Source organism: Musca vetustissima, unplaced genomic scaffold, assembly GCF_032173495.1.
Source record: "Musca vetustissima isolate MV318-11 ecotype Yass unplaced genomic scaffold, APGP_CSIRO_Mvet_v1 utg14208, whole genome shotgun sequence".
NCBI lineage: Eukaryota > Metazoa > Arthropoda > Insecta > Diptera > Muscidae > Musca > Musca vetustissima.
The window spans coordinates 173639-245727 of record NW_026882685.1 but is presented as its reverse complement, the minus strand read 5'-3'; the positions used below and the strand labels follow the sequence as shown (position 1 = coordinate 245727).

General features: G+C 37.0%; 2 protein-coding genes across 2 annotated transcripts; one reads left to right on the top strand and one right to left on the bottom strand.

Annotated features, from left to right (window-relative positions):
• Positions 1–45631: 45631 nt before the first annotated feature.
• Positions 45632–46554, bottom strand: LOC133329293 (ficolin-2-like). Its single transcript, XM_061537783.1, has 4 exons — positions 46537–46554; positions 46427–46470; positions 45829–46362; positions 45632–45752 (listed from the first exon to the last, which is right to left on the bottom strand). Exons 1-4 carry the CDS (start codon positions 46552–46554, stop codon positions 45632–45634), a joined length of 717 nt encoding a protein of 238 aa, XP_061393767.1.
• Positions 46555–52839: 6285 nt separating this feature from the next.
• On the top strand, positions 52840–57053 carry LOC133329291 (BRCA1-associated protein). Its single transcript, XM_061537781.1, has 6 exons — positions 52840–52926; positions 53004–53379; positions 53445–53615; positions 55815–55981; positions 56045–56669; positions 56735–57053. The coding sequence occupies exons 1-6, from the start codon at positions 52860–52862 to the stop codon at positions 57051–57053; spliced, it is 1725 nt and encodes a 574-aa protein (XP_061393765.1). The 5' UTR covers positions 52840–52859.
• Positions 57054–72089: the final 15036 nt, after the last annotated feature.

Sequence of the window (72089 nt, the reverse complement as noted above, 5' to 3'; positions counted from 1 at the left end):
TGGTAGCCCATCGACTCCTGCTGCTTTATCTTGGCTAGGTGGTATACACTCTATACCATCATCTCTAATTGGTTCTGGGGTATCTTCTTCACCACCACTATTTGATTCCAGAAGTTTTTCAAAATTCTCCTTCCAGATCCTCAGCACGCTGTCTGTATCTGTCACCAAGTTTTCTTCTTCATCTCTACAGGAGGATGTGCCTGCACCAAAGCCTTCAGTTTGTTGTTTTACCCGTTGGTAGAATTTTCGGACATCATTCTGACTCCTGTATATCTCGATTTGCGCACGCACACGTTTTTCTTGTCCTTTCTTCTTTTTTCTGAAAACAGATTTCCCTCTATCCTTTTCTCCCGATAATTCTCCATCTCATTACGCGTTGATACTGTATGCAGGGTTGCCCTATACGCTGCGTGTCTCAGATCAGTAGCATTACGACACTCTTGATCGTACCATGGGTTTCTAGGTGGTGGTTTTTGGTATCCAAGTATTGCTTTTGCTGCAGTATGTAGGGAGTGAGCAATTCATTGCCTGTGCTTCTATATTATTATCGGGAAAAGAAGTGCTTTCGTCAAGCAGGTGGGTAAGTTGTGCGGAGTAGGCCTCGGCTACCTCTTGTGTTTGCAGCTTTTCGACGTCGAGTTTCCGTGTTGTGTTGGATCGCATCTTTGCTGCAACATTAAGACGAGTGCGAAAATTGGCTGCTACAAGGTCGTGGTCCGAATCGATATTCGCTACTCGGATCAATCGAAAGTCTAATACACTGGATGAATGCCTTCCGTCTATCACAACATGATCAATTTGATTTCTCGTTGCTTGATCCGGAGAAATCCAGGTGGCCTTTTGTATATCGAGATGCTTGAATCTGGTGCTGCTAACTACCATGTTTTTTGCTGACGCGAACACAATCAACCTCATGCCGTTGTCGTCAACTTTAGTGAGATTTGGTTTTCTTTTTCTTAGCTTTTTCATAGTAGGTTCGGTTTTCCGAGAGTGGGCAATAACCCGACGCCTAAGCCCATTTTTTATAGTTCTTATAGGTGAACTCGCGGCACATATTAGCTCACTATTTCAACGGGTGATGAAAATAGCTAACCCAGGTGACACCGCGGGGAGGTCAGTGTCCACAATCAAGATGAAAGAGGGACTAAGATAAGCCTGGACTTCGCCATGTTAAAGCCAATCAGAGCCGTTACTTGGTATATATCATTCCCTGAATAAAGTTTTTATAAAAAATCCAAGCCAATGTCGAGTCCTTGAAAAAATTATTTAAACAAATCTCAACAACTATCAAACCAATAATAGCGACCCGTGTATTGTAGGACACAACACCACAAGCTGTAAAGGATGCAATATCATCCTCATCATCAACAAAACCAACCGCAATTGCAGTTCGTTGTAGTTGTGTGTGTGTTTTTTTTCATCCCATCGAAAATAAAGAGAAGTTAACGGATGGCCTAGACAGCTGCATCAACAACCATAACTGCAATATCAGCTTTTTGGATGATGCCTCTGAAGATGATGATTATGTGTTCCTGGAAATGCTCTCGGGCTTTGCCACATACCACATTGGCACAACATTCAAATGTGCCCACCAACACCACCCCTCACTCGACCATCATCGTCATCAGTGGCATGATTCCTGGTGGCTTGATTACATCCCGATAAACATGTGTGTGAATTTATTTGAAAGCCTATGGTTTTTTTTCAGCTCCCCTTCGTTCTCTTCATGACTCTCCATGAATGTCCTTCACAATGTTATGTATGTGTTATGCCGTACAAAAGGATATTTTTGGCATGTTAACAACTCTGGTCTTTAGGGGCCAGTTTTTTTTTCATTCTTTTGTATTTCATTTGCAGTTAATTGTTGTCATCAGGAAATACGAATGTGAAACTAGAAAATTTAATTTCGGAAAATGTTGTTCAAAGGAATTAGAATCAGGACAACAAAAACAGTAAACAAACAAAGTTAATTGTTGTCGAGCAAAGTGAAATGTTTGGAAACCTTTTTTTTTTGTTGTTTCGTTGGTGTTGGCAGCAATTAAATGAAACCTAAACTCACTTAAAGGATAATTTTTGCTGGCCTTTGTTGTTGTGGCCTTCAATTAAAGTAAATTTGTTCGTAAGTTAGGATGTTGTTGCTAACAAGGGACATAGTTTGGCATATATGTGTGTGTGTTCAAGAGTTCATGTGTGCGTATGTTTCCTCTTTTGCCTAGGGCCATCTTTAACAGTACATAAATGCTTTTGCATTATAAACATCAACACCAATCCTTAATTTGTCATTTGTAGCAGCATCCGGATGCCAGCCTTTAGACATTATCCTTTTCACAGATGATAAAAATGAAATGAAAAATTCCAAAAGGCAAATTAATTAACAATGGACAGCCAAGGCATTATGGGTAAATTTAAGATAAACATGGTAAACAGGGTAGTGTTGGTATGTTGCTTTGTGAAGCTAAAAATAGGCTTAATGATATGGTGTGATAATTGCATGTAATTTTATATCCTTTACATATCTTCGAATCAGTCAAATATGCGTTATTTAAGTGGGTTTTCTATAGAGGCTGATAGACCCTTCCATAAAGCATCAGAATCGTCCTTGTTTAGTATTTGCGATAGTTTCGTTAATAATTGTTTTTCTTTAACTTGCTAAGTAAATGATTGATCAGCTGTGACCCCTCCTAGATTATGCGGCTGCCATCTATCGTCGCCAAGATACAACGCCTCCTTGAATTTTGTACAGTGGTTGGTATCCTTTCTTATTTAGTGTTGCCATTTTCCTCTGCGTTTCACCAGTCCTATTTGGTTTTATTCTCATGTGTTTTATACCGAGGTTGGTAATTAGAATGTCAAAGAGATTCGGATACTTTTCACCTGAAGGGCGGTGGATGTAAGCCTCTTTTTTAAACATAAGGAACCCATTAACAATTCATAACTCTTTGTCCGAAGTTGTAAGATAAAGCTGGGTTTTTGGTACTAAAACTAAATATGGCATTTGGCGGTAGAGCTAGAACTCTTGAATTTCGAATGAGGGTCACTGATGGAGTGTGGGATTGATGTACCAAAGGGTTGAATGGAAATTCAAATTATAAGTAAACGAAGAGTACTAAAATTTTAAAAATTTGGTACAATTTCATGTGAACGGGATGCGAATCAAGTTTGAGAAGTAGGGTCGATATAAGTAGTTGGTCTTGGAAGTGTGATCTCGTGTATACGAAAAGTACTACACAGTACTAGATTTGGTAGAATTTGAATTTGGAATAACTGATTGAGCTAGAATCATGAAATTTAACCCGAATCAGACCAGTGTTACCATATGGTCACACACAACAACACACACATAATCCCTAGGACCTACATAAATGCCGTATGATATATTTCCGAAAAATTCAAAAAAAGGGTCGATTCGGGTTAAAATTGATATTACCGTTGGAATGTATGACTGGGATATGTAGGTAGTTTTGGAAATTTGTCTACTTATACTAAATTTTCAAAAAAATCGATATAGGTGAACCGATAGAACTGGAATCCTTAAATTTGCAATAAAAACCAGTGAGCGGAGCAGTATAGTCGGACGGGGCCGACCATATGATACCCTACACAACTACCATGAAAAAAGATATTTCGTGAAAATAGTACCCTTTTTACAGATTATAGATCAACGACTCCTATTTCTAAGTCTTGCATATTTTCCAAAATTTGTTTTTCTTGAAGAGAATTTTTACGCCATAGAATAAAAAATTGGTCGCTTTAGGTTTTGGTTGATTTGACCGATCATCATCTAAACAGCCGCTCTAAGTATTTGGTCAGATCCCCTTCACCTTGTAAAATATATGATGTTCTGTATATAATAATTGCCTCTAAAGCGACTAGAAAATCTGACAAAATTAAAGTTTTCGGTTCATTGCACCCTCTGAATGATATCTCAACTTCATCGAAAACTATAAGCGTCGTCCTTGACCATAATCGGAACTTCATGTACAATTTCAAAGCAATCAGCGAGACATTTCCGTCCTCTAATGGAGTAATAGTAATAATATGCACATAGTCACCTTTACTTAATTACGCATAACTCCCGCATCGGAGTACATACAGCCATATAATTGGTATCAATTTGAAGGTCAACAACTCATCTTGGACATACTATCAACATCTCGAGTATATGTTCTTCAGGAGCAAATTTATACGTCCCAGAATAAAAATTTTGTAATTTTTCACACAAAAGTCAGGGTCCATTTGACCCGCTAAATATTGACAGGTATAATTATTCTTAGCCCCGATCCCCTTCTCCATGTAAAATTTCACTATGTTCGGACCATAATTGCGGCCTCTGGAGCGACCAGAAAAACCGACAAAAATTTAGTATTTGGTCCATTTCATCCCGTAAATATTAACCGGTCTTTATCAAAAACAATAGGGGTTATTGGCCAGAACCCATCCTACATGCAAAATTTCGTGAAGATTGGTCCATAACTGTGGCCTGTATCGTGTTTACAAATTATAATGGACAGACGGAAAAACACACATGTCTAGATCGACTCAGCTAGTATAGATATGACGATCGGTATAATTAAAGGTGGGTCTAGGACCAATATTTCGCGGCGTTACAAACTTTTGGTGCTGCACAATGCTATAATACCCTGACAACATAGTTGTGTAGGGTATAATTACTGTTGGAGTGTAGGATTATGCAGAAAAATTTGGGAATTGGTTCTAAGCGCACATTTTATTATACCGATAGTCAGATCTCTACTATATGTATGTGTGTGTGAGTTCGTCGGTCCGTCAGAAGAGATTTTTTTTAGAACAAAAGTCAGTTTATCGATCTTGGAATTTATGACATTTACCACAAGATGATAGACTTGATTTTGAACTTGACAATGTTCACGACAAGAAAGAAGCTATTATTTGGGATACAGTGTCGGGAACTGACCAGAAAAAAAACCGAACAATTAAAGCCGAATGCCCAATAAGATAATCCCAAACTTATCTCCATTTTTCGGATACGATGGAGAGAACAGAGGAAAATACAAAAGGTTAAAGTCACACTAGACTGTCACGTGAATCCATTGAGAGAGGGCGGTAAACTGGCTCTATTACCAATAAGGCGAGTGCAGCTTCGGAAAATTCCGTAACATTTGTGAATCCCAAAATGACGAATCAACTCCTCAAAAGAGAAAAATGAAAGCAATAACTGCTAGAGGCACTATAGAAACGAAATTTACTATGGTGTGATCAACGAAAATAGTACGTCCGGTAAACTAAAAAATGAGTCTAATTAGGAAATGATGGATGCGGTCAAAAACAATTTGACACCTCAAATAGCGAGCTGATAGCAAGAATTGTGTCCCCACAGGAGAAATTTTAACTCAAGCTGGTGAGAAAGAAGAACATGCATCAGCTACAGAAGTCAGTTGGCTTTGTTATGCTCGAATTCTTTTGTCTACAGAATAAGGCACTGCCGGTATAGAAGTGGGAAGTCTTCCACGGAAAAGAGAACGAAGAAGGAACTCATGTTGTGGTAGGATTAGTCAAGGCAAGTCTGGCTTAGACCAAGGATATGACGCTCTATATTTCCAATGCTCCCTTCTTTAAGATTCGGAAGGCTAGAGGGAAAAGGGTTCCGAATGTAAAATCACAGACTTCCAAACATGGTTTGTGGTCGAAAATATTGGATTTTCCAATAAAAAACAATTTTATATGTCCGCCATTTTGTTAATTATTGTGAGAAGTTAAGAATTCTAGTTCATCCAAGAGACAGATAAATATTCTTTCGAATGCCGTTGGAATTTTTGAAATCGGGTGTTCCAGTGATCGGAAATTATGCCCGCCGTCGAAAAAAACGACTTTTTTTTAATAAAAAAAAAACGACTACCAAACAACAAAATTATGACAATTCATTTTCTAATCATTTAAGCCTTCAAGTATTGATATAACAAGTTAGAGATCTATATAATGCACTTCCATTTGTCCGCCGGTTGAAAATCGTAAAAAAAAATTAAATCGGGAATGGGGGAGGTCCTTTTAACTATTAAATGCCCACAAGCCTTCACGATCGATAACTTTTATAATATGTCACAAAAACGCAAGCTTTCTTTTCTGCCCAGATTTATTAACATCGAGCACGATCGCACCGAGACCAAATAATGGAAATCGAATACCCTTTAAATAAAGTTCGGAAGACTGGGTAAAGTTCGGAAGACTGGGTAAAGTTGGGAAGATTATGACATCCTAATCACGGAAGATGTAGACAGAAGTTTCAATGAACTAATGGAAACACTAGTAAAACCCTTCTAAGAAATTGTCCTCTTCGAAAAAGAAAAAAAAAACCTGGAAAAATCTGCAGTATATTGGAACAACTTCTGCGAAAAGCAGATAGAAGATGGCGTGTATATTAAATTTGTTATTCCTTTTGCAACATCTCAAAATATTCACCGGAGATCCCATAAAGTATATAGATATTCGTGATCAGAGTTCAGTCATGCCCTTTTTATACCCAACACAAATATCTTTTAAAGTCCTGTTAAACATTTTAGTACACCGATTGTCATATCTCGAATAGCTTAGTATGGACCAATCGTCAGGAAATTTTGCGTACAGGACCGGTTCCGGTCATATAAAACCCTATTATTTTTCGTAATGATTCATTAATATTTATGTGATGAAATTGACCAAAAACTTTATTTTTATTATGTCCCAAATACCACAAAATGTTGCACGAGGTAACATTTGTTGTTATTATAGCTTTGTGCCACGAGGTTGTCAGGGTATTATAGCTTTGTGCCGCCCCAAAAGTTTGTAACGCCGCGAAATATTGATCCTAGACCCACCTTTATGTATACCGATCGTCATATCTCGATTAGCTGAGTCGATCAAGACATGTGTGTCCGCCCGTCTGTCCATTATAATTTGTAAACACGATACAGGCCACAGTTATGGACCAATCTTCACGAAATTTTGCATGTAGGATTCTGGCCAATGAAGACCCCTATTGTTTTTAGAAAAGATTGGTTAATGTTTAGGGGATGAAATGGACCAAAAACTTTTTTTTGTCCGTTTTTCTGGTCGCTCCAGAGGCCGCAATTATGACCCAAACATCTAAAATTTTTACATGGAGAAGGAGATCGGGCCAAAGAATTAGCATGCCTATTTTGATTAAGATCGGTCAATATTTAGCGGGTCAAATGGACCCTGACTTTTGTGTGAAAAATAACAAAATTTTTATTCTATAGCGTATATATTTACCCATGAAGACCCGAAAAATTGATAGCATATCCGAAAGGAGTGGTTGACCTTTAAATTGATACCAATTATATGGTCATATGTACTCATATGTGGGAGTTACACTTAAATATTTACAGGTGCTTACGTACTAAGATATTATTTAGTAACGCATTATCATTACTGGAGGGCGGAAATATAGAGCTGATCGCTTTGAAAGGTTCCATGAGGTTCCAGTAGTGGTCAAGGACAACGACTATAATTTTCGGTGATGATCAGATAATAATTTTGGGATGAAGTGGACCGAAAACTTATTTTTTCGAGTCGATCTATAGGCCACAATTATAAACCGAACATCACAACACAACCCACGGTCAAGGGAATCTGGACAAGTAATTAGAAGGAATGTACTGAATATTAGTAATATTCGGAGAATAAGTAAATATAAGGATATAGTACTGTTGACCTCTAATCGGGCAAGAGGGTGCAACTGTCGAAATATTGCCAGGCTCGGAATAAAAATCCGCAGAAAGTTAGATTTCCGTGATAGTTGTGTAGGGTATCGTATGTAGGCCCCGTCCGACTATACTGCTCCGCTCACTGATTTTCATATCAATCTATAGGCCACAATTATAAGCTGAACATCGCAACACAGCGCACCGGAAGGGAATCTGACCAACTAATTAGAAAGTATGTTTTGATAAAAGATTCGAAAAACATGCCAGGAAGAGAAGCTGTTGACCTTTAATCGATCAAGAGGTTGCAAATAAGGCAAAATATTGTCCAGTCTCGGAATGTAGATCCACAGAAAGTTTGAGTTCCGTTATAGAGTAGGATATCATATGGTTCATTGACACCACTATCGACATATTAAACTTTAATAAAGAATATTACCTGCATAATATGAGCAATTCAAAAAAGACCTCAAACCACGATTCTTTCGGTGTAATTCATTTGTTGAGCCACATATAAAATATATACTAAAATTGAAAAATGTTCGTAGTAGCCTTAAATAAAAGAGTAACTCCCTTCGAAACGCCTATAAAGGTTTCCTATTTCAGCTTGGCAATAAATATCTCCTCTCCTCCACAAAGGCTTAACTCAATATTTGTAAATTCTGTTATTTTTATTGCATGGTCAATATATCCGACTTATTGTAATGCCAATACGTTATCCCATTTACTACTAAAAAGCTTAGCCCCAAAGCCCCATTTTCATAATGGATGGGGGCATCCATTATAAAAATGTCACACACTCCTTGAACATTGCGTACGACATAAACAACAATCAATTGCCCAATAGACAACAACAACAACGAAAAACCCGAAAAGAAACCAACAACCGGCTCTTCGAATTACCATCAGCCAAAACATAAATCAATGACTTAATTGGTTTAACTCCCATTTAACTCTGGTCTGGTCTACAGTACTCTGGTACTGCGAGCGAGAAAGATGGTTAACCAAACACAATGACGATAATGACGATTAGACACGAACTACTATGAATGAATATCCTACTTCAGTTTTTAGGCCATAGGGAGAGCCAGGGAGGGCCCTACCTCCCACCCTTCCTCTTATCCTCTTCTACGACAACAAAAAACGTTTGTTTTTGTCCTGCCGAGAAACAAACACCCAACAAAGTTCGTCGTAATGCGGTAAATTAAGCATTTGCATGACGATATGTTTGTGTCATTTTTTGTCGATTGCGTTTTTTTGTTGTTTTTGTATTTTTTGCTTAAGTGTCGTAATTATTCTATGTCTAGGTTTTTGGTTTTGTATTCTTTGTATGTTGTTGTTTTTGTTTTATTTATTTTTTGCTTTGGCATTTTGTTCGCGAATTGCATTGCAAACAAAAGCTTTGAAGTGTTGCCAAAACTGGTTTTGTTTCTATTACTAGTTTTACTTTTTCATCGTTGACTTCTTCTTCTCTTTTGTTAGCATTTTTCTAAGGTCTAGTTTGTCTCTTCGTCTATTCGTAATTTGTGGTTACAGGCAGGCCAACAAGAAGTCAGTGAACAAAAAGCAACAACTTCAAATACTGCAGGGCAGAGCTACTAACAGCAGAATGAAAGTGAAAGTGCAGCATGACGAAGTCTGCTAGCCAGGCAGGCAGACAGCCAGCCAACCAGCCATACAACCAAAGTTAAATAAAAATTGAAATCGAAACCGCATTGAACCACCACGGCTGCTACTACCATCAGACAAACATCAACAACAATGTACTCACACACACAATCTATGGCGCCTCTCAAACGATCATTCAACCCACAAGTATACGCACTCCGGTACTCTTTTATATATTGTTGAGACAAGAGAGCTATACCACACGAACCCTCACACACACACACATACTAACATTTACAACGGCAATACAATGAGTTTGAACAACAAAACACACAAAACAATAGTTACAATGGCTGTAGCAAGAAGAAGAAAAAGACAAAGAAGCAGCGGGAGAAGAAGAAAAATTCAGCACACACACACACCCACTTCTATTTTGTATTGTTGTAGCCGAAACTCGTTTAACTGGGCGAGTGGGTCACTCACACACAACACAACGAAATACCCTCCTACAATACTGGTCGTACGTGAGCATAGTTAGAGTTTGGTGGACGGAAATAGTCTATGAAATCGCAGTCGACGTTGACGTCACGACGTCGCCGGCAACAACGTCAATATTTACAAGAGAAGAATTATGAATTTTGGCATGATGTTAGGGTCGGCGAGCCTCTTCTACATTGATTAAGACTATGCTGGAGACCTAATTTAGTAGGGAAGTGCGTGTATAAGTGTGCGTGAGTGCGTGATATGGCCAGCAGATTATGTATTGGTGGAGTGCGTTCTTCTGTTTATATTAACAAAGCAAATTTGCCATGTTTATTGAGGTGTGCACAGAGGGTGTGAAATAAACAAAAGAATATTTTGCATAAACACACACAAACATACACCACTCATTGGTGTTCTCCTACACGCATAATTTCATAAGATTATTCAAGGAAATGCAATTAGGGCCTCTTTGAATAATATAAGTGGATAACCTATATAAATTGCCTAGGATATTTGGAAAATAGGCATGGTTTTAAACAAAAACATTTTTTAAATGACTATCATAGACGAAGATTATTAAAAACCAGTAAGGAAAGTTCAAAAGTTGGACGGGACAGACTATATGATACCCTTCACCAATTTGTGTACATACAAGAGATGTTAATATCTACAATATCCTGTAGGTAGAACAGACATCGAATCTTTGGAGTATCATTGAGGTGGAATCGGGCGAAATTAAATGTGCTATCTAGATAAATATATGACCCATACCATTCTGAAATCAATGAAAAATTGCAAGTCAAACGGACAGACTTGGATTCTTTGGTGTAAAATTTGTTTGAAATCGAGTAAAATTTTGTACGGGAGCTATATATAAACACATGGACATGGAAGATTTTCACAAATCTTCCAGACATTAGGTTGAACATAATTTTGTACTCTGTGCAAAATGTTGTGCCAATCGGACAAAAATTGGGAGTTTAGTGAATCATTCACAAAAATCGGACGAAACTATATATGGGAGCTATACCTAAATCTGAACCGATTTTAGCGAAACTTCGCAGACATCAGTCTGGACCTCATTCATTACTCTGTGCAAAATTTTGTGCCAATCGGACAAATATTGGGAGTTTGGTGTATCATTCAAAAAAATCGGACGAAACTATATATTGGAGTTATATCTAAATCTCAACCAATTTTAAAAAAACTTCGCAGACATCAATCTGGACCTAATTCAGAAATCTGTAGAAAATTTTGTCCCAATCGGACAAATGTTGGGAGTTTGGTGTAACATTCACAAAAAATCGGACGAAACTATATATGGGAGCTATATCTAAACCGAAACGATTTTAATGAAACTTCGCAGACATCAGTCTGGACATAATTCAGTATTCTGTGCAAAATTTTGTGCCAATCGGACAAATATTGGGAGTTTGGTGCATCATTCACTTAAAATCGGATGAAACTATATATGGGAGCTATATCTAAATCTGAACAGATTTTAATGAAACTTTGCCGACATCAAAATGTTGTGCCAATCGGACAAATATTGGGAGTTTAGTGCATCATTCACAAGAAATCGGACGAGACTATATATGGGAGTTATACCTAAATCTGAACAGATTCAAAAACTTTTGTCCAGAAATCTGTAATCGGACAAATATTGGGAGTTTGGTGCACCATTCACATAAAATCGGACGAAACCATATATAGGAGCTATATCTAAATCTGAACCGATTTTAATGAAACTTCGCAGACATCAGTCTGGACCTCATTCAGGACTCTGTGCAAAATGTTGTCCCAATCGGATAAATATTGGGAGTTTAGTGGATCATTCACAAAAAAATCGGACGAAACAATATACATGGGATATATCTAAATCTGAACCGATTTTAACAAAACTTCGCAGACATCAGTATGGTCCTCATTCAGGACTCTGTGCAAAATTTTGTCCCAATCGAACAAATATTGGGAGTTTGGTGCATCATTCACATAAAATCGGACGGAACTATATATGGGAGCTATATCTAAATCTGAACCGATTTTCTCCAATTTCAATAGGGTTCGTTCTTGGGCCAAATAAGTGACTTGTGCCAAATTTCATCCAAATCGGATCATAAATGCGACCTGTACTTTCTTCGTCTATCGAGACTCTTTTGACTCAGGCTCATATTCCAAGATTTTCTGGCCTTCAACACATCTATAGTGACTCCTAGGACATCAACTTATCTACAGAAACTTCCAGGTCAAAATTACCAGCAAACCCTTAACCCATCTATAGAGACTCCCAGGGTTCATATCGTCTGTAGAGAATCCATGGGTTTTCTATTGAGAACCCCTGATGAACAGCTCGTATATAGAGACTTCTTGGCCTTCAGTTCGTCTATCGAAAACTCCCTGGTCCTCATGTTGTCTAATGAGACTAGCTCGCCTACAGCTACTTCGGGAAGCTTTAAGCCCTTCAACTCATCTATCGAAAGGCTATAAAGACTCTGTGAGCTTCAGCCCGTCTGTCGAAGACTCCCTAGCCTTCCAGGTTGATCTTTATAGACTATCTGACCCCCAGCTGGTCCGAGAGACCACAAGGCCTCCAGCTGGTCTATCAATACTCCTTATCCTTCAGCTCTTCTACCAAAGACTCCCTAGCCTCCAGCTCGTCCGGAGAAATTTCAGATTTGTCTATAAAGACTCTAGCCTTCAGCTCATCTGTGGAAATTTCCTCCAACTCTGCTGTAATATTATTTTATTGTTTTTATTCGACTTATTTTATTTCGGGCCCCCAACGGAAGGCCTGTTTTCCTCTTGCCCTGAGATCAGCAATTCCTAAATATTTACACACTCCGGCGATTTGTTTGTTTATGATTTGAAATTGGCTTTTGTTTTGCTTGGTTTATGTGTCAGTAATTATGTGAATGTGTGCGTGTGAGAAATTTCAACACCATGTCCATTTCTCCTGTGCCTGTGGGCAGAAAGAGGGTTTGAAATAAAGTGAGTTGGGGGCAACCTTTAAATATAAACCTCTTTTTGGATAAAAATAAATTGTATTTTTATATTTCCATGGGACTACTATTTATAGCTAAACTAACAAGTGAACCCTCAAATACGATAAATTGTACACCCCACCGAATAAAATCTAAATTTAAAAACCTGAAACCCCCCTCCGACCAAACGAAAAACCCAAACCACTGAGGCGAAAAACAAATTCTAAAACCGGCAGATAACCCATAAAAGATACAGACACACTCGTGTGCATACATTTCGAAATAACAACAACAATACCATAAAGTATAACTTGGTGAATGCTCGTTCTCCAGAGACACAAACACACACACACACATAGTTTTGTATACACAATCAGAAACTAGTTTTTAGGAAAACTAAAGGAACTACACTTAACCAACAAATTCGGATTCTGATTTTGTTTCTATGTCTGTGGGCTGGCGTCTTCTTCTCCTTTCTTCGACTCCTTGTTACGGGATTTGGTTTAATATTTAGTTAAAAACTGCCGGCTACAAAGCCGAAAACAAATGAGGAAACTAGCAATAAACTTAAATACGACCATAAATTAAATAACAACTACCGCCGGCAGTTGTGTTGAAATAAATAGCAATCGACAATGGAATGTGGGCGAAATAGGATGAAATAAATGAATTTCATTTTCATTCTCTTCCTCGAGGAGATTTGAATTTCAATTCTCCTTTACACATCGAATATTAATGATTATTCATTTCACACATACATACGCACACACACGCAATGAGAGACCCCTTCTTCTATGCGTATGAGTGATAAATTATGCATAAGCTTTAGGAATTAATATTAATCATACGTCGTCATGATACATTGTTTCTCTCTTTGTTTTTTGGTGTTTTGCATTAATATTAATCATACACTCGGGGGGATTTGTGTGGATTTCAAAACGAATTGATGATGAATGTGGCTTTGAATTGTGGCGTCAGATATACCGACAATTCTTTTTTGAACAATCATTTTACAACTGCTTGAAATCATTAGAGCCTTGGCAAATAATAAAATGGAGTGATGCGATGATGTGTGCATTTTTTTTAATTTATTTTCAGGGTCCAGACATACAAATAGGGGATGATAGATACCAAGCAACGGCTCTGATTGGCTTTAACATGACGAAGTTCAGGCTTATCTTGGTCCCTCTTTCATCTCAATTGTGGACACTGACCTCCCCGTGGTGCCACCTGGGGTAGCTATTTTCATGACCCGATAAAATAGTGAGCTAATTTGTGCCGCGAGTTCGCCCATAAGAACTATAAAAATGGGTTAAGGCGCCGGGTTAGTTGCCCACACTCGGAAGACCACTCCTACTATGAAAAATCAAAGAAAAAGAAATCCAAACCCCACTAATGTTGACGACCCCCGCAGACGTATAAATGACTACGATCTGCAAATCTGCAGGCGCAGTTTTCGCTTTGGCGGATGAACTCAAGAAGTACAAAGCCGATATTATTGCCTTACAGGAAATGCGATAGAAAGGGACAGGCGTAAGCAAATCAGATGATTACGCCCTGTATTATAGCTGCCATGAAACGAGACACGAATTTGGCTGCGTATTTATGGATACCAGGAGAATAAAAGACGTCGTCTCCAGATTCACTCCAGTAGATGAGCGAATTGCTATAATCCGTATAAAAGCGAAGTTCTTCTACATCAGTCTCATTTGCGCCCATGATCCGTCCGAAAATAAAGATGAGCAGACCAAAGACATATTTTATGAGCGCCTAGAAACAGCATATAATCGGTGCCCTGGCTATGACATTAAAATTCTGCTAGGAGATTTTATGACAAAAATCGGAAGGGAAAATAGATTTGGCCCCAACGTCGGAAAATTCAGCCTCCATGAAGAAACATCAGACAACGGCATGAGGTTGATTGACTTCGCGGCAGCAGAAAACATGGTAGTTAGCAGCACCAGATTCAAACATCCCGATATACACAAGGCCACTTGGATTTCTCCCGATCGAACAACGAGAAATCAAACCGATCATGTTGTGATAGACGGAAGGCATTCATCCAGTGTTTTAAACGTCCGATCGATCAGAGGAGCGAATATCGATTCGGACCATTACATTGTGGCAGCCAAGGTACGCACCCGCCTTAATGTAGCAGCAAAGGTGCGATCTAATGTAACGCGGAAATTTGACTTCGAAAAGCTGCAATCACGACTGATAGCAGAAGCCTACTCCGCTCAACTTACCCAACTGCTTGACGAAAGCACCCCTAGTCCCGATAATAATATAGAAGCACAGTGGCAGAGAAGTGCCCACTCCCTACAAACTGCAGAGAAAGCAACAATTGGGTACCAAACACCAACATCAAGAAATCCGTGGTACGATCAGGAGTGTAGTAATGCTACTGACCTGAAAACGCAGCGTATAGGGCAACCCTGCAGACAGTAGCAACACGTAACGTGATAGAGAATTATAGGGAGAAAAGGAGAGAGGAGAAGCGTATTTTCAGAAAAAATAAGAAAGAACAAGAAAAACGTGAACGTGAGCAAATCGAGATGTACAGGAGTCAGAATGAAGTCCGAACATTTTACCAACGAGTAAAACACCAAACCAAAGGCTTTGGTGCAGGTACATCCTCCTGTAGAGATGAAGAAGGAAACCTGGTGACAGATACAGACAGCGTGCTGAGGATCTGGAAGGAGCATTTTGAAAAACTTCTGGTATCAAATAGTGGCGGTGAAAAGGATACCCCAGAACCAATAATAGATGACGGTATAGAGTGTATACCACCTAGCCAAGATGTCGTCAGAGTAGCAATCAATCGGCTGAAGAATAATAGAGCAGCAGGTGCCGATGGATTACAAGCCGAACTATTCAAGACTGGTGGTCAGATGCTGGTAAGGAGCATGCACCAGCATATTAGTACAATTTGGCTAGAGGAATGCATGTCCAATGATTGAAACCTCAGCATCCTGTGTCCCGTGCACGAAAAAAGATAAGACAAGGCGATATGTGCCAACTATAGAGGAATAAGTCTCCTTCCCATCATATATAAAAAGCTATCCAGCGTGATGTGAGAACGACTGAAGCCAATGGTCAATGACATTATTGGGCCATACCAATACGGCTTCAGACCTGGCAAATCCACCATTGACCAGATTTTCACTCTGCGCCAAATCCTGGAGAAGACCCACGGAAAACACATCGACATATACCACCTATTCGTTGACTATAAAGCCGCATTCGACAGCCCTAGCCGTTCAGAGGTGTATAAAGCCATGTCTACGTTCGTCATTCCTGCAAAATTAATATGGCTATGCAGGATAATATTAACTTCCAGAAGATCAGGAGTTAAAGTCGAAAAGGACCTCTCGGAGCCCTTTAATACCGAACGAGGATTCAGACAAGGTAACAGTTTGTCGTGTGACCTTTTTAACATCCTGCTGAAAAAGTTCACACTCTGTACACCAAACAACACATGTTACTCGCCTACGCCGATGACATCGATATAATAGATCGAACATTGCGATCTATCTGCCAAAGTGGGTTTGACAGTAAAGGGCGAGACCAAGACGTCCAGTAGACTGGGACCGACTGTGGAACTTGAGAACTATAGCTTCGAGGTAGTCAAAGGTTTATATACCTTGGTACCACCATAATTAAAACGAATGACATCAGTTTTGAAATTCGGAGATGGATAGTGTTGGCCAACAGATACTACTATGGTCGGAGTAAGCAGCTCAAAAGCAAGGCCACCTCCCGCCAGACCAAACTCACACTCTACAAGGCGCTGATACTACCCGTTATATGGATCTGAAGCATGGGTACTTACGCAAGCAGATGAGGCAGCTCTTGGAGTGTTTGAGAGAAAAATTAACCAAAAGATCTATGTGCCGACCAAAATTTCTGAATATCGCCGTCGAATCAACCATGGGTTGTACCAGCTATTCTCAGACAACGGCATTTAAAAAAAAAAAAATTTAATGAGAAATCCTGGCGTGGATATTTTAAAAATAGGAGAAATTCAGGTGTAGATTTTTTAGAAATATTTTTTAAGGATATATCCAGGCGTGGTTTAATTATTTTTTAAGTAACCTTTATATGCGTGGATTTTATGAAAATATTTTTTTAAGTACCCCCTGGAGTGGATTTTTTAAAAATACTTTTTGTAGGCCTGTCTTAAAATGGAGCCCCTTTAATGGAATAGGATTGCTTTCCATTTATTTCTCCCACCCTGCTTTAAATCTCTTCACAACTGTAGCCTTGTTATTGCATGACTACGGTGGGGTTGGCGAATGGAGTAATAAAACCGACCAAAAGACAGTATTGTGAATTTATATATTTTTTAAAATAGTCGCAACAGTCTGTGTTCTTCTGTTTTTTTATGGACTACCAAAAGAATACTTTGTTGTTGTTGTTGGTATTTTTCATGGAGACCATGCTCCTCTTCTTTTTTTATGACGCAACGGACAGGAATTGAAGCGTAAAGCAATATCTTAAATGGGCTACATCCAGTTATGTTGGCAGGCACGGAATAAAACATCATGTTCACAGTTTCTTTTGGTTCCGGTACCTCCACCCGCCGCCCTCAACCCACAACGACGATTTCATTTTTATGCCGTTAAACTGTCTGGCATGTTTTGGTTGTTAAAATAAAATGAAACGAAACGAAAAAAGAAACAAAAATAAAACAAAACCAAAGGCAAAGGCAAAAAGTAGGTGCCATAATCTCAAAGGAGTTGTAAATACAAAACAACAACAATAACAACAAAATATAAGCCAGAACAAGAAGAGGAATCGGACCGGAGCGATTTAATAAATCTTTTGTTGTGTTAAAACAGTTTTCTTCACTTATTTTTTTATTCGAAATAAACCAGGCGGACAGACAAACGAACACACAAATAGGGAACGAATAGTCCACTATGTAAAGGACTAACGCAAACATATACGCTAACAAACAAGCAAATAAATACACACACACGCACACACACTCGGTTACATGTAAATACATAAATGGAGTCACGTAGCCAAAGTCAACAAGGTATAAAAACTGAAAGCTGAAGGACTGCGGAATTGATTTTTGTGTTGTTGTTTTTTGATACGATTTTTAGCGTCCCATTGGAACTGTTGCAATATAAAAACAACAAAACACAAATGTACATGTAGATGTTGTCGCTAGTACAATGAACTCTACAACTCTACCAATAGTGATCCAATATACAGGTAGAGAATAATTTGAAAGAAATATAATTTCAAGGTGGGGACGTTTTAAACAAGTTTTTCAAGGATCTGCAGTCGAAGAATGTTTACAAAAATATTTTTTAAAGGAGTCAATATAGGCCTGGATGTTTATAAATAAGGATCAACCAAGCCGAGGTGGGGACTTTTTAAAGAAGTTTTTCAAGGATTTGCAGTCGAAGAATGTTTAAAAAAATATTTTTTAAAGGAGCCTGGATATTTATAAATAAGGATCAAACATGCCGTGGATTTTTAAAAAATAAATTTCCAAGGATCAACCAAGGCGTGGAATTTTTAAATTAACAATTTTCAAGGAACAACCAGGCGTGGATTTTTTAAATAAATAATTCTCAAGGACCGACAAGGCGTGGATTTTTTAATAAATAATTTTCAAGGACTAACAAGGCGTGGATTTTTTAAATAAATAATTTTCAAGGACCAACAAGGCGTGAATTTTTTAATAAATAATATTCAAGAACCATCCATGGAGTGGATTTTTAAAAAATAAATTTTCAAAGATTAACCAAATTTTCAAGGACCATCCAAGGCGTGGATTTTTAAAAAATAAATTTTCAACGATTAACCAAATTTTCAAGGACCATCCAAGGCGTGGATTTTTAAAAAATAAATTTTCAACGATTAACCAAATTTTCAAAGACCATCCAAGGCGTGGATTTTTAAAAAATAAATTTTCAACGATTAACCAAATTTTCAAAGACCATCCAAGGCGTGGATTTTTAAAAAATATTTTTTTCAAGGCGTGGATTTTTAAAAAATAAATTTTCAAGGATTAACAAATTGTTAAAGACCATCCAAGACGTGGATTTTTAAAAAATATTTTTTTCAAGGCTTGAATTTTTAAAAAAATATTTTTTCAAAGCGTGGATTTTTAAAAAATGTTTTTTCAAAGCGTGGATTTTTAAAAAATATTTTTTTCAAGGCGTGGATTTTTAAAAAAATATTTTTTCAAAGCGTGGATTTTTAAAAAATATTTTTTCAAAGCGTGGATTTTTAAAAAAGGCGTGGGTTTTTAAATTTTTTTTTTCAAGGCTTGGATTTCTAAAGAAATATTTTTTCAAGGCGTGGGTTTTTAAAATTTTTTTTCAAGGCTTGGATTTTTAAAGAAATATTTTTTTAAGGCTTGGATTTTTAAAGAAATATTTTTTCAAGGCGTGGGTTTTTAATTTTTTTTTCAAAGCGTGTGGTTTTAAGTTTTTTTCAAGGCGTGGTTTTTTAAAAAAAATATTTTTTGAAGGCGTGAATTTTTAAAAAATATATTTTTCAAGACGTGGATTTTTAAAAAATATATTTTTCAAAAAATAGGCGTGGATTTTTTTAAATAAATAATTTTTAAGGACCGACAAGGCGTGGATTTTTAAAAAATATATTTTTCAAGACGTGGATTTTTAAAAAATATTTTTCAAGGCGTCTATTTTTAAAAAATAGGCGTGGATTTTTTTTAAATAAATAATTTTCAAGGACCAACAAGGCGTGTATATTTTAAATAAATAATTTTCAAGCACCAACAAGGCTCGGATTTTTTAAATAAAGGACCCATATTTTTTCTTTAAAACCCCCCAAAAATATAATCAAAAGAACATCGACTTTTTATAGCCTCTTTCCCATACTTCACAATTTTCCCCTTCTCTCCCCGTTTTTCCTAAACGATTCAAACAGTTACAACAACGCCAACAATCATGGACACGGCAATAAATAACAACAACAGCAACAAAAAACTACAAACTGAATTTGATTAAGAATAACAGTAACTCGTCTATAAATGTCTATGTGTGTATGTATGTGTATTTCTATGTTTATATGTATGTTATACTACTATCCAATTTTGTCCTTTCGCCTGGTCGAGAGATAGAGAGAGAACGGGTATGGACATTACTGTCAATACAGATGATGTCTCCAACATCGACATCTTTATTTTGACATTACCTCAGGTGTCACTTGTCGAGTAAATGACACAACAAGACTCAAAGCAAACACAGAAAGGAAAAAACACAGCAACAACAACATGTAGGAAAATTGACAAAAGCAATGGGCAAAACAAAAAAACAACCAACTCAACTCATCGTACCAGATGAAGACTGATGATGACAACAACAATAAAAGTAATACAAGATGACAAGTGCTGGGTGGCGGATGATGTGGGGAGGGGGCGTAGTACGAATGGATATGGGGCGATGAGAAGATGGTTGTTATAACGCCCTCCATACAACATCGAATAATTCAACGCTTAACTCTCACAAATCCATATCATGGGCAATAACAATAATGACAACAACAACAACGGTGGCAGTAGCAGCAACAACAACAACAACTTGGGCAATAATAACAGTCAAAACAGTATATGTAACAGTAATATTGTCTTCTCGACATCGTCGTCGTTGTTACTGTTGCTGTTTTTTGGGGTTTTATGTGTTTTTGATATTCAAGCAGCTTTTCAGTCAGACAGTCAGCCAGTCATTGAGATATTTAGACAGTTAAGGATACTAAAATGGTCTGAAAAGTCACGTTCAAATGGTACATTTTTGTACACTTAACTATTGTTTAAAATTTAAAAAAAAATATATGATTTTTAAATGACATTACAGCTATTAATCGAATATTCTTGAAGTCTTATATCAATCTTTCAATCAATATTTGTTTGAAACTGATAGGAGTGGTATTTTTCAAACACAAGTTTTTATACCTTACACAACTAAGTTGTAAGTTTATAGTAGCACCGATCGTCATATCTCGACTAGCTGAGTCAATCTAGACATGTGTGTTCGTCCGTCTGTCCTTCACTATAATTTGTAAACATGATACAGGCCACAGTTATGGACCAATCGTCATGAAATTTTGAATGTAGGACAGGTTCTAGCCAAGGTGGACCCCTGTTGTTTTTTAATGATCGTATAATATTTAGGCTGTGAAATGGACCACTAATTTAATTTTTGTCAAATTTTCTAATCGCTCTAGATACTACAATTAGCCAAAGAATAGGCATGTATGTTTTGGCCTACTTAGTTTGACTTTGTTTTGTATCACCATTACCACACTAGAGGTCCCGCTCATCGCTTTGAAATTATACACGAAATTCTGGATATGGTCAAGGACGGCGCATATTCTTTTCGATAATTATCGGATGATATTTAGGGAATGAAATGGACAGAAAACTTCTCGTCTACTATAACCCGAACATTACGAATTTTACACGGGAAGAGGCGAATGAATGTTTTGATAATTATCGGTAAATATAATATTTATCGGATCAAATGAACGAAGTGTACTTTTTTTCTTATTTTTATTTCTAATTTCACTCCGGAAAGAAAGAGCTGCTGTTGACCTCTAATCGTTCTGAGTGAGAAAAAATCGCGAAATATTGGCAAGTCTCGAAATATAAATCCGCAGAATGTTAGAGTTCAGTGGTAGTTGTATAGGGTATCATATGATCTTGTATACCACGTAGAAAATTTTTAAATGTTTTGACGATAATTTAAATGTTTAACCCGAATGGTGTTGTATTTATTTCTTTCGAATTTTGGAACGAAACTTTCAGCGTCTCTAGATTGTGGGTCACTGAATCCAAAAGTTTGATTTATATCCTTTTTTCTATTCAGAATAATCGACAGGATCAACTTTTGAGCTGTGACCACATGTTCACACTAGCACTACTTGGGTACAGGTTTTTTTAGATGATTTATTGATCGTCTTATGAGTGTGACCATATGGTCACGCTAGCACAGCTCGGGTTAAGCTCCCCCTTTTCAACCGAAGGTTATTGGGGGGTTATCAACACTTTTTGCGCACACACTTCAATATAAGTCCAAGTTTTTACATATGCCCCCATATAGTGTTTCCGTAAAATTTTCGCTATTATTAAGGTATTGGACGTAGAAGTTTATATATTACATTGGGGAAAAGAAATTCATAATTTATATATAAACTATAGGACTTTATTTAACATGCTTCGAAATGTCCGATTTGGGCCAAATATGATCCGTTTTGTTGTATGATTTGTTGCCATATTAAATTTAACTTTATGATGCCTCTCTCATAGAAACCCTGCTATCTATTTGCAAAAAACTCTAGTAGTCGATTTTCACAATCCTTCCTAGATACCAAATGTTTATCATTAAAGAAATTTTGCAATTCAGGAAAAAGATGATAATCGCTTGGTGTATGGCGGATGCATTAAAACTTCCCAACCAAGCTCCCGAAGTTTCTGGCGAGTCACCGTAGATATGTGTGGCCTAGCGTTGGTGGAACACGACACCTCTCCTGTTGGCTAATTCTGGCCATTTCTGGTCAATTTGTATCTTCTAACGGTCCAGTTGTTGACAGTAGAGATCAGAATTTATCGTCTGGCCATATGAATGCGACTCATGACAATTAATCCCCTTCCAGTCCCACCAAATGCATAGCAGAACCTTCCAAGCCCTTAGTCCTTGTTTGGCCATCGTTTGAAGTGCTTCACCGCTCTTTGACCACGATCGTTTTCACACAGGATAATCGCATGTGATACATTTCTCATCTCCAGTCACCATCCGTTTAAGAAATTGATTTATTTCATTCCCTTTGGCTAAAGCTTCGCAGATGGAAATTCGATCCATTTTTTCTGTTAATTTGTGTGGCACCCAAACATCTAGCTTCTTAATGAATCCAGCTTTATGTGGTTTAAATGGTTTAAAACAGTTTTATGGTCGATTTTTAGATCCTGGGCGAAGTTACGACTGCTTACATGCCGGTCAACTTCGATAATTTCTCCGATGTTATCGACATTTTTATAATGGATTTCTTTTTCCCCAACCTAATATTTAATTATTACTCACACATCCGAGTATATATATCAACATAATAGGAATCAATTTAATGGTCATTCCTCCTCTTGAATATACTATCAACTTCTCTACCCTATGTTTTTACGTAGTGGACTTACAAATATATAACCCACACAATGCAAATTGTTTAATTTTTCATAAAATTGGTATATTTGACCCGCTAAATATTGACCGATCATCTTCAAAACAGCCATACTTTTTCATTGGCCCCCCTCTCCGTGTAAAATTTCGTGTTGTTCGAGCATAATTCTTGATCCCGATTTTTGTCCCGTTTGTCAGTTGCAAAAAAAAATTATATACAAGGCCCTATATAAAAGTTCCGCCCCATATCCGCTGGGTCTGGCAGTAAACGGCGAGAAAACCAAACTGATGATATCAACGCGCAAAACGTAAAGTAGACTCGGACCAACTGTGGAACTTGAGAACTACAGCTTTGAGAAAGTCAAAGATTTTATATACCTTGGTACCGCCATAAATAAAACGAATGGCATCAGTTTTGAAATTCGGAGAAGGATAGTGATGGTCAACAGATCCTGCTATGGTCTGAGCAATCAACCCAAAAGCAAGGCCACCTCCCGCCAGACCAAACTCACACTTTACAAGACGCTGATACTACCCGTGCTGTTAGATGGATCTAAAACATGGGTACTTATGCAAGCAGATGTGGCAGCTCTTCGAGTGTTTGAGAGAAAAATTCTCTGAAAGATCTATGGGCCGATCTGCGTTGACGGTGAATATCGCCGTCGAATGAACCATGAGTTGTGCCAGCTATTCTCTTTCAAATTGGAAAAACTGCGCAAAAGACCAACACGCCTGGAAATCTTTTTTAAGCTCGGTTTATGGAACGAAAGTTCTCTTACAAGCCAGCTAAGTAAGTAAGTTTAGTATTCGAGGTTTTGGGAGGATTTGATACATTAGAACTATTTTAAAATAGATCCATTTTTTGACACTTATCACGCCTTATTTTCGGTATTTTGAAAATGTTTTCGCCGAATTTCCATACCGAAGAAGCTGTAATTTGGCATTGGGGTTTTTTTAGAGTAAAAACACATATATTCGCAGAAAAAGTTCGAAATAAGTCCATGTTTGAACATAATCCAGAAAATGTTCGAAATAAGTCCACCTATAAAGGTCCCGCCCAATTTTCGATTTTCGTGGTTAAAAAATTCAATGGGCTTGAAGTAGATGTCTGTAAACAGAATTGGTACATTAGAACCTCTGTATAATTTTCGTGTCGCACAGTGTTATTATAGTTTCATATTTTGTCCCGACATAAATGTCCGGCTTTATTTTCGGTATATTTTTTAAGTTTTGTCCGTATATTCCCACCGATGTGGCTGCAATTCGTCATTCAAAATTTCTGGCAAATAACAACTTTTTTCCAGAAAATGGTCAATATAGATCTTTCATTTTTAATAGTCCACATATATTTATCCCGATAAATGTTCGGTACATACTTTGAAGTTCCTAGACCCTTTTTCAATACAATTTTTTATTTATTTTTTCACTGAGGGTAAACAACCTGCGAGTCATAGTCCCCATATAAAGCCCCGATCACTTTTCCCAATATTATATTCCTTAAATGTTGATTTTTGAAGAACAAATATTTTTACCATTTTGTGACCGGCACTTTTCAGACCTACGAATTATAATAATAACATACACAACTCCATACACACACACACACACTAAAACATACACACCTTTATTGCACATGAGTGAATGAATGTATGGATGGATGTATGAATGGATGGATAAGCACTTAAATCTATGTAGTAACACAACCAGCCACACACATTTACACATACCCTAACACTTCAATACGAACATACTACAAACATATTAACATACATATATACAGTTACAACTCAACATGATGATTTACTTACAATTCAACTTGATAGTCTTCTCAGGTATGACCCAAAGCCATGGGGAAGGGGAGGAGGTTGTACAACAAAACAATTTATTGAAAATGAAAGGAGTTGGAGAGAGAGGCTGACTACACTCGACACAATATTTGTTTATAAAACTTGGTAATAAGATTTTGATGTTGTTATTAACGAGATTCTAACTGACCTGTTATTACTATTTAATAACACTTTATATTTTTGGTTGTTACTTTTTGATTAAATTTTATTATCAATTCTATTTTTTGTTTACAAAACACTTTTCTATTTCTTTTTTTTTTTCTTTTCTAATTTTACTTTTTATTTGCCCCCAAACAACATTGGCACTGCAATGTCATTTGTTGCCATTGATTTGTTTTCTTCTTTTTTTTTCTTTATTTCCTATTATTTTTTGTTGTTATTCTTTTTTTCTTTTTCTATTATTTTGACCAAAAAAAAAAACAACAAAAAACCAAACTTTGAAGCAATAAAGTATAAAAAACACGCTCGCGCTCTTTTATTTCCAAGCGACCGGTCCGTGTATCCGCCGTTCCGTTCGATGTTTATTACTGTGGCTTACAACCGAAACTGTCTGTGATGAAATGTTTGAGTTGTTGGTCTGTCTTTCATTCGTGCTGTCGTGCTTTGGTTTATTTCATTTCGTTTACGGTGTGGCGCTCTATGACGACGAAGCAACACGACCGACAACTTATTCAGTTATTTTGGTAATGTTGTTTGGCTTAAATGCGTATGTAGATGTGAGTGTGTGTGTCGGCGTTCGTTTATTCCGTTAGCTCATCGTCATTTCGTATTGCATTCAGTTGAGTTGAGCACCCATTGCCATAACAACATTCACTTTTAACAGAGTCATTACAATTACTCACACAGCTGTTGTTGTGTATGAATTTGCTCCCTCTCTCTATCTCTCGGGCGCGCTCTCGGTTTCACATTGACTTTCCGGTTTTTTGTATGAGTGGTGTTACCAGACTGTTATTTTTGGGTTGAACCTGGAAAAATATTTTTTTCCAAAACCAATGGACCAAAAAATATATTTGAAAAGCAGTGAGCGGAGCAATATAGCCGGACAAGTTCGACCAGATGATACAATGTTTTTCAACGGTATATTGTAAATTTCTGACGCTCAGAAATATTAAATTGCTGTCAAAAATATTAATATTAAATTCCTAAAACTTTCACCATAGAGTATTGACATTTAATAGTAATGACGTTTCTCACCCCACGGGGAACTATCTTATATGGAACATACCAAAATTAATGGGGATTTTCCTAATATCTTAAAACTCCAAATGGTGGTCCTATATTGATAACTCATGGTAGGGTAAAACATGTGTATAAAATCCTCAAATTACTGCAATTTAGAGGGCAAAATTATATGTGGGGCTATACCTAAATGCGGGCTGGACGTCAGGTACATTTTCGAACCGAATCCTCAAAATACTGCAATTTAGAGGCAAAATTATATGTGGGGCTATACCTAAATGCGGGCTGATATAGTACATTTTCGAACCTGACGTTCTAGCTTTTTTATCTCGATATCTTCCGAAGGTACAATAATTACCACACATGGCCAAATCGCCTTGATAAGAACGCATGGTACCAAATTACAGTGAATTCGGTTGATAAACGCGCCCATAACCCTCAAAATACCGGAAATTTTGGGGTACCGTTATATGGGAGCTATCTGAAAAAGTGGACCTATGTTTATAATTTTTAGTGGAGAGATTCGGTACCCAGTAAGAACACCAGATATCAGTGCTCAAAATCCGTAAAATACTGAAAATTGGTCGGTACCGTTATATGGGGGCTACAAGAAAAAGTGGACCTATTTTATTAATTTTTTGTGTAGAGTATGACAATATGAGTCCAAATATCGTATATGATGGCTATGCCATAGAATCGGAAAGGATTATTTCGATGAGTTACAAACAAAAAAAAGCAAACTTAATATACCCTCCACACAAAAGTCTGGGTACATTTTACACGTTAAATATTAACCGATTATCATAAAAATAGCCATGCTTTAACCTTGGTCATAATTGTGGTCTCTAGAGCGACCAGAAGCACAGACACTTATAAAGGTTTTGGTCCATTTCATTTTCTTAATATTAACCGATCATTATCAAAAATATAGGAGTCTTCTTTGACCAGAACCGAACCTACATGCAACATTTCGTAACGATTGGTATATAACTGTGACCTGTACATCGTTTACAAATTATAATGGACAGACGGCCGAATGGGAACACATGTCTAAATCGACTCAGCTAGTAGAGAAATGGTATACTCTATTACCAATATTTTGGGGCATTACAAACCTTTAGGGCCACACAAATCTATACTACCATGACATTATAGTTCAGTAGTGTATAACAATTCTGGAAGATTTTTTAAACATCAGCAATTCCGAATGCAAAATTACAGCCAATTCTGAGCTAAAAATACAGAAAATAGGTCGAATATTCCTTATTTATAGGGACTATGTTCAAAGATGATCTTACAAAACACAGAATGTCAAATTACAAACACTTCGTCGGAGAAATTTGTCTAAAACCTTAAAAAATAGTGTCAATGAGGCGAAGCCTTTAAGGGGACCCCTCATTCTCGAGGTCAAAAAAATTTTTTTTTTGATTTAATTCGAATGTACACTAATTCAAGAATGTCCCTACAAAATTTCAAAAACTCTTGAAGATATAGCCGATTTATTGTGTCAGCATAAAGTGACGACTAAAGGGCTTCTCAAACTTTAAACGCGTTTTTCTCTTTTGCGAACGGCGGGCACGATAACTCAAAAACTAATAACCCAATCGATTCCAAATTTTTACACGTTTCTCTGTGAGTGTATAGCTATCGTATGAACTATGATAAAGCCAATCGGTGAAGATCTTCCTTATTTTTTCACTTGGTTTGTGGTAAAATCGGCGATTTTCCAAAAATATTTTTTCAAAGGCCCGTCATTTTGTTAATTTTAGAGCGAAGTTCATACGGGAGCCAGACATGTACTCTTTCTAACACCGTTGGAATTTTCGGATTCCGATGTTCCAGTGATCTGGAAGTTAAGCTGCGGGTCTTAGAAAAATATTTTTTAAAATGTCCCATTTTACTTATCTAGCGGTGCTTGAAAATATGTTCTTTAAAAAGTTAATGCTGCGCTTATTCCTAAAAATATTCTGTAAAAATGTTTACCTGTTACTCTTTTTCCCCCTTGGTAATATGGCAACTCTCTCCATTCATAATTTCCACCATCAATAATAGTAAACGTGTTATGTTTTTTATCGACATCTATTTTCTCGTTGTCGTTTCATACAGATGTTGTGTTGCATTAATGAATGTTGTTGTTGTGTTCGTCGTTATTCATGCTGTGTTTCGTTGAATTTTATTACTTCATTCGAAGTTACTTCACCGCTTTAATAACAGTTAATAACAACTACTATTACAGAACAGTTAGCATATTGCTACATCTATGTAAATGACAACATAACGGTTAAAATGTTGATAACATATGTCTCTTTCTCTCAGTAATGTAATTAACATAATCTTAAATGTAAGCTTGACTTCTAAGGACCAACAATTGTGGATTTTATAAAAAAATATGTTTACAAAGTGTTTTGTTCAGGACCAACAGAGGCGTGGATTTTCTAAAGAATATTTTTTCAACGACCATCAGACCAATAGGCGTGGATTTTTTAAAGAATATTTTTTCAACGACCATCAGACCAATAGGCGTGGATTTTTTAAAGAATATTTTTTCAACGACCATCAGACCAATAGGCGTGGATTTTTTAAAGAATATTTTTTCAACGACCATCAGACCAATAGGCGTGGATTTTTTAAAGAATATTTTTTCAACGACCATCAGACCAATAGGCGTGGATTTTTTAAAGAATATTTTTTCAACGACCATCAGACCAATAGGCGTGGATTTTTTAAAGAATATTTTTTCAACGACCATCAGACCAATAGGCGTGGATTTTTTAAAGAATATTTTTTCAACGACCATCAGACCAATAGGCGTGGATTTTTTAAAGAATATTTTTTCAACGACCATCAGACCAATAGGCGTGGATTTTTTAAAGAATATTTTTTCAACGACCATCAGACCAATAGGCGTGGATTTTTTAAAGAATATTTTTTCAACGACCATCAGACCAATAGGCGTGGATTTTTTAAAGAATATTTTTTCAACGACCATCAGACCAATAGGCGTGGATTTTTTAAAGAATATTTTTTCAACGACCATCAGACCAATAGGCGTGGATTTTTTAAAGAATATTTTTTCAACGACCATCAGACCAATAGGCGTGGATTTTTTAAAGAATATTTTTTCAACGACCATCAGACCAATAGGCGTGGATTTTTTAAAGAATATTTTTTCAACGACCATCAGACCAATAGGCGTGGATTTTTTAAAGAATATTTTTTCAACGACCATCAGACCAATAGGCGTGGATTTTTTAAAGAATATTTTTTCAACGACCATCAGACCAATAGGCGTGGATTTTTTAAAGAATATTTTTTCAACGACCATCAGACCAATAGGCGTGGATTTTTCAAAGAATATTTTTTCAACGTCTTCAATATCGGTCCACTTTTTGGGTTTTTTGGGAAAAATATCCATAACAATTTTTGAAATTTGTATTTTATGTATATCGGCAGGCATTCAGGCATCTCCTCCATATAATGATAATTCCTGAAGGGATGATTTGAGATACATAACAAAGCCTCATATAACTTTGCAATGTAAATTGCAGTGGTTTGAGGATTTTCTACTCTACCATGCGTTATTAGTATCAGCCCTCGCTTTGGGGGTTACAGATTTTAGGAAAAATCCCCCTTAACAATTGCTGTCATTTTTATTTGGTGTACATAATGGTTTACATAAATCCGTTTGTAGAATAGGTTCTTTTTGGTATTTTCCCTATATTTTCATTTCAAGTATCTGTCAGTATACCTTTGGTGGAGGGTATCCAAAGTTCTGCCCGGCTTTTTCACTTGTTTTTAAGTCGCTTATGAAAAGGCAACCCTATAATGTTACAGTTAAAATGTTAAGCCTTTAACATATTGAGAAAATTTTGCATCCTCTCTCTCTCTCTCGTCTTCTCTGAGATTATGCGCTGTTAAAACCCCCATTTAGCATTTCCGAACATCGCCTCTTGCATCCATTTAACAAGACTTAGGATGTTTGGGTTGTTGTTGTGGTTGCTGCTGTTATGTTGTTATAGCTCTCTGTGCATGTGGTAGTTGTTTATTATTATGCAACTAGTGTTAGTTACTTGACACAGCATTTGGTTGGGAGCAGTTGGGGCCGACTGGTTTTGTAGTGGCGCTCTTTTAATCGTTTGTTAATCGTTGCCATGCAACAAGAAGGCAGCAGCAACAACATCGTCGCCACCACAACTTAACAATATCATAGTTGACGCTTGGATGCGCTCCAACAGGCCACCCTCCTCCCTCTCTCTCACACACTCCCCACATAAGATGTTCCTTCGTTAAAGTAAATCGCAGGTTCACAACGCACATCAACAAATCTGCATACTCTTCGTCATTGTCAGCATCGTCGTTATCCTCCGCTCACTGTCACTGTCAATTGTAAATCACAACAATCTGTCTATTCCTTGGAGGTTCCTTTTGTTCTTGTTCTCAGTGTTGTTGTGGTTGTTGTTTTTATTTCATGTTTTGTGGTTCAAGGTAAATTTTTTTGTATTTTGAACAGTTTCCTTCAGCGTGTTTATGCATTCCGTTATTGCCTTGAGGAATTAGTGTGACGATGTTAAGGACATTTGTGGCGACATTTAGAGAGAAAGTTTTTTCACTTTTCTTTTTGTGAGTGTATGTGTTTGTGTGAGTGAATGTTTGTTTTTTGCTTTTTGCGAAACTTACGCATTCTTTTTTATTGGCGCAATTTAAATGACGAAGGATTTAGAATGATATTTATGACCCCAAAGGATATAAAACTGCAAATAAATGGATGTAAATGGAAAAAAGAGCAGAAAAAACATATAAAGGTATGGATAATAAAAAGAATTTATTAGAAAAACATATTTGAAGCAAAGGGGTGCAAACATTTTAAAAATGCAAGTAAAAAATATTCTTGAAAAAATCCACGCCTTGTGGATCCTTGAAAATTTTTCTTTAAAAAATCCACGCCTTGTGGATCCTTGAAAAAATATTCTTTAAAAAATCCACGCCTTGTGGATCCTTGAAAAAATATTCTTTAAAAAATCCACGCCTTGTGGATCCTTGAAAAAATATTCTTTAAAAAATCCACGCCTTGTGGATCCTTGAAAAAATATTCTTTAAAAAATCCACGCTTTGTGGATCCTTGAAAAACTATTCTTTAAAAAATCCACGCCTTGTGGATCCTTGAAAAAATATTCTTTAAAAAATCCACGCCTTGTGGATCCTTGAAAAAATATTCTTTAAAAAATCCATGCCTTGTGGATCCTTGAAAAAATATTCTTTAAAAAATCCACGCCTTGTGGATCCTTGAAAAACTATTCTTTAAAAAATCCACGCTTTGTGGATCCTTGAAAAACTATTCTTTAAAAAATCCACGCCTTGTGGATCCTTGAAAAACTATTCTTTAAAAAATCCACGCCTTGTGGATCCTTGAAAAACTATTCTTTAAAAAATCCACGCCTTGTGGATCCTTGAAAAAAATATTCTTTAAAAAATCCACGCCTTGAGGGTCCGTGGAAAAATATGTTTGGGTCCATAAAAAATATTCTGATCTATGATCTACTGGTTCTTAGAATATTTAAAACTTATTGAAAAATATATTTTTCAACAAAAGGATTATTGAATTCCCTTTTAATTCCCTTCCAGGAATTACACAATATCCTTTCTGTAGGGATTTCTATACGATGGATACATTTCATATTAATAACAGGTTTTCGAAACCCTCTCTAATATTTATTACCCTTTTCAAAGTTTAAACACCAACTCTGTGATTGCCAATATAATATTTTTCAAATTTTTTCGTTTCTTTTTGTTTGTGTGATATTTGCTCCACCTTCTCTTCTTCTCCTTCAACTTCAACAACCAAAACTCAATGGTGGCTTGTTCCCACATTCAAAGCACTTTAAATATTCAATAAAAGTACGCAAAGTATTTCTGATGTGGCTTTTTGTGTCGAACCACCCACACGGCTCCGATTCGTTTCGTTCGAATAGTACTGAAAGAAAAATGGAAAATTTATTTTCCTCTTCAGAGAAGGTGGTGGCGGTGGTTTCAACGACGACAACAACATCAAAGAATAACCACAAAAGAAAAATTTATAAAAAAAATGCATAAGTTTGTCATTTTGGTAGATGAGTGGGTGGTTTGAGTGGTGGAGGTGGTGGAGGTGGTGCGATTCGATGCTGTGCGGTGCAGACCAGGCATTTGATTTGTACTTGTGAATATTGAAACAAATAGTTTTTGGTTCTGCATGAGATTTTACCATTTGCAAGTTTAATAGAATTTATTATTCTCATTTATATATTTCTTTTGTGGGAAAACAAGTTCGAATTCAGGGCAAATACAGAAACAAAAAGGAAATTTTAAACTAGAGATTTAAAGGACTAATATTATTCAAGGATTTCTTTCAAGGACTAATATTTTTTAAAGGATAAATGAGCGTTAATATTTTAAAAGATATTTTGCAGTTTTTAAAGGACATTTTTCAGGGACCAACAGTAGCGTAGATTTTTTAAATAATATTTTTTCAAGGATCAAAAAGGCGTGGATTTTTTAAAGAATATTTTTAAGGACCAATAATGCGTTGATTTTTTAAAGAATAATTTTTTCAAGGACCAAACAAGGCGTGGATTTTTTAAAGAATAATTTTTTCAAGGACCAAACAAGGCGTGGATTTTTTAAAGAATAATTTTTTCAAGGACCAAACAAGGCTTGCATTTTTTTCAAGGACCAACAGAACATCAGATGTATTTTTTTAAGAATATGTTTATGCCCTACACAACTATGTTGTCAGGGTATTATAGCTTTGTGCAGTCCGAAGAGTTTGTAACGCCGAGAAATATTGGTCCTAGACCCACCTTTAAGTATACCGATCGTCATATCTTGACTATCTGAGTCGATCTAGACATGTGTGTCCGTCCGTCTGTCCTTTATAATTTGTAAACACGAAATTTTGCATGTAGGAAGGGTTCAGCCCAATGAAGACCCCTTTTGATTTTGGTAAAGATCGGTTAATATTTAGGGGATGAAATGGACCAAATACTTAATTTTTGTCGGTTTTTATGGACGGTCCAGAGGCCGCAATTATGGCCCAAACATCTCTAATTTTTACATGGAGAAGGGGATTGGGCCAAAGAATAAGCATGGCTGTTTTAATGAAGATCGGGTCAAATGGACCCCGACTTTTGTGTGAAAAATGACAAAATTTGTATTCTATAACGTATATATTTGCCCCTGAAGGACCTGGATCCGAGTTGATAGTATGTTCAAGAGGAGTGGTTGACCTTTAAATTGATACCAATTACATGGTCGTATGTACTCAGATGTGGGAGTTACACTTAAATATTCACAGGTGCTTACGTATTCATATATTAGTTAGTAACCCATTACCACACTAGAGGCCGGAAATATAGCGTTGATCGCTTTAAAATTTTCCATGAGGATCCAGGTATGGTCAAGAACAACGCCTATAATTTTCGATGATGATAAGATAAGAATAATGTTGGGATTAAGTGGACCGAAAACTTAATTTTTGTGCTTTTTTCGAGTCGATTTATAGGCCACAAGCCGAACATCACAACACAATCCACGTTGAAGGGAATCTGGACAAGTAATATTTGTTGACCTCTAGTCGGTCAAGAGGGTGAAAAAATCACGAAATGTTGCCCAAGCTCAGAATGTAGTGCCACAGAAAGTTAGATTTTCATGGAAGTTGTGTAGGGTATCATATGGTCGGCCACGTCCGACTATACGGCACACTGCTTAAAATATTATTTTTTCGAAGACCAACAAGTCGAGGGCGTGGATTTTTTAAAAAATATTTTTTCTAGGACCATTAGAGGCTTTGGTTTTTTAAAGAATATTTTTTCTAGGACCATCAGAGGCGTTGGGGTTTTAAAGAACATTTTTCAAGGGCCAATTAAGGCATGCATTTTATAAAGACTATTTTTTCAAGAACCAATATAAATTTTTCGGATATTCGATTATTTTGGTTCGCTCATGTAATTCACTTTGCTTCCACAACACCCCTCACTGCAATCTTTGTGGTTTCTGTGTTCATTGCACCTGGGCTCATTTTAATTTACACCTTTCGAACAGTACCACTGTGCAACAACAACTACAATACAACACATTGCCAATACCAACTACAACAACAAACAAACATACTTCATTCCCAGAATGAAGTGGCTGAGATTGCACATTGCAAACAAGCCAACAACTTTCAACTACTACTACACAACAACAATGCTAACAGCAACAACAACAGCTACAACAAATACAAAGCAACCACAATGGCAAAACACAGCAACAACAATATTGGCAACAATGACATTGTGTAAAAGGATTGAAGTGTTGTAGTTGTTAAACTAAGTTCTTCAGTGAGGGTGACAGTCAAATTCACACACACACATACATACACACTCTCATTCTCACATTTGCCACACATATTCACTTGCCATGTTAAACAAATACTAAAAGTGTAACAGAACACTCAGCCCCAATGCAATTTAGTAGCACTCACCCGCCACCCCGCCCCATTCTAATGCAAATGAGTAGCAAACAAACAAATAAACATACAAACATACATACTGTCTTAGAAAATCTCAACGAATTGTTTGTGAAAGGATAGAGAGAGAGGATGAGCAAGTCAAAGTGAATGGGGACGTAACATTGGGAAAGTCATTCTTGGATCATTGTTGCCATTTTAAGGATATTTTTTTAAGAATACTTTTTGAAGGACCCAGAGATCAATCGGCCTAAATTATTGTTTTCAAGGATTCTGAGATTGATAAGCGTGCATTTTTAAAGTATATATTTTCAAGAATCTATAGGCGTGGATTTCGAAAAATATTTTTTTCAAAGACCAGTTATCGTGGATTTCTAAAAAATATTTTTTTCAAGGACCAGTTATCGTGGATTCCTAAAAAATATTTTTTTCAAGGACCAGTTCGCGTGGATGTCTAAATAATATTTTTTTCAAGGACCAGTTCGCGTGGATTCCTAAAAACTATTTTTATAAAGTCCTGAAATAGGCATAGATTTTTATAACCTACACAACTATGTTGTCAGGATATTATAGCTTTGTGCAGCCCCAAGAGTTTGTAACGGCGCGAAATACTGGTCCTAGACCCACCTTCAAGTATACCGATCGTCATATCTCGAATAGCTGAGTCGATCTAGACATATGTGTCCGTCTGTCCATTATAATTTGTAAACACGATACAGGCCACAGTTATGGATGGGTCTGGCCAATGATCGGTTAATATTTAGAGGATAAAATGGACCAAATACTTAATTTTTGTCAGTTTTTCTGGTCGCTCCGGAGGCCGCAATTATGGCCCGAACATCACGAAATTTTACATGGAGAACGGGATCGAGCTAAAGAATAAGCATTCCTGTTTTGGTAAATATTGGTCAATATTTAGCGGGTCAAATGGACCCTGACTTTTGTGTGAAAAATTACAAAGTTTGTATTCTAGTATATATTTGCCCCTGAAGGACACATCCTCTTGTAGAAGTTGATGTATATCCAAGAGAAACCTGGTGACAAATTGATACCAGACAGCGATGTGGGAGTTACATTAAATATTTACAGCTGCTTTCGTATTCAGATATTATTTAGTAACTCATTACAACGCTAGAGGGCGGAAATATACCGCTGATCGCTTTGAATTTTTTCATGAGATTCCAGTTGTGGTCAAGAATATTTTTTCCTAGGCCATCCAAGGCGTGGATTTTTAAAAGAATAGTTTTTCCAATGCGGCTTCAGACCTGGCAAATCCATCACTGACCAGATATTCACTCTGCGCCAAATACTGGAAAAAAACAACGAAAAGCACATCGACACATTCTACCTGTTCGTCGTCCGTTCAGAGGTGTATAAAGCCATGTATGCGTTTGGCTTTCCTGCAAAATTAATACGGCTATGTAGGATAATTTTAACTGGCACAAGATCGGCAGCTAAAGTCGGAAAGGACCTCTAGAAACCCTTTAATACCGAACGAGGATTCAGACAAGGTGACCTTTTTAACATCCTGTTTGAAAAAGGTCATACGAGAGGCAAAAGTGAACAGAAATGGAATTCTGTACACCAACCAACACATGTTACTCGCCTACGCCGATGACATCGACATAATGGGTCGAACGGTGAATATCGCCGTCGAGTGAACCATGAGTTGTACCAGCTACTCTCGGACATTGACATTGTTAGATGTATTGAGCTGCAGCGACTAATTTGGCTAGGTCATGATGGATGAAAATGCCCCAGCCCAGAAGGCATATAAAAGCGAACCAGCTGATGGTTCACGCAGAAGGGGAAGGTCACGAATAAGATGGAAAGATCAAGTGGAAGACTACATTGCCGAATATGGTCGTTCAAATTGGAAAAACTGCGCAAAAGACCGACGCGCCAGGAAATCTTTTCTAAGCTCAGCTCGGTTCTGTCACAAGGCAGCTAAGTAAGTTCGCGCTGATTTATAAAAAATATTTGTATAACGACCTGAAATCGGCGTGGATTTTTAAAATATGTTTTTATAAGAACCAGAAGTAGCCGTGGATTTTTTAAAAATATTTTTACAAGGACAAATTCCTGCAATGGCAACTCTGCTCCGGAAGGTATCTGTCATCTAGCGACTGCATATAAAGGCATTTTCTAAAGCTGTTGAATGTTTATGGATGAGTATAACTTTTATGCTACTCCTCTACTATGAGTCCTTATCGCCATTGTTAATGTTGCTGTTGTTGTTGTTATGATTGTCCTCGTTGCATTCATTCATTCATCAACATTCCCTATTCAGATTTTTAGTATTGTCTTAGCCCAGGCAAAGCTATGACAGTCAGCTAGCCAGCAAAGTGAACAGCAAACAAGCAAACAAACAAAATAAACAAACAGTCAAACAATATCAACAATATAGAACAACAACAGCAACGAGAGCAACAAGAGCGACTATGAAACTTAGAACAAAGCTAACCACAAGCAAACACTTGCACACATTCACCCACACATATCCTGCGACTTCTCTAGAATTTGCTAACTCATAGAAGAAAAGTGCAAATAATGGACATGACTTTACACACACAGCAAAAAGGATGGGGCCATCATGTCATGGCAGGGAAATGTGGGTTAGAGGCGAGTGTGTGTGGGCTTCCTGGAAATAACTTTTGTTGGACAACAGGTATTACACACATGTGTATGGGTGAGTGTGTATGTGTATTTCTTTTAGAAATTTGAATATGTATGTTTAAATGTAAAAACATCAATAGGGCAACTATTGAATGCAGACCACCACTACCACCAAATCTTCAACATACATATAAGTCAGGTTAAAGGTATTAACTGAATACTTTCAGGTTGAACTTAATTCGTTTATTGTTGGAGAACATACTTTTTTGAAGGACCATAGGCATGGATTTCTTAAAGAATATTTTTTTCAAACAACAAAAGATCAATAGGCGTGGATTTTTTAAAGAAAAATTTTTTAAGGACCAACAGAGGCCTGGATTTTTTAAATAACTTTTTTAAAGCACCAACAGAGGCGTGGTTTTTTAAAGAAAAATTTTTTAAGGCCCAACAGAGGCGTGGAATTTTTTAATGAAAAATGTTTAAGGATCAACAAAGGCGTGGAATTTTTTAAAGAACTTTTTTCAAGGACCAACAGAGGCGTGGAATTCTTTAAAGAAATTTTTTCAAAGAACCAACGGAGGCCTGGATTTTTTAAAGAACTTTTTTCAAGGACCAACAGAGGACTGGATTTTTTAAAGAAAAATTTTTAAGAACCAACAGAGGCCTGGATTTTTTAAAGAAAAAATTTTAAGGACCAACAGAGGCGTGGAATTTTTTTTAAAGAAATTTTTTCCATGACCAACAGAGGCGGGAACATTTTTTAATGAACTTTTTTCAAGGACTAACAGAGGCCTGGATTTTTTAAAGAACTTTTTTTTCAAGGACTAACAGAGGCCTGGATTTTTTAAAGAAATTTGTTTTGAAGGACTCAAGTGCCAGATTGGTGGCGTAGGGGATGATAAATACCAGGCAACGGCTCTGATTGGCTTTAACATGGCGAAGTTCAGGCTTATCTTGACCCCGATTCATCTCAATTGTGGACACGGACCTCCCCGCGGTGCCACCTGGGGAGCTATTTTCATCACCCGATAAAATAGTGAGCTAATATATGCCCCGAGTTCACCCATAATAACTATAAAAATGGGTTGAGGCGTCGGGTTAGTTGCCCACTCTCGGAAAACCTAACGTATTATGAAAAAGCAAAGAAAAAGAAAACCAAACCTACCTACCTGACGACCGCCGCAAACGTATAAAGGACCACGATCTGCGAATCTGTACTTGGAATGTGCGCACGTTGTACAGAACAGGCGCAGTGTTCGATATGTACATGTTATTGGAAATGTGATGGAAAGGGACTGGTGTAATTAAATCAGATGATTACGCCCTGTATTATGGCTTCCATGAAACGAGACATAAATTTGGCTGCGGATTTATGGTTAACAGGAGAATAAACGACCTCATCTCCAGATTCACTCCAGTAGATGAGCGAATTGCTATAATCCATGTAAAAGCGAAGTCTTTCTACATCAGTCTCATTTGCGCCCGTGCTCCGACCAATGATAAAGATGAACAGACCAAAGACATATTTTACGAGCGCCTAGAAACAGCATATGATCGCTGCCCTAGCCATGACATTAAAATTCTGCTAGGAGATTTTAATGCAAAAAATCAGAAGGGAAAATATCTTTGGTCCCACCGTCGGAAAATTCAGCCTCCATGAAGAAGCATCAGACTACGGCATGAGATTGATTGACTTCGCGGCAGCAGAAAATATGGTAATTAGCAGCACCAAATTCAAACATCTCGATATACACAAGGCCACTTGGATTTCTCCCGATCGAACAACGAGAAATCCAATCGATCATGTTGTGATAGACGGAAGGCATTCATCCAGTGTTTTAGACGTCCGATCGATCCGGGGAGCGAATTCGGACCACTACCTTGTGGCAGCCAATGTACGCACCCGTCTTAATGTAGCAGCAAAGATGCGATCTAACACAACACGGAAACTCGACGTCGAAATGCTGCAAACACAACAGATAGCCGAGGCCTACTCCGCTCAACTTTCCCATCTGCTTTAAGAAAGCACTTCTTGTCCCGATAATAGTATAGAAGCACAATGCCAATGAATTGCCCACTCCCTACAAACTGCAGCAAAAGCAACACTTGGGTACCAAAAACCACCACCAAGAAACCCATGGTACGATCAGGAGTGTCGTAATGCTACTGATGTGAAAAACGCAACCTGCAGATAGTAGCAACACGTAACGTGATTGGGAATTATCGAGAGAAAAGGAGAGAGGAGAAACGAGTTTTCAGAAAAAAAGAAAGAACAAGAAAAACGTGAGCGTGAGCAAATCGAGATGTACAGGAGTCCGAAAAACGAGTAAAACACCAAACCGAAGACTTTGGTGCAGGCACATCCTCCTGTAGAGATGAAGAAGGAAACCTGGTGACAGATACATACAGCGTGTTGAGGATCTGGAAGGAGCATTTTGAAAAGCTTCTGGTATCAAATAGTGGCGTTGAAGAAGATACCCCAGAGCCAATAAGAGATGATGGTATAGAGGCAAGATGAGGTCATAAAAGCAATTTATCGGCTCAAGAACAACACAGCAGCAGGAGCCGATGGGTTACCAGCTGAACTATTTAAGACTGGTGGCCAGATGCTGGTTAGGAGCAGGCACCAGCTGATTAGCACAATTTGGCTAGATGAATGCATGCCCAATGATTGGAACCTCAGCATCCTGTGTCCCGTGCACAAAAAAGGGGACAAGACGATATGTGCCAACTATAGAGGAATAAGTCCTTCCCATCGCATATAAAGTGCCAGTGTGCTGTGTGAACGATTGAAGTCAATGGTCAATGACATTCTCGGAACATACCAATGCGGCTTCAGACCTGGCAAATCCACCATTGACCAGATTTTCACTCTGCGCCAAATCCTGGAAAAGACCCACGAAAAACACATCGACACATACCACCTATTTGTCGACTATAAAGCAGCATTCGACAGCCCTATCCGTTCAGAGGTGTTTAAAGCCATGTCTTCGTTCGGCATTCCTGCAAAATTAATACGGCTATGCAGGATAACTTTAAGTGGCACAAGGTCAGCAGTTAAATTAGGAAAGGACCTATCGGAGCCCTTCAATACCGAACGAGGATTCAGACAAGGTGACAGTTTGTCGTGTGATCTTTTTAACATCCTACTGGAAAAGGTCATACGAGACGCAAAGGTGAACAGAAATGGCACTCTGTACACCAAACAACACATGTTACTCGCCTACGCCGATGACATCGACATAATTGGTCGAACATTGCGAGCGGTAACAGCCACCTTTGAACAAATTTAAAAGGAGTCTGCCAAAGTGGGTCTGGCAGTAAACGGCGAGAAGACCAAGCTGATGGTATCAACGCGCAAGACGTCCAGTAGACTCGGACCAACTGTGGAACTTGAGAACTACAGCTTCGAGGTAGTTAAAGACTTTTGGAAACAAGGCCACCTCCCGCCAGACCAAACTCACACTTTACAAGACGCTGATACTACCCGTGCTATTATATGGATCAGAAGCATGGGTACTTGCGCAAGCAGATGAGGCAGCTCTTGGGGTGTTTGAGAGAAAAATTATCCGAAAGATCTACGAACCGATCTGCGTCGACGGTGAATATCGCGTCGAATGAACCACGAGCTTTACAATTTATACGCGGACATCGACATAGTCAGTCGTATTGAGCTGCAGCGACTACGATGGCTAGGCCATGTTGTGCGGATGAATGAAGATGCCCCAGCTCAAAAGGCATATAAAAATGAGCCTACTGATGGTTCCCGTAGAAGGGGAAGGCCACGAATTAGATGGAAAGACCAAGTAGAAAATAACATCTTAGAACGTGGTCTTCCAAATTGGTGGACTTGCGCACAAGACCGAAGCGCTTGAAAATCTTTTTTAAGCTCGGCTTATGGAACAACCGTTCTGTAACAAGCCAGCTAAGTAAAGTAAGTAATAGGCATGGATTTTTTGAAGAATATTTTTTTCAAACACCAAAATATCAATATGCGTGCATTTTTTGAAGAACGTTTTTTCAAGGCCCAACAGAGGCGTCGAATTTTATAAAGAACATTTTTTCAAAGCCCAATAAGGCGTGGATTTTTTAAAGAAAAATTTTCAAGGGACAAAGGAGGCGGGGAATTTTTTTAAAGAACTTTTTTCAAGGACCAACAGATGCCTGGATTTTTTAATGAAAAATTTTAAAGAACCAACAGAGGCCTGCATTTTTTAAAGAACTTTTTTCAAGGACCAACAGAGGCCTGGATTTTTTAAAGAACTTTTTTTTAAGGACTCAAGTGCCAAATTGGTGGCGTAGGGGATGATAGATACCAAGCAACGGCTCTAACATGGCGAAGTCCAGGCTTATCTTGGCCCCTCTTTCATCTCAATTGTGGACACTGACCTTCTCGCGGTTCCACCTGGGGAGCTATTTTCATCACCCGATGAAATAGTGAGCTAATATGTGCCGCGAGTTCACCCAATAAAAACTATAAAAATGGGTAGAGGCGTCGGGTTGACGCATTTTTGCTATGAAAAAGCAAAGAAAACCAAGCCCCATATGTTGACAACTTCCGCAAACGTATAAAGGACCACGAACTACGAATCTGCACTTGGAATGTGCGCACGTTGTACAGAACAGGCGCAGTGTTCCCTTTGTACAAAGCCGATATTATTGGCTTACAGGAAATACGATGGAAAGGGACTGGTGTAAGTAAATCAGATGATTACGCCCTGTATTATAGCTGCCATGAAACGAGACACGAATTTGGCTGCGGATTTATGGTTAACAGGAGAATAAAAGAGCCTCCATGATGAAACATCAGACAACGGCATGAGATTGATTGACTTCGCGGCAGCAGAAAATATGGTAATTAGCAGCACCAGATCCAAGCATCTCGATATACACAAGACCACTTGGATTTCTCCCGATCGAACAACGAGAAATCAAATCGATCATGTTGTGATAGACGGAAGGCATTCATCCAGTGTTTTAGACGTCCGATCGACCCGGGGAGTGAATATCGATTCGGGCCATTACCTCGTGGCAGCCAATGTACGCACCCGTCTTAATGTAGCAGCAAAGGTGCGATCCAATGTAACACGGAAATTTGACGTCGGAAAACTGCAAACACACCAGATAGCAGAAGCCTACACCGCCCAACTTACCCACCTGCTTGACGAAAGCACTTCTTGTCCGGATAATAGTATAGAAACACAATGGCAAATCATTGCCCACTCCCTACAAACTGCAGCAAAAGCAACACTTGGGTACCAAAAACCACCATCAGGAAACCCATGGTACGATCAGGAGTGTAGTAATGCTACTGATGTGAAAAAAGCAGCATATAGGGCAACCCTGCAGACAGTAGCAACACGTAATGTGATGGAGAATTATCGGGAGAAAAGGAGAGAGGAGAAAAAGGAAGAAAGAACAAGAAAACGTGAACGTGAGCAAATCGAGATATACAGGAGTCAGAATAAAGTCCGAAAATTTTACCAACGAGTAAAAGCCCAAACCGAAGGCTTTGGTGCAGGCACATCCTCCTGAAGATATGAAGAAGGAAACCTGGTGACAGACACAGACAGCGTGCTGAGGATCTGGAAGAAGCATTGTAAAAAACTTCTGGTATCAAATAGTGGCGGTGAAGAAGAAACCCAGAACCAATAAGAGATGATGGTATAGAGTGTATACCACCTAGATGAGGCCAGAATAGCAATTAATCAGCTTAAAAACAATAAAGCAGCAGGAGCCGATGGGTTACCGGCTGAACTATTCAAGACTGGTGATCAGATGCTGGTAAGGAGCATGATCCAGCTGATTAGTACAATTTGGCTAGAGGAATGCATGCCCGATGATTGGAACACAGGATGCTGAGCCTGTGTCCCGTGCACAAAAAAGGAGACAAGACGATATGTGCTAAATATAGAGGAATCAGTCTCCTTCCCATCGCATATAATGTGCTATCCAGCGTACTGTGTGAACGACTGAAGCCAATGGTCAATGACAATGGACCATACAAATGCGGCTTCCCACCTGGCAAGTCCACCATTGACCAGATTTACATTCTTCGCCAAATCCGGAACCCACGAAAAACACATGGACACATACCACCTATTCGTCGACTATAAAGACGCATTCGACAGCTCTATCCGTTGAGAGGTGTTTAAAGCCATGTATACGTTCGGCATTCCTGCAAAATTAATACGGCTATGCAGGATAACATTAAATGACACAAGGTCAGCAGTTAAAGTAGGAAAGGACCTATCGGAGCCCTTCAATACCGAATGAGGATTCAGACAAGGTGATAGTTTGTCGTGTGACCTTTTTAATATCCTGCTGGAAAAGGTCATAGGCGAGGCAAAGGTGAATAGAAATTGCACTCTGTACACCAAACAACACATGTTACTCGCCTACGCCGATGACATGGACATGTGAGCGGTAACAGCCACCTTTGAACAAATTGAGAAGGAGTCTGCCAAAGTGGGTCTGGCAGCAAACGGCGAGAATACCAAGCTGATGGTATCAATGCGCAAGATGTCCAGTAGACTCGAACCAACTGTGAAACTTGAGAACTACAGCTTCAAGGTAGTCAAAGATTTTATATCCCTTGCTACCGCCATAAATAAAACTAATGACATCAGTTTTGAAATTCGGAAAAGGATAGTGTTGGCCAACAGATGCTACTATGGCCTGAGTAACCACCTCAAAAGCAAGGCCACCTCCCGCCAGACCAAACTCACACTCTACAAGACGCTGGTACTACCTGTGCTGTTATATGGATCTGAAGCATGGGTACTTACGCTAGCAGATGAGCCAGCTCTTGGAGTGTTTGAGAGAAAAATTATCCGAAAGATCTATGTGCCAATCTGCGTAGACGTATTGAGCTGCAGCGACTACGATGGCTAAGTCATGTGAGAATGGATTAAGATGCCCCAGCTCAAAAACCATATAAAAGCGAACCAGCTGATGGTTCACGCAGAAGGGATAGGCCACGAATAAGATGGAAAGATCAAGTGGAAGACAACATTGCCGAATATGATCTTTCAAAATGGAAAAACTGCGCAAAAGACCGATGCGCCTGGAAATCTTTTTTAAGCTTGGCTTATGGAACGAAAGTTCTGTCACAAGCCAGCTAAGTGGATTTTTAAAAAAATATTTTTTCAAAGACAAGAGAAAGGCTTGGATAAAATAGCTTTAAGGACTAGAAATAAGGGTGGATTTTCTAAAAATATTTTTAAGGACTATAAAGAGGAGAGGTTTAAAGAAAAAATATTTTTACCTGGACCAAACATAGTCGTGGATTTTTAAAAAATATTTTTTTCAGGACCAAAAAAATAAGTTTTTAAGTGCCTGAATAGGTGTTTTTATACCCTTCACCGTGGTTCCTTTTGAGAATATGCCGTCCGTCTGTCCATGTTAAATTGTTAACAAAGTACAGGTCGCATTTATGATCCGAATTGGATGAAATTTGGCACAGCTCATTTGTTTGGCCCAAGGACGAACCCTATTGAAATTGGGAAAAATATATATTTTCGTCCGATTTAATGTAAATAGTGTACAAAAGTCCCTATATATCTTTCGATTTGCACGAAATTTGGCACAGCGTAATGAATAAGGTCTAGAATGATGTGTGCAAAGTTTCGTGAAAATCGGTTCAGATTTAGATATAGCTCCCGTATATATCTTCGTCCGATTTAAGGTAAATTGTGTACCAAAGTTCGAATATATTTTTCGATTTGTACGAAATTTGGCATAGCGTACTGAATGTGTGCCAAGTTTCATGAAAATCGGTTCAGATTTAAATATAGCTCCCATATATGGTTTCGCCCGATTTTAGATAACTGGTGCACTAAAGTCCGTGGAAATCTTTGCATTTGCACGAATTTTGGCATAGCGTACTAAATTAAGTCTAGAATGATGTGTGCAAAGTTTCGTGAAAATCGGTTCGGATTTAGATATAGCTCCCATATATATTTTCATCCGATTTTAGGTAATTGGTACATCAAAGTCTCTGAAAATCATTCGATTTACACGAAATTTGTAATGGCGTACTGAATTAAGGCTAGAATGACGCGTGCTAAGTTTCGTGAAAATCGGTCCAGATTTAGATATAGCTCCCATATATATTTTCGTCCGATTTTATGAAATTGGTGCACCAAAGTCCCAATATATCTTTCGATTTGTACGAATTTTGGTACTGAATTAAGTCTAGATTGATGTTGCTAAGCTTCCTGAAAAGATCCATAGCTAGGCCGATTGACACAACGTACTGAAGTAATATAAATTAGTCTCTGGCAAGTTTCCCTGAAATCGGTTCAAATATAGATATATAACATAAACGCGTCGTCTGTTAGGATCATCCAGCCAACAAGACAGACATTTCTAAATAGTCCCGATTTTTTTTTATCGATGTGTATATACCTATCATTAGCCTTAAGACAAACTAGCGGCACATTTTACGCAGACGTATTGTTTATTGCTGTCATAATTATACGATTTTATTTCTATATATATATGGGTGTATGTTAATAATATACAAATGCGGGATATACTATTGCCAAGTCCTCTACATAATATTGAATATCAAAGAAGCGTCCAAATCACATAATGCATCAACTTATTCTCGACGACGTCGGATCATCATTTTGACATTGGTAATCGAGTGATTGGAACCCTTATAGGTTTGCCAATTAATGCCCTTGCCGAAGGTGTTGTCGCCATATTTGCCATTTAAGTTACTATAAAAAAATTAAAACAACAAATAAAAATTCGGATAATCCTATTTCCAAAAATATCACTTCCATCTCTACTCACCTTTGATGACAATTTTTATACCACCACGCACCCGTATATCGCTGAGCACAATTACTAACATCCTTATCATGATCACGATCGCGAGCGGTAAATTCCATATTGACATGACTTTTCATCGAATCTCCGGCGGTACCGGAATACTTGCCCAATGACTTGAGGACATACAACTTCTCCTCATTACCAATGGCAAAGCTATTGTAACGGGCATATTTATAAATACCCTCTTCTTCGATGACGACCAAAAGTTCCTGGGGTCCCAAATAATTGGTGAGGGCATGCAGTTTATCCAACCCAATAAAGAATTCTCCTTGGATATTACCAAAACCATCTTTATAATATATCCAATCACGATAGAAATTCTCGGAACCATCATGACGACGTTGTATGAGTAGCCAACCACCATTTAATGTCTTTGCATCGCATTCCACCAGTAAGGGTTCAGTGCTGAATTCTTTTACGAGGATTTTATAGATCCCGTTGCGTTTTATGCAGGCAGTAGCTTCATCACAATTGATGGGGAGTTCTTTGGTTTGACTGTGGAAGGGGAAGGTGGGGGATACAATTTCAAATTTTTATCGCGTGATTATTTAGAACTTACCAATGTTCGGGTATGGTATCGAAACGTATATCAAATATGGTTGTCTCTGTTTGAAAAAAATATTTAATATGTTAATTTTTTTATTTCAAATTTTAAAGAGAAATACCTACCGTTATTGGGTCCGACATTAGCATCTTCAAATCTGTGAAAATGCCAAAGGAAAAAAATTAGTCATGATATTAAAATTTAAGACAAAATTGTGGGACCTATAAATTAAGGGTGGATTTTATAAAGAGTATTTTTTTCAAGGACCAAAAGAAGCTCGGATTTTAAAGACTATTTTTTAAGGACCAACAGAAGCATGGAGTTTTTATAGAATATTTTTTCAAGGACCAACAGAGGCGTGGATTTTTAAAGAATATTTTTTCAAGGACCAACAGAGGCGTGGATTTTTAAAGAATATTTTTTCAGGGACCAACAGAGGTGGGGATTCTTAAAGAATTTTCTTTTTTTTTTTCAATGACCAACAGAGGTGGGGATTTTTAAAGAATTTTTTTTCGACGATCAACAGAGGTGGACATTTTAAAGAATTTTTTTTCGAGGATCAACAGAGGTGGAAATTTTAAAGAATATTTTTCAAGGATCAACAGGGGCTTGGATTTTTTTTAAAAATATTTTTTTAAGGTCCAAACAAGGCTTGGATTTTTTTAAAGAATATTTTTTAAGGTCCAAACAAGGCTTGGATTTTTTTAAAGATTTTTTTTTTCAAGATCCAAACAAGGCGTGGATTTTTTAAAGAATTTTTTCAAGAACCAAACATGGAGAGCATTTTTTAATGATTATTTTTTCAAGGATTAACAGAGGCGTGGATTTTTAAAGAATTTTTTTTTTTTTTTTTTTTTTTTTGAAGAAACAAACAAGGAGAGATTAAAGATTATTTTTTCAAGGATTAACAGAGGCGTGGATTTTTTAAAGACCATATATAATTTTTTATGGACCACCAATATTTTTTAAGCACCATAAGACCTTCAGGGTGGATTTTTAAGGAATATTTTTTCAAGCACAAAAACATCTTCAGGCGTAGATTTTTTTAAACATATTTCAAAGGACCGACAAATATTCAGGCGTGTTTTTTTAAATATTTTTAAACAGGCGTGTTTTAAGGTCCAACAGATTTTCAGGTGTGGATTTTTAAAAATATTTTTCCAAGGATCAAAAGATATTCAGCCGTTTTTAAATATTTTTCAAAGGTCCAAAAGATCTTCAAGCGTGGATTTTTTAAAATATTTTTTCAATGGTCCAAAAGATCTTCAGGCGTGGATTTTTTTAAATATTTTTTCAAGGGTCCAAAAGATCTTCAGGCGTGGATTTTTTTAAATATTTTTTCAAGGGTCCAAAAGATCTTCAGGCGTGGATTTTTAGATTTTAAAAATATTTTTTCAAGGGTCCAAGAGATCTTCAGGCGTGATTTTTTTAGATTTTAAAAATTATTTTTTCAATGGTCAAAATACGTCAGGTATAGATTTTTTTAAATATTTTTGCACAGGACAAAAAGATCTTCAGGCATGGTTTTTTTAATATTTTTGCAAACATGGTTTTTTAAAAATATTTTTCCAAGGATCAAAAGGCGTTCAGACGTGGAATATATAAAATATTTGTTCAAGGACCAAGATGTCTCATTTGCCTCATTACCTTCTATACATTTTCTCTACCAATCCTTTCATTTCATCCAGTTCCGTTACAATTTTCTGACGCATCACCACATCATCTGGGACCTTAGCGACCGCATTCTGCAAAGGATTAAATCTTAAATTAATCACAAATCTCACATCAATCACAAATAACTACAGGACACGCTTTACCTCTGTGCTGCCCGTAAATAGCTTACAAGCAAACAATATTACAAACACAAAATAGATCGCTTTAAAACGTCCGAACATTATGAATGGCGCCCAATGACTGTTGCAAATCTGCAACTAAATCTAATTATGAAAACTTTATGTTTTTGACGACAAACAAATGTCGTCCACTCAATTGAAAATTAAGTCAAATTATGCATCAAATCAAAAAAATAAAGATTCTTAATTCTTATATAAGAGTGTATTTAAAAATGTAAGTCCGTTATGCAGGTACATATGTCTTATCGGCCTATTATGGTTTATGTTAATTGCGAAAAGTACTTCTTATGCAATGCAATAAGTGGCATGCCACAATTATGCTAATATCGAAATGCTAATATCGAAATGTGGGTATAAGTATAGAACATCAATGTCAAGTGTAAAATGTAACAAGAAACTCAAACAACTAAAGAGGCTCTTGAGTGATAATCCGACAATGTTTGAGGGAGTAATACTTTCGAAAGTTAACGAAAAAAATTGCAAATTTATTTTATTAGAAAAAAATTTGATCTGAAATACAAAGTTAAATCAGTAATGAGAGGATCACCGGCTATATAATACCCTGCACCACTTTGAGAATACAAGTGGAGCTCCTATGATTCTTATTGTAACATACAATGATTGTGTGTGTCCTATCGATCGTGTGTGTATGTGTCCTCACACATTACGACGCTCCTACCAAATCATTCAAAAAAAAAATGGAAAATCCTGGCAAAAAGCCTTCATACCCTTGTTCGCGGATGGAACCGATGGGTCTCAGCACCTCGGTCTCATTCAATTTACCTTCTGCAAGGTAAAAATTACAAATTCCGTCAACTAACATAATAAAAGAAAATGTTTCCAAATTGTTTCTGAAGTTCTCCTTATAGAAGCCCTCTAAAGACTTATTTTCTCTATAAAACCGCTGTAGAAGATATTTTTTATTGAGAAGATCTCCTAGAGAATTTTCAGTTTATCGAATAACTCTTAAAGAAGAGACCGCCAAACTGAGAAGACCACCAATCTTCTCTCTTTAAAACGAAACTAGAAGGCTTTCTATATGTTTAGAAAATCTTCCAAATGTAATTCGAGAATTCCATTTGTAATTCACAACATATAATTTGCAATTAGAGAATTCCATTTGCAATTCGTAACATATCAGTTGTAATTCGATAATTTAATTTGTAGTTCATAGAATATATTTCGAAATTCATAGAATTCCGAAAGTCATATACTTTGAAGTTCAAAAGATTGCATTTGAAATTCATAAAATTCCATTTGGAATTTAAAGAATTTCATTTGAAATTCATAAAAAAAAATTTGAATTATTTTTGTGATTTACCAATTACATTCTAGAATTACAAATTAAATTTTATGAATTGCATAAGAAGTATTAAGAGGTAGGTGGGAAATATTTTCGATGGCTATAGAAATTGGAAAAAAACATATTACGTGCGAAGGTAGCACTTTGCCAACCCATTTAGTGTTTCTAATGATCCTGTAGATTAAAGCAGGTTCCATAGCTGAAAAGAAGCTTAGACATGGTGGAAGGTGAGCACCCACTAGTCTGTGCCGTCTTTAGGCCAGAACTGGACTGCGACACAGGAGATGCTCAATTGTCTCCGTCTCCTCCAATAATAACTCCTGTCATTATTCTAATTTCAGCTTTGCTCAGGTTCACCAGTGAATTTGTTCTTTTAGCTGACAGAGTCTGCCAGATAGATCTTGACAAATTACACCTAGGTTCGTTGTACCAGAGTTCATTGGCTCGTTCGTCGCCGAACGCCTCAAAGTTCCGAAAATTATGACAGATGGAGTCATCGATTGCTACATCTGTAGATTGAGATTCTCGTCTAGCTAATTCGTTCGCCTTTTCATTACCATGTCATGATGTCACGGTATCCTGGTACCCAACACAGCCGATAGCTCTAAGTAAGTGTGTCCAAAACTGCTCTACACTCGAGGACGACCTCAAATTTGATATTACAGGATTTGACGGCCTTAAGTGCAATTCCGCTGCCTTTCAAATAGCGAAGATTTCAGCTTGGAAAACACTACAGTTGCTATCCAGCTTGTAGGTAAGCTCATGGCCTAGCCTTTCATAGTAGACGCCAGTCCCTGCACATTCTTCCATCTTCGATCCGTCTGTATAAAAAACCAGACCGTCTAGAGGAGGGTTACCTATACAAGTTGTCTCTTGTTTTTACCCGAGCTGTGCTAGCGTGACCATATGGTCACACTCATAATACGATCAATAAATCATTTAAAAAAACCTGTACCCTAACAGTGGTAGTGTGAACATACGGCCACATCCCAAAAATTGATCCTGTCGATTATCCTGATAAGAAACAAGTGAAAAAGCGTTAAGTTCGGCCGGGCCGAACTTTGGGTACCCTCCACCATAGATATACTGACAGGTACTAGAAATGAAAATATAGGGAACATACCAAAAAGTGGACCTATACCGACATTTCTAAAAACGGATTATGTAAACCATAATGCAAATTTCAGAATTTTTTAATGGATATACCCTTAGCCTTATGGCTAATGAGGGGGTATACACTTTAACACGGTGAAAATATGCCTCACCGAAATATTGGTTCTAGACCCCATGTTTCTTTGGACCAAATCCGTTTCAGAAAATTTAGATTTCATCCAAACGTATTATTTCTTCCAAACTTAGTACAAATTCGAAGATGGGGAATATCGATCCACTTCGGAACAAATCAGATAATTATTTTAATATAAAAAAGGGGGTTATATGGGGACTACCCCAAAAAGGGGGCGGATATTAATAATTTTTGGTAGGGAGATTTGTTACCATATACGACTACAAAATACCAAATTGCAGCGAATTCTGTTGAAGAACGCGCTCAAGAACCCCAAAATATCGAAAATTGGGGGTTCCCCTATATGTGAACTATCCGAAAAAATTGACCTATATTTATAATTTTTTGTGGAGAGATTTGGTACATATTAGGAACTCAAAATACTAAATTACAGCTAATTCTGTTTAAAAATACGGTCAAAACCCCCAAAACACTGAAAATTAGGAGGTACCGTTATAGCCCCCCAGAAAAAGTGGACCTATACTTATAATTTTTTGTGGAGACATTTAGTACCCAAGAAGAACCCAATGTACCAAATGACTTTTGTATTCTATTGAGTATTAATTTACTCCTGAAGGACATAGACCCGATAAGTTGGATATCATAAAGGAAAATTCGTTATCGTAGTAAAAAGTAGTAGATTCTTGCAGTACGGGAACAGACCAATTGTCGTATGTACTCGGATGTGGGAGTTACACTGAAATATTTACAGGTGCTTACGCATTCATATATTATTTAGTAACCCTGGACAAGTAATTAGGAGGGCTGTACTGAATATTAGTAATATTCGGAAAATAATAGTTCATTTACATTGTACCGGATTATTTTAATCCAGTGGGCTTATATTGTCAATTCCCTTACATAGTTGTCAAATAAATCCTCATAAGGAATGTTAACCCCTGTAAAAAGTTCTAATGTACATGTGTTTTAAGTTAGTGTATGGAAGAGGGTGCTACTATCCTTATATATTGCCCATTGCATAACATTTCAGCTGTAATACTGGGAATTTCAAATGGAATTCTATGAATTCCGAAAGGTACCTATAAATTACAAATGGAATTCTCGAATTACAAATTGTATGTTGTGAATTACAAATAAAATTTTCGAATTGAAAAGGTGTATATCGAAGTGTTTTGAAATAAAAAAAATAAAAATTATTCAAACGAATCGAAGGTGATCAAAAAATGTTGATTACCAGTGTCTGTAAATATATGTATATCAAAGAGTTACTAGAACAATTGGCAATATATACCCTATCTTCAGGTTTTATGTATTTTCATGAATTTTTTTAATCCTCTTTGATCTAAGCATAGCAGATCTTAGTATTTACTATAGATTAAGTGCATATATCGATACATCATATTGCGTAACTCCCCCACAAATCGTCACAATTTTATAATATAAATTGTATATAGAAAATAGCTCCACCTTGACACTTTTTACTCGGTTTTTATCAATGGTCCCTGTAAATGGTTTCTTAAAAATCTTCACTCTTTCCAAGCGTGTTTCTTAAAAATATTTAAATTCATCATTAAATCCACGACTGTATAATAACTTTTTTTAGTTAATAACTTTTTATTAAAAAAAAACTATCCATTTGTTTTATAAGTAAAATTGAAAACCATTTGGATGCATGCACCTATTGCTATCGTGTAATTGCGCACTCATTTTACGGTCTTCATCATAATAACAGCTGATTTTCACAATCGTCCCTTATTCATCACACTCATACGTAAACAATAATGCAGTTTGGTTGATTTCGTTTTGTGTTTCTTTGTTTACCAATCATTCTCTCCCATTGATTTCAATTCGTTGCAGGTGGAACGCATTTAATTTCGGTAGGTTCAAAATTGGCGAAGCAAAATTTCTAAAAACGACCGAAACAACAAAGAAGTTAATCTAGAAAATTAAAAAAAAATATTCCGCCGAAGTACAAGAAATGTTTTTTGCAACAACAGCAACAAAGATCGTTTGCCAACCCAATGAGTAAAAAATTATTTGTGTGTAATGCTACAAAATATATCGCTTTGTGTTATTAAAATCGAAATCGATTCACCAACATCCGACGATTCGGGTAAGGAAAAACACAAAGAACACGAATTGTGAAATATCCTTTATATCATTTCTTTTGTTTGTCGTTTTTTCCAGAAGACACAGCTGGTGCTGTTTCATCAGAACATCCCCATAATCCGCGTGTCCTTAAGGAACGCGAACGTGATCGTGGCCTACGAAAATCCTCACAAATTATCATTGAAACCTACACGAATAAATTGTGGTCGGAAATTGTTGCTGCCGCGGCGGTGGAAGACAACGACGACGACAAAATGAGTTCAGCCAAGGATCCAAAGAAATCGGCAGCATTGACGGAGAAACGTCAACGTGAAATGCCCACTTCAAGTTCATCGCGTGAAACAACACCACTGGAAGAGGGTCAATGCGCCTCCGAGTTGCCCAAAGAAATTGGGTTTTTCTCGGGTAATCCAAGTGTTGAGATAACCAATGGTATAATACATTTATATAAGAAGAAGTAGGAATGATTTGCGAAGCACCTGAATGTTGGGAGGTTATTAATTAGGATTTTTTCTTTTACAGTGAACGCAAAGAAATCAAGGATGCCCCCTCTAATAAACTATGTCTCTTGGCTGTGCCGGCCAGTTTAAGCTGTCATGATCTGTTGAGCTTTGTGGCTCCTTGTCACACCGAAATTCAGCATATTCGCATTGTGCGTGATGGTTGTCCAAATCAATTTATGGTTTTATTGGAGTAAGTGGAAATTCCTGTAGATTTTGTTTTTGAAAAATTTAGAAGATATTTCCCACTATAGAAGACCTCTATGGTGGTTCATTGAATACCTTTACATCTACAGAAGACTTTAAGAAGTCCTGTAGCGCGTCTTTCTGTCTATAAAAACTTTCTGCCGTTCTGTCTATATAAGTCTTCTTCTTTTCTGCCGATAGAAGACCTCGTAAAGGCTTCCTTCGAGTTTATATAGGCCTTCTTTTGGTCTACAGCCTTTGGGCAGTTGAAAACCTTAACCCTACAGAAGATGTTCATAAGTCCGTAGCTTGCTCTATAAGCACGCACACGTATTTTTATATTGAAGACCTCCACAGGATAATCTTCTCATTGATTTTAACCTGTCTACAGAAGACCATAATATGTCTAAAGAAGACCTGAAGAGGATCGTTTTTCTACAGAAAACCCCCAGAAGCTCTTTCTGTTTATATAAGAACTCCAAAAGTTATCCTGATTATTGATACCCCAATTTTTTCTGTCAATAGAAGTCCTTTGGGAGGACTTTGTCTCTTAAAACCATCAAATCCAGTTATATCAAGTCTGAGGTCGTCCTCGAGTGTAGAGCAGTTTTGAAAACACTAACAGCTATTGACTGTGCTAATGAAAAAGCAGACGAACAAGCTAGACAAGGATCTCAATCTGCAGATCTAGCAACCGCAGACTTAATCAAACCAATCATCTGTTACCTTTTCCGGAATTTTTGAGGGGTTCTTTGACGAACAAGTCACAAACTCACTGTTGAACCTGATGATGACGAGGAGGAGACGATGATGATGCCTGCGAACGACATAGATTAGTGGGTGTTCACTTTCCACCGCGTCTAAGCTTCTATTCAACTATGGAACCTGGTTTAATCTGCAACATCATCAGAAACCTTATATAAGTCTTTAAGGAAGTCTCCTTTCTGTGTGTAAAGTAACTCCAGACGGTCTTCTGCTTATAGAAGATCTTCGTAAGGAATACTTCCAGTTTGTATATATTATTTCTGTCTATTGAATTCCTTTAAAGGTGTTCTTATTGAGAAAAAATCCAGAAGGTCTTCCGACAATAGATTGCCTTCAAAATGTCTTTCTCTCTATAGGAAGACCACAAAAGGTCTTCAGCCTATAGGAAACCTCCGGGAGGTCTTCATTCTGTGTATAAAATAATTCCAGACGGTATTCTGCCTATAGATCTTCGTAAAATACCTCCAGTTGGTATTTTTTTCTGTCTATTGAAGTCCTTTAGGAAGAATATTTTCTGTTTATAAAATGAAGACCCTCAAAAAGTCTCCTTTCTATTTACATAAGTCCTTCAGGAGGTATTCTTCCTGTGTATAAATCCAGACGGTATTCTGCCTATAGAATATCTTCTGGAGGTGTTCTTTCTATCCTTAGAACTCCTTGCAAATTTCAGTCTAAAGAAGACCTCCATTAGATAATCTGTCCGCAGATGGTCTTCTGCCCATAAAAGACTTCATGTTGGTGTTCTTTCTATCCACGGACGTCCTTTAGGAGGTCTTCTTCCTTTCTATAAGAAACCCGTCTGTCTATATAACACCTCAGCAATATCTTCCGTTTCTGGCAGACGTCCATTAGATCTTCTGCATATAGAATACCTCTGTAAGACATCCTGTCTATAGTCTTCTGTACGTAATATTATCAGAAAGTCTTCCTTCTAAAAAGGTTTTCTTGAAGGGTTCGCTAAAAGAGGCCTCTAGAAGGACTTCTATACCTTTGTAGAAGATCCCCTATTTAAGGAAGGCCTTTGGAAGATCGCCTGTCTATAAAAGACTTTTAAAGGTATTCTTCAATAATAAGATATATGTCCATAGAAAACCGCCAGATGGGTTGTAAAATGCCTTTACAACGTCAATAAAAGGCCTGCAGAATGTCTATAGAATATTTTCATGACCCATATTCTGTTTTTATTAATCTCCACATGCTTTGTCCTCTATATTATTGGCAAAAGGTGTCCTGTCCAAGGAAATTCTTCAGAAAGTTCTATAATTGGTCATTTTTTTGTTCAGAAGATATGCTGATGGTTTTTGTATTTAGAAAATTTACAACTGGTCTTCTTTAAGACCATTATAATGAATTTTGTCTACAGAAGACCTATACCTTGTTTATGAACTTTAGTAGAACCTCAATTGTTTACCCTGTACCACACTTTTTTATTTCCATTCAGATTCCGTTCAAATTCATCTGCATTGGAATTTTATCAAACCTATAATGGGGCGGCATACAATTCATTGGAACCAGATTCATTGTGCCATGCCGTATGGGTATCAGAGGTAGAAAAAGGCGAAGATGGACTACCACCTTTGGGTCACACTGAGTTACCCACATGTCCAGGTATGTTACGATATTTTTACCATAAATCAAAACCTTTCTACTTTGTATGCCTATTTGTTCCAGTCTGTCTTGAACGCATGGATGAAAGCGTCGATGGTGTTCTGACCATACTTTGTAATCATGCTTTCCATGCCAACTGCCTCATTAAATGGGGTGATTCCACCTGTCCGGTTTGTCGTCATGTACAAACTCCCGAACTTATGGAAAATTCCGTTTGTATGGAATGTGAGGGAACCGATTCATTGTGGATTTGTTTGATTTGCGGTCATGTCGGATGCGGACGTTATCAGGGTGGACATGCTGCGGCACATTATCGTGCCACAAATCATACATTTGCCATGCAATTGGGTACATCATCGGTGTGGGATTATGCGGGAGATAATTTTGTACATCGCCTCTTTCAAAATAAAACCGATGGTAAATTGGTGGCCACACAGGCACCAAACGATGAAGGAGAGGAGAAGATCGATTCCATACAATTGGAATTTACATATCTGCTAACATCGCAACTGGATACCCAACGGAAATATTACGAGGAGCGTATGGAACATTTGGAGAAGGAATGGCGTGATTTTCGTTCAACTTTGGAGGGGGCCCATGGCAAGATTGCCGATATGGATCAACGTATACAGACATTAACCAAAGAAAAACTGGCCCTGGAAAGAAAACTGCATCAAAATAATACTAAGTAAAAAGAAAGAAATATATATTTGTTCTTTTTTGAAATTGATCTTTTTAAATTTGACTTTCCAGACTCAAAGAAGTCCAAAAACAATTGGTTGAGGAACAAGAAATATCACGTGCCTTGCAGAATAATCAATCCTGCTGGCACACCAAATACAAACAATTGGAAAAAGAATACAAAGACTACAAGGAATCAAAAGAAACTGAATTAAATTCCATCAAGGAACAGCTACGTGATATAATGTTCTATATGACGGCACAAAGTCAAATTGCCGAATCCGAATTGAAAGAAGAAATTGCTGGTGGCACAGTGGTAGTACCAGAAGCACCCACAACAAGTAATAATAGTAGTTCCGCACAAAAAAATCGCCGTAAAAAGAAACATTAGGCATTTTGCATCTTGGCTTGAACACGGTGAAAAAACTTTTCAATTCAAAATGGTATTGGTGTGTTGTGTATCTTGGCATTCGAGTGTGTTTTTTATTTCTCAACAGATTGATGTGAGTGTTGCCTCTAAATAAACACGTAGAATGTATAAGCATCACTATATCTATCAATAGATGATTTACACTTATCAAAACACAAAATAATTGTATCGTAGCTTTTTTATATGTTTATATTTATTATTAAAAAAATAAAATGAGTTTGAAATTGAAATCAATGAAATGTTTATTTTTATTGAAATTTAAAGTAGATTCTGAAATTATGAAATTCTGACCAGACTGACCATCTAGTTTTTTTTTATAAACTCTGGAAGTTTAAAACAACAGATAACTCTTTAGGTGGACTTCTATAGACATATCACCTTCTGCAGTGCTGTTGGAGTTTTGCTCTATGCACAAGATCTTATGAAAATTTTATATAAACGGAAAATCTCCTGGAGGGCATCTATATAAATTTCAAGTCACCGCCCTCATATCATCTTCAGAGACAATCACCCCTATTCCGTATGTCGTCGTCGACACAAAACGATGTCGTTGAGAGTCGTTTTTTGCAAATTGGTATTCCCTATGTCGTCGGCATTTATCGATAACAATTGACACATTTTTGGTATTCCGCAACAAAGTTTTACGACGACGATGTCGAAGATTCTTCGTCATTATTTTTGTTGACAAATGAAGTGTTTGAACAAATTTTTTTTAAGAAATTAAAAAATCGACATCGACTCTATTCAATAAGATTTGGAAATTTTCGTGTAAATAAAAATATATGGTGGGATCTGTATATAAATCTGGCCAATATAAATTGGGCTCGTCTTGTGCCAAAAAAAAGTTTCGTCCCATTCAGATCATAAAGGTGAACTGTAACCTTTTTAAAATAATATTTGGACTGAGGGACATGCATAAATGGACTCAAAAAGTAATTCGATGTATATACTAAAAAGTAACTATGATGGATGTTGCAAATACATGTACCAAGACATAATGCCCTGTGCCACAGTGTGGTGAAGGATACAATCACATTTTTGCACAAAAATATCAAACAAAATGAACAGCTGACTTCAATTTAAGAGATGTTTTTTTTATTGATATTAATAAAGAAGAATACTAAATCAATGTCGAAGTGATGTCGATGCGAAGTGATGTCGACAAAGAAACGTCGTCGACAACGACGGCGACTTACGGAATAGGGGTGAATATCTTCTGGAGGTATTCCATAGACTAAAGAAAGTCTTATATATCTTCTAAAGGTCTTATATAGAAAAAAATCCTTTCGATCCTTTCCTATATACACGGTTTTTCAGACATTTTCTGTAAGCAATCTGGAGAACTTCCAAAGACAAAAATCCAGCTGAAAGCCTTCTATAGACAGAATACCTTCTGGAGATCTCCTGTAGACATAATTACTTCAGGCGCTCTTCTATAAACATATGGCTTTCACGAGGTCTTCGATAGGCACAATACCTTCCGGAAGTCTTCTGTAGACAGATGTTTTGTAAGTCGTATATAAACCAAAAAAAAAATGCAGGTCAGCTATAGACGAACGACCTTCTAGAGACCTCTTTAGATATAATACATTTTAGAAGCCTGTTAGAGTAAAATACCTTCTAGAAGTCTATTTTAGTTGTTTTTGTTATAGAAGACATACACAATAAATGAAGTGACAATCGTTGGTCGAGTAGGATTCGGATCTTTTCTAACCGTAGATCCCACTGTTGTAGAAACGACAGTCATTAGTTGCTGTTATAGCAGCCCTACCAATTTTATACAATGTTGTTGTAGCACAACATTATGGGATGAAGGGACAGTCAATTCCGCTGTCGTGGCTACGAAGGTCTTCAATTGTTATTGTTTCATATTAGCCACATTCTGAATCCTCTGTTTGCAGGTTTAGGAAGATTACAGCAACCTGAATCGGCTGCAACCAAAGAGCTTCTGAAGACAGATAAGTGGGTTTAACTGTCCAGGGCAGGGCATGTGTGTTTTATCGCACTTCTGAAGCAGTTGTGTGGTTATAAGTGTGCAGGGTGTAATGCCAATTCGTCACGGCATGTATACATTCAATTTGGGTCTAATACGAATTGAGGCGTTTGAATCATTCTGATTTTAGTGAGCTTAAAACCACTCTTGTTTGCCTAGACAGCTTTCTGTCTTCTGCTGCTGCTATGGTTGGTTGGTAAACTTCATGAACTGCATTCACATGGGTGGGTGGTGGACTCTAAAGATAGCATTCACATGATATTGGTCAATACCCTGGGTCACTGCTTCGGTGCGAATGTTATCCATTTCTGTTCGATAGGCCGGTTGATCTAGGGTTGGCTTTTGTATCGTTGGATACTTCTCTCTCTCTCTCTCTGAATCATCTCACGAAGGTCTATCTTTGCGTGTCTGATGTGATGACATGCATGGTTACGGGATAGCACATGAAAACCCTTCGCTTCCTCCTGACAGAGAGTTCTGAGCGGATTGTAGTTCTCTTCTAGTTATCAGTAACTTTATAATTTGGATTTGCATCAAAATTACTATTTTGAGTTATTCGGACATAACAGATTTTTTGTATTTTAAATATCCACTCTCATTTGTGTAACTTTATATTTGGATTTGCATCAAAATTTTATTATTCGGACATAACAGATTTTTTGTATTTTAAATATCCACCTCATGGTGTAGAATATACAAAGTTTTATCCGATCAAACCTAACGACGTTTGTACTTGTTTTTTTTATTTATCTCCCTTTTCAACGTCTTTTAGGTTGATAAAAATGGAAAGTAGGTCTGAACCGACAGTCAGATAGCTGTCGGTTCAGACCTACGGTCCGTATAATATAGCCTTGCAGGTTTCTTTAGTAGACCTAGACAGCTTCTTTAGTAAAAGACATTCGAGAGGCAGATTCTTGAAAGCGAACTCTTTATTGAAAATATGAGTAAATCACAACGCATTGAAAGAAACAGGGAAAATCAAAACTTCTTCAACCACATTTTAAAGTTTTCTTTATATATAAGAAGTTCACTTCAATATAATAAGACCACTTCTATGTCAAGCCCAACACGTACTTTTCTATTTAAGAAAATGTTAACTTACTTTATGGTTTACCTATTGAAGAAGAAATAAAGTATAATCCCCACGGTTTTCTTTGTACATTGTATTGGAATGTTTTTTTTTTTCAGCAGATTTGTTTACAACAAAATATAAAATATATAAAGAAATAAAATTTATGAATTTTTAATTCACTCTCACACTAGGACCTACAAAAATGTTTACAAAGAAACAAAAAAAAAAAAAAAAAAATACATAAAAACAAAATAAAAAAAATGATAATTTCACTATTTTGTATACTAGTTTGAAATATTTGTTTACACATACTACATACATAGAGATATACGTAATAAAAATGATGACAATTTTTTTTTTTAATTAAATTAATTTTTACCAATAACTGCAAGTAACTGCAATAAGCTAAACATAAATGTTAATAACATAAAGAGTACAATCAACTGGGTTTGATCCGCATGCTGGGCGGAAGGAATAATGCTGTCGTTTGGTGTAATGGATGCACTAGTTATTGTCGCCGGGAAACAATCATTTTGATTAGTATCCTTAAATTGGCTAAGTAGTTCGTTTAATCTGTAAGTGAAAAGTAAAACAAGAGAATTAAAATAATATTATTTTTATACCCTACACAACTATGTTGTCAGGGTATTATAGCTTTGTGCAGCCCCAAATGTTTGTAACGCCGCGAAATATTGGTCCTAGACCCACCTTTAAGTATACCGATCGTCATATCTCGACTAGCTGAGTCGATCTAGACATGTGTGTCCGTCCGTCCGTCCGTCTGTCCATTATAATTTGTAAACACGATACAGGCCACAGTTATGGACCAATCTTCACGAAATTTTGCATGTAGGATGGGTTCTGGCCAATGAAGACCCCTATTGTTTTTGGAAAAGATCGGTTAATATTTAGGGGATGAAATGGACCAAAAACATTATTTTTGTCGGTTTTTCTGGTCGCTCCAGAGACCGCAATTATGGCCCAAACACCGCGAATTTTTGCATTGAGAAGGGGATCGGGCCTGAGAATAAGCATGCATGTTTTGATAAAGATCTGTCAATATTTAGCGGGTCAAATGGACCCTGACTTTTGTGTGAAAAATGACAAAATTTGTATTCTATGGCATATATATTTACTCCTGGAGGATGTAGACCCCAGGAGGTGATAGTATATCCAAGAGGAGTGGTTGGCCTTTAAATTGACACCAATATAGTGATGTATCTACTCAGATGTGGGAGTTACAGTCAAATATTTACAGGTGCTTACGTATTCAGATATTATTTAGTAACCCATTACCACATTAGAGGGGGAAATATCGCGCTGATGGCTTTGAAATTTTTCATGAAGTTCCAGTTATGGTCAAGAACAACGCCTACAATTTTCGGTGATGATCTAATTAAAATTTTGGGATGAAATGGACCGAAAACATAATTTTTTGTGTGTTTTCGAGTCGAGTATAATCCGAAAATCACAACACAACCCACCGTGAAGGTAATCTGGACAAGTAATTAGAAGGACTGTACTAAATATTCGAAAAAAGTAAGGAAGAGGTATTGTTGACCTCTAATCGGACAGGAGGGGGCAAATATCACGAAATATTACTCAGACTCGGAATAAACATCCTCAGAAAGTTAGAGTTCGTGGTAGTTGTGTAGGGTATCGTATGGTCGGCTCCGTCCGACTATACTGCTCCGCTCACTGGTTTTTAAATAGAATACCAAATTATAGATATTGAAAAAGTATTTACATATTTACAAAAAAGTATTTTTAGAAGTAGAATAATAATAAATATTGAAACAGAGCAAAGTCGGGCGGTGCCGCCACCAAGATGGAAAATATCCAATTTTTAATGAAAACCCCAAAGCGTGGACTGATACTAATAAGGCATGGTAGAATTTACAATCCTCAAACTTCTGCAATTTAGATTACATACTGTAGAAATTTCCGAATATTTGGGGTTATTGCTATATGAGGGCTATGGCTAATTAATGGCCGACATATGTCAATTTCGAACAAAATATTTTTATTTTCTTTCCTTCAGGAGGTATAATTATAAGGGGCAGATGCCTAAATGCTTGCCGATATATTTCATTATCGTCAGGTTCGAGTTTTTTATCACGATTTCCTTAGAAAGCGGAATGATTACAACCGATGGCTAAATCGTCGTAGAATTCCATAATTTGCAAAACTGACTATTTCAACTAACGACTATCCCCTTTACTATGGTAGAATACGCCTATATGGGGACAACCCCTACACACGGAACTAATCAGCTAACTATTTTAATGTAAGAATATGGGAACTACTTGTAAAATGGCCCGAATATTAATAATTTTTGGTATTAAGGTTTGTTACTATATGCGACTAAAAAAACCCCAAAATACTGAAAATTTATAATTTTTAGTGGAGAAATTTGGTACCCAATATGAATGCAATGTATTAAATTTCAGCGAATTCGGATTAAAAACGCGTTTAAAACCCCCCAAAAGACCGTAAATTGGGGCGTACCGTTATATAGGGGCAACCAGAAAAAGTGGACCTATATTTATAATTTTTAGTGGAGACATTTGGTACCCAAAATGAACCCAATGTACCAAATTTCAGCGAATTCGGTTGAAAAGCGCGCTCAAGAACCCCAAAATATCGCAAATTGGGCGGTACCCTTATATAGAAGCTATGCCTAAACGAGGACCGATATAGCCCATCTTCGAACTTGACCTGCCTGCAGACAAAAGACAACTATATGCTCAATCTCTTCAGATCTATCTCAATTCCTTCAGAATATAGTGAGATTACAGCAGACGGACGGACGGACGGACAAGGCTAGTTCATCTTAGAATTTTACCCTGATCAAGAATATATATATATATACTTTATAGGGTCGAAAATGAATATTTCGATGAGTTACAAACGGAGTGACAAAATTAATATACCCCCCATACTATGGGTGGGTGGATGAAAATATATATGGGACCTATATATAAATCTAAACCGATTTTCACGAAACTTTGCACCATTTACCTAAAACCGGGCCAAACTATATATGGTAGCTATATCTAAATCTTAACCGATTTTCACGAAACTTAACATACATCATTCTAGACCTTATGCATTACGCTGCGCCATTTTTTGTGGCAATCGAAGGATATATAGGGACTTTGATTCACCAATTACATAAAATCGGACGAAAATATATATGGGAGCTATATCTAAATCTGAACCGATTTTCACGAAACTTAACACACATTAATCTAGACCTTATTCATTACGCTGTGCCAAATTTCGTGCAAATCGAAATATATATATATATATATATATAGGGACTTTGGTACACCATTTACCTTAAATCGGACGAAAATATATATGGCAGCTATATCTATATCAAATGAGCTGTGCCTAATGTCATCCAATTCTGATCATAAATGCGACCTGTACTTTGTTTACAATTTAACATGGACAGACGGACATGCATAAATCGACTCAAAAGGAACCATGAGTCTATCACGATTATTTTTGCCTGTTACAAACATATGCATAAAGACATTGTACCCTGTACCACAGTGTGGTGAAGGGTGTATAAAACGATGTTTTTATTTTTTCAGGTTTCCGGATTAGAATTTTGGCCTTTCTTTTCTTACTTACTTCTTATCATGTTCCATAACTTTACTTTCCAATAATCTCTTATCTTCGCTTAATGCGATCAGCCGCTGTTCTATGGAAATCATCTGACGATTGGTTTCATTCAATTGACAAAAAGTTTTCCATTCACTCTCCAGATTTTTAATACGTTCTTCATAGATTTGATCGGAGTTTTCTGTTTTCAATAATAAAGTGGCATCAGTGGATGAAGAGAAGGATCGATTCCTTATGCATTCTCCATTACAAATACGATGCATATATTGTTCCTCTTGGTAATTCCAAACACTAAAGGATTCCAAATGCATAACAAGACAATGACCAGTTTCTTCATAGTGTTTAAGAGCATGACCGTTTTTATATCGTGGACATCCGATATGATTGCAGCTAAGACATAGCCAAAGAACTCTACATTCGTCACATGACATACATTTGGTTCTGATGTCATCACATTTTGGTATTTTCTTATACTCACAAACAGGACAGGGACAAAAAATAGATTTTTCTGATTTATTATCGGGGACTGGAAATAATAATAAAAAAAATAACAATTAATATTAAAGTGACGGCTATGTTATTGGAGATTTTACACTTTGTAATAAATCTATTCTCTTTGTAATTCCAAATTTTATAACTTTCCAAATTCATTGACGCCACATGACCGGTGTTACGGAAATGATCTAAGGCATGGCTATTATGTCGGCTCGAACAACCAATATGAGCACAATTTAGGCATAGCCATAAATATCCTGAAACTGGACAGTGCATACAGGTGGCTGGATTTTTGTTATAACATTGTAGACCATAAGCTTCGAACTCATTTGTAGGATTTTCATCCATTGTGGAATATCTCATCGATATTGTAGAAATTCTGTTGTTTTTTTTTTTAATAATTCTTGACTTCCGCCTAATTCTGGTATTTCTTTGTTTATCCACTCAACACGACTACTCAACTCAAATGCGCACAATTGAATGTCAATAACAAACGAACGATAATGACATTAGTCATGAATTGGAGATTAGGACGTTATCCCGTTATAATTCTACAGTAGTAGCTCGATATCTCGCATTTGGAGCGTATTGTAAGGAGAACAGCTTATTAAACGGCAATACGTCTGCAGATTACTTTCTGGAGTTTTGCTAAAGCAATAATACCCCAGAACAGAAGATCATCAGGAGTTTTGCTATAGACAAACGTTTTCCCGGAGATCTTATATAAACAGAGTATATTCTGCAGATCTCCAAAGGCAGAATACCTTCCAGAGATCTCCATTTCAAACGTCCTCTGTAGAGAAAAGACAATCTTGAGAACTTCTAAAGACAAACTACCATCTAGAGGTCTTCTGTAGACATAAGAGATAATAGCATTTGGAGGTCTTATATAGCCTTCTGGAGGACCTTCTAGCTGTCTTCTGTATATATAAATGGTTTTGGACGTCTGATATACAAAAATATCATCTGGAGGTCTGCTATAGACCGAAGATCCTCTAGAGATAGAAGACCTTCTGGAGATCATCTATAGACAAAATACCTTTGAAGGTCTTCTGTAGACAGAAAAACCTTCTGGAGATCTCCTATAGAAAATCATCTGGACGACAGAGTTTTGATATATGTAGATAGAATACCTACTGAAGATCTTCCATATATATTTATAATATCTTCTAGAGCCTTCTGAAACTCTTGTATACAAAAAACACTTTGAAGGTCTTCCGTAGGTGGTAGACCTTTTTAAAATCTTTTAAAGACATATGACCTTTTAAAGACTAAAGATCTTCTCTTATAACAAAATATAAAAAAAAACTCTTCTATAAACACATGGTTTTCTTCTATAAGCAGATTATCTTCAGGAGATCTGCCATAGGCTGAATACCTTCTATAGACAAATGTTCCGTAAGTCGTTCATAAACAAAAAAATAAATTAAACGTCTGCTATAGACGGACGACCTTCTAGAGATAGATATAATACATTTTAGAAGTCTGTTATAGTCGAAGCCCTTCTAGTAGAAGACCCCTCAACACATTGTTTAAAATATGCTGTGAACTTATCAAAGGCATTTGATACCTCAGTCACGCCAGTCACGTCATGTTGTTCGAGAACGTCGAACGAACAACCTCCAGCCAAGTTTGAAACTTTGGATCGTAAATTAAATGTGTAGACGCCAGTCGTACGTGGAATTCAGAAACAGGGATTTCCCCAATGAGGGGAGACATCTTCGGAACTGTTTAACCTCTACCTTTCTGGAACTCCACGGCCACCGGACGACATAAAATTCATAACATACGCAGATGACTGTACGAGCATGGCGCCTGGACGCAATCTCGTGGATATAGCAGACTTTTTCCGGACGATTAATATGGAAATATACGCCACTAAATCAGCGGCCACGCTTTTTTCCATATGGACAGCGGAGATGCGGCTAACTTTAAATGTGCAGGCCGATGGGTCCACAATCGTCATTGCATGCTATAGCTATTTGGAAAAGGAACAAGATTCTCATGTCGCAAACCGAGAGCGCTTTTGCAGCTGACAAGGAATCCTTGTTAATAATTGCACAGAAATTGACCGGTCTGTGGTAAATTATGCGGCTTCAGAGTGGTCCGCCAACGTTAGTGCAAAGTAATGGAAAATTTTTCAATCATGCCAGAATGGCACCCTGAGGACTGCAACAAGACGAAGATCCTTCTTGTGCGTTAACACAACAGGATGTTGTTGATGCAATACCACCTTTGCATGCCATGATTCGGAGAGGGAGATCAGAGGTACAAAAGTGTGCCTCTAGATCAACAGGCTTATCAAGCAGGATTTAATTCTATTCACACGGATGCAGTTGAGGAATCTATTCAAGAATATAAAGCAAATACGATCCTTGGAGAACACCCGCCTACAATAGTAGCAGAAGAACAGCATCTACCACGACTAACGAAAGTTGTCTTGAAATAATGATGAAATCTGGATAGTGTAGCCGGGACCTCTTTAATTCTTACTTAGCTGGCTTGTGACAGAACTTTGAAAGATCATATTCGGCAATGTTGTCTTCCACTTGATCTTTCCATCTTATTCGTGGCATTTCCCTTCTGTGTGAACCATCAGCTGGTTCGCTTTTATATGCCTTTTGGGCTGGGGCATCTTCATCCATTTTCACCACAAGATCTAGCCAACGTAGTCGCTGCAGTTCAATACTTCTAACAATGCCGATGTCCGAGAATATCTGGTACAAATCATGGCTCATTCGATGGCGATATTCACCGGAAAGATCAAATTCGGCAACGTTTTTTTCCACTTGATCTTTCCATCATATTCGTGGCCTTTCTCTTCTGCGTGAACCATCAGCTGGTTCATCCATTTTCACAACATGACCTTGCCAACGCAGTCGCTGCAGTTCAATACTTCTAACAATGCCGATGTCCGAGAATAGCTGGTACAAATCATGGTTCATTCGATGGCGATATTCACCGTCAACGCAGATCGGCCCATAGATCTTTCGGATAATTTTTCTCTCAAACACTCCAACAGTTGCCTCATCTGATTGCGTAAGTACTCATGCTTCAGATCCATATAGCGCGTTGATACCATCAGCTTGGTCTTCTCGCCGTTTATTGTCAGACCCACTTTGGCAGACTCCTTCTCAATTTGTTCGATGTTATCGGCGTAGGCGAGTTAATGTGTTGTTTGGTGTACAGAGTGCCATTTCTATTTACCTTTGCCTCTCGTATGACCTTTTCCAGCAGGATGTTAAAAAGGTCACATGACAAACTATCACCTTGTCTGAATCCTCGTTCGGCATTAAAGGGCTGCGAGAGGTCCTTTCCGACTTTAACTACTGATCTTATGCCAGTTAATGTTATCCTGCATAGCCGCATTAATTTTGCAGGAATGCCAAACGCAGACATGACTTTAAAAACCTCTGAACGGTTTTTCGTGCGTTTTTCCAGAATTTGGTGCAAAGTGAAAATCTGGACAATGGTGGATTTGCCAGGTCTGAAACCGCATTGGTATGGTCCAATAATGTCATTGACCATTGCCACATATCGTCATAATAACGGTTTCTATTTGAAATTATCACGCTTTTCAATTAGGTACCACAATCAACCCATTCTCTGCAACCGAATAACATGTACTACAACTATTCCCCGCTAGATGTCACCGCATATAATAAACTACTAATACGAAAATCAATTCACAGAAGCGTGGATTTGTATATCCTTCATCACACAGTGGTACAGGGTATTATGGTTTTGTGCATATGTTTGTAGACCCCTGCATGGTTCCTTTTGAGAATATACATAGAATCATTTTCTGCGCCGATTTACGCATGTCAGTCCGTCCATGTATTTTTGTCGCATTTATGATCCGATTTTGATGAAATTTGTCATAGTTCACTTATTTGGCCCAAGGACGAACCCTATTGGAATTGAAGAAAATCGGTTCAGATTTAGATATAGCTCCCATATATAATTTCGTTCGATTTTATGTAAATGTTGCACCAAACTCCCAATATTTGATTAGATATAGCTCACATATATAGACCAAATCCTTTACGAAAATGCTATGCTTTAGTCTTTGTAAAAAATATATTTCATATAAGAAAATCCTATCTGAGTATTATCCTTTTTGGATCTTCCTAGCCTTAATAGGATTTCCTACCACATATCTATGCAAAATTCCTCTTCATATAAAAAAACAATAGGTTAATAGATTAAATATTTATTTTAATAAATCATTCGAATAAAGGATGTCATGATTTATGAACAGCATAACACACAGACAAACACACCAACAGCACTTGGTAGGTACATATGTATGTGACAGGAACAAATAATTGAACAATGATCAATTTTCAGTCAAATATATTCGAGGAGAAAAATCAACACACAGTGATGGATATACACCCTTTTGTACACATATTGATCGGTTTGCGATGTGGAACCCATGATTTACATAATCAAATCATTTGAAGAAGAAGCTAAATAAAAACGGATCGCACGGCAAGACGTTTCTTTTCGCTGTAATGATATTTATTTTTTCTTGATGGTGGTTAATAAGAAAAAACTCTGAGGGTGTAGAAAAGAAGTGTCAAAGATAAGGGATACCCAGACTTTTTTGTGATGCCTTGGGTAAGAGAAAAATACTACCCCCGTTAATGAGTTTTTTTTTTCGTTCAATCCTTTTTATATAGGAGGTGTTGTCCAAAGGGTTAGGTTCAAATCAATGACTACCTAGTTTAATTAAAATTCAACACCCAATTTTTGATGGGGTTGGGATGAAATCTTTATACACCTTTTCTTAGTTTTTTTTCTACTTCTTTCAAATTGATTGATTTGATGATGTTAATGACAGCATTAATTATTGATTATATAATGAAAGTTGAATTTCGTAAAATGAAAAAAAAACGGATCGTGTAAAATGTTTAACCTAAAAATCAAACCACATTGAATTTAGGCGATTAGTTTACGTTAATATGAAAAAAAATGAAATAATCATCATAGGAAGTGTATGCAGAAGATCTGCATATAATAATGGCCATAAAGCGATGACAATTGGTCCATAACTGGATAAAGCAACATTCATATAAAATATGATTTTTTTAACACTTTCAGTGTCAAAAAAATTTTTTTTCGGAATAAAAATCTAAAATTTTGTACTTAAAATCGTATGAAGGCACAGAGTTTAGAAAAAAAAACAATTCTTATTTTAACCCCCGGACAGTTTTGTCTGTCTTTCAGCAAAAACAAAGACATCAATTGTAACGGTACATATTCGACAAAAACACTGAAAGGGTTAATTAAAAAAATATTTTGCGAAAAAGAGTTATAGCAATCATTCTTATTTTTTTTTTCTTTTTCTAAATAAATTTTGGAAATTTTTTTATATAAAAGAGCTTAGTGTTAAGTGAGTGACTGACAGATCATCGCCCAGACGAAACTGCTAAAGCTAGAAGCTTGAAATTTTGAGTGTGGGTTGTTGTTGGTGTGTAGGCGTGAGATAAGGCTGGGTTTTTGGAAATTCGAACTAGAAGGGTACGAAATGTACTAAAATGTACGAAATATGGTACCCTTTGTATTAGGCGAACGGGAAGAGCTAGAATTGGAAGAGCTAGAATTACTGATGGAAAGTTAGAAAGATGTACAAAAGGGTTTTTGGAAATTCGACCTATAGGTGAACTAAAAATACTAAATTTAGTTCTAATTGTATATATATTGAACATATATAGCTAAAATCTTGAAATTTTATATGGAATACAGGTTGGGAAGTGGTGTTGATGGTTTAAGAATTTCGTACTTATGTTTTTTAAAAAGTACTAAATGGTACTAAATTTGGAACTATTTGCATTTAGATGGAATACTGAAAATCGGAATTAGGACTACCGTTGGAGTACAGGATTGAGGTAGCTTTAAAAAATCGTACTTATGTGTACGAAAAGTACTAAATGGTATTAAATTTGGTGCAAGTTGGATTTCGGTTCACAGATAGAGCTGGAGTCTTGAAATTGGGAAATAAAATGACTGTTGCAGTGTAGAATTGAGGTAGTTTTGGAAATTCGTACTTATTGGTACGAAAAGTACTAAATGGTTCCAAATATAGTACAATTTGGATTTTGCTTAAAAGGATAGAACTGAAAACCTCAAATTTGGAATTAATATTACTGTTGAAGTTTGAGCTATAGAGACATCTTTGGAAATTCGTATTTATATGCACAAAAGGTACTAAACGGCACTAGATTTGGTACAATTTGGATTTGGTTGAACGGAGAGGGCTGGAAACCTAAAATTTAGAATAATGGTTGCTTTTGGAACGGATATGGCTGGTATCCTAAAATTTATGATTGAAATTACTGTTGGAGTGTGGAATGTAGGAATTTTTATAAACTCGTACTTACGTCTACGAAAAGTAATAAATGGTACAAAATTTGGTACAATTTGGTTGTTGGTGAACGGATAGAGCTGGAATCCTTAAATGTGGACTAAAGGTTATTATTGGAGTACATGACTGGGGTAGTTTTGAAAATTCGTACTTATGGGTACGAAAAGCAGAATTCGAAACCCGAAAGTTGCAACTTAGGTTACTGTGGTAGTGTAGATTTGATAGTTTGGAATATGGAATATGGTACGAAAAGTACAGCATGGTACCAAATCTGGTACAATCTGGTTTTTGGTGGGCAGATAATGCTGGAATTCTTAAATTTTGACTTACGATTACTATTTGAAATCAGGATTGAGGTACATTTGGAAATTCGTACTTATGAGTACGAAAAGTACTAAATTTAATACAATTTGGACTTTGGTGGAATAAAGATTACTGTTAGAAAGTAAGATTGATGTAGGTTTAGAAATTCTTACTTGAAGTTTAAGTGTAGTATTGAGCTATGGAGATAACTTTGGAAACTCGAATTGATGTTCGTACACATCAATTCGAGTTTCCAAAGTTAGTAATTAGAATAGAGAGCTGGAAACCTAAAGTTTGTAATGTGGGTCACTGACGGAGAGTTAGAAAGAAGTACCAAAGGATTTTTTGTACTAATTGGTACTTTAAAATGTGTAATTATGTGTTCGAAAAGTGCTAAATGGAAGTAAATGCAGAACCTGTACGTTTTTGCTAAAATATATAATTGGAATTCTGATCTACTTATACCCTTCACCACACTGTACCACAGTGGTTATATATGTTTGTAACAGGCAAAAGGAAACGAGATAGACACATGGTTCCTTTTGCATACAATCACATTATGCATGTCCGTTCGTCCGTCCGTCTCTCAGTCCATGTTAAATTGTAAACAAAGTACGGGTCGCATATGATCCGATTTGGATGAAATTTGACATACGTCACTTATTTGGCCCAATGACGAACCCTATTGAAATTGGGAAAAATCGGTTTTAGTCCGATTTTAGGTAAATAGTGCACCAAACTCCCTATATCCTTCGATTTACTTCGAATTAAGTCTAGAACAATGTGTGTTAAACATCGTGAAAAACGGTTCAGATTTGGATATAGCTCCCATATATATTTTCGTCCCTATATATCCTTCGATTTGTACGAAATATGGTATAGCGTACTAAACAAAGTCTAGAATGATATGTGTTAAGTTTCGTGAAAATCGGGTCAGATTTAGAATTCGCTGTAATTCGACAATTTGTGTTCTTATAGGGTACCAAATCTCCACACTAAAAATATCAATATCGTTCCATTTTTTCGGGTATTGTGGTATTTTGGATTCGTATTTGGTAAAAAATCTCCCTACCAAAAATTATTAATATTCGGCCTCTTTTCGGGGAAGTTCACATACAACCGGTTTTTGTA

What these genes read in the sequence shown, in the direction of transcription:
- LOC133329293 (XM_061537783.1), bottom strand. An exon ending in GATACCATACCCGAACATTG is followed by an intron (nt 46,363 to 46,426) that starts GTAAGTTCTAAA and finishes CCCCTTCCACAG; the next exon opens with TCAAACCAAAGAACTCCCCA. An exon ending in TATAAAAATTGTCATCAAAG is followed by an intron (nt 45,753 to 45,828) that starts GTGAGTAGAGAT and finishes ATTTTTTTATAG; the next exon opens with TAACTTAAATGGCAAATATG.
- LOC133329291 (XM_061537781.1), top strand. Translation starts at nt 52,860, where the DNA reads ATGCTACAAAATATATCGCTTTGTGTTATTAAAATCGAAATCGATTCA. An exon ending in CAATTTATGGTTTTATTGGA is followed by an intron (nt 53,616 to 55,814) that starts GTAAGTGGAAAT and finishes ATTTCCATTCAG; the next exon opens with ATTCCGTTCAAATTCATCTG. An exon ending in CTGCATCAAAATAATACTAA is followed by an intron (nt 56,670 to 56,734) that starts GTAAAAAGAAAG and finishes TTGACTTTCCAG; the next exon opens with ACTCAAAGAAGTCCAAAAAC.